This window comes from Salvelinus fontinalis, chromosome 19 (genome assembly GCF_029448725.1).
Source record: "Salvelinus fontinalis isolate EN_2023a chromosome 19, ASM2944872v1, whole genome shotgun sequence".
Lineage (NCBI taxonomy): Eukaryota > Metazoa > Chordata > Actinopteri > Salmoniformes > Salmonidae > Salvelinus > Salvelinus fontinalis.
In genome coordinates this window covers 12,853,496-12,925,584 of record NC_074683.1, presented here as the reverse complement: position 1 = coordinate 12,925,584, position 72,089 = coordinate 12,853,496, and the positions used below count along the sequence as shown (strand labels likewise).

The 72,089-nt window shown below is 42.4% G+C and overlaps 3 protein-coding genes across 5 annotated transcripts in view; 1 reads left to right on the top strand and 2 right to left on the bottom strand.

Annotated features, from left to right (window-relative positions):
* The window catches only part of asb1 (ankyrin repeat and SOCS box containing 1), a 10,775-nt gene extending 4,182 nt beyond the window's left edge, over positions 1–6,593 (bottom strand). For both annotated transcript variants that reach the window (XR_008753549.1, XM_055870836.1), the window contains exons 1-4: positions 6,253–6,593; positions 5,699–5,840; positions 5,023–5,325; positions 4,222–4,616 (exon numbers count right to left, since the gene is read on the bottom strand). Coding sequence is in view for 1 of the 2 variants with exons in the window: in XM_055870836.1 (XP_055726811.1) it covers positions 4,222–4,616; positions 5,023–5,325; positions 5,699–5,840; positions 6,253–6,364 (952 nt within the window). In the remaining variant the exon portion in view is untranslated. The remainder of the gene's footprint in view (positions 1–4,221; positions 4,617–5,022; positions 5,326–5,698; positions 5,841–6,252) is intronic.
* Positions 6,594–17,659: 11,066 nt separating this feature from the next.
* Positions 17,660–60,595, bottom strand: LOC129816396 (TRAF3-interacting protein 1-like). 2 transcript variants are annotated; one of them, XM_055870834.1, is made up of 16 exons: positions 60,365–60,595; positions 57,652–57,720; positions 53,139–53,300; positions 52,203–52,331; positions 51,513–51,938; positions 51,338–51,412; positions 42,045–42,068; positions 41,808–41,886; positions 41,638–41,658; positions 41,338–41,422; positions 38,886–38,978; positions 38,481–38,616; positions 36,849–36,885; positions 36,629–36,702; positions 23,588–23,811; positions 17,660–23,415 (listed from the first exon to the last, which is right to left on the bottom strand). In XM_055870834.1, the coding sequence occupies exons 1-16, from the start codon at positions 60,485–60,487 to the stop codon at positions 23,250–23,252; spliced, it is 1,923 nt and encodes a 640-aa protein (XP_055726809.1). In that variant the 5' UTR covers positions 60,488–60,595; the 3' UTR covers positions 17,660–23,249. The 2 variants fall into 2 exon arrangements, with proteins under 2 accessions (XP_055726809.1, XP_055726810.1); XM_055870835.1 differs by having other exon boundaries at positions 41,638–41,655.
* Positions 60,596–63,677: 3,082 nt separating this feature from the next.
* Positions 63,678–70,106, top strand: agr1 (anterior gradient 1). The gene is made up of 8 exons (XM_055871990.1): positions 63,678–63,715; positions 64,735–64,845; positions 65,086–65,149; positions 68,035–68,087; positions 68,351–68,427; positions 68,644–68,707; positions 69,160–69,243; positions 69,911–70,106. The coding sequence occupies exons 2-8, from the start codon at positions 64,749–64,751 to the stop codon at positions 69,958–69,960; spliced, it is 489 nt and encodes a 162-aa protein (XP_055727965.1). The 5' UTR covers positions 63,678–63,715; positions 64,735–64,748; the 3' UTR covers positions 69,961–70,106.
* Positions 70,107–72,089: the final 1,983 nt, after the last annotated feature.

Here is a 72,089-nt window from a genome sequence, read left to right as displayed (position 1 = left end):
CAGTAGGCTAATGTATGTCAATGGTTTTAGGTACAGCAGTAACATCAGGCAGGATTTAGGCTACCAACTGCCTAGCCAGTTGTAGCTCAATCTTGGGTGCAATGATCATGTTCCCGCACTGACGGACTGTGTGGAGGCTCATTGATTTAACGTTACGTTAGCCTACATGCTACACAAGCAAAGTTATATATAGCTGTCGGCTATATTAGTCACAATTTACCATTCTTTGTGCAGCTTCAAATGTCAAACAAAGTTGTAAGTTGTTGCACCCCCGTCTGTTATTTTCTTCACGCATATTTGGCAAGTTGCAATCGATTTTTTGTTGACTACAGCGTAGTCTTTATATCCCAAAATAATATTTTGGGGTATGATCTTTCCAAGGGCTGTTTGAATTCACCCGCCGACGGTCCTCTGCGCTGCCACGCGCAACTTTTTCTGCACTGGCACAATTTGATTGGCTGCTGTCCGATTCAAACTGTAATCCATTAAATGAAGAGTTGATGCGCTGCACCCGTTTTTTAATAGCATCATTTTTAATAATTGGGCTTATCAAGTCAGTTTGAGTCAAAAGACAAGTCCAAGTTAAGTCACGAGTCATTGGTGTTAAAGTCAAAGTTGAGTTGCAAGCCTTTTTTGATTTTGTCGAGTGTGGATAACGCATGAAAATGTAAATTTGAGAGGCAGTGCACACTCCCGTGCTACTGTATTACATTTGACCAATAGAGATTAAACAAGATTACTTTATGTAGTTATCACAAGCTTGTAACATAATAATCAATGTTCGTGGATAGCTAGTTAGCTACCAATTATTTGTTAGTTAGTCTGCGGTCTACGCACATGACAATGGATATTCTAGACAGTTAAACGTGCCACAATGAACACAGTAGGTATTTATTAACGTATCAAGATAAAATATTATAGTCAGGCAACATACTGTATGAGACTGTGAGTGGGAAACTTTTCACTCAGACGTCAGAGCATATTTTCTCTCGCTTTGGAACTCTGCCCAAGCAAGGTAGTTGATGGGTTTGACGTGTTGCCAGCCGTCACTGATTTACACTGGATCTCCAACCCTTTTTAGACACTTTCTATTATTGACTTCACCAGGCTTACCTTATTAGGGAAGCCTGGTTCTCCACGAGGCTAGTTATGTGAAAATCAATCAATAAGTAACGTAAATTAAGAGTTTAATTCCAAACCCTATATATCCATTTTCAGAAATGTTTGTAAATTAGCTGTTCTTTTTTTGAAGAACTTCTGAAAGAGATGTGTTTTTTCACCATCTAATCGTGGCATGGGGTTGTTCAATGACAGACATGTAACAGTGCCTTCGGAAAGTATTCAAACCCCTTGACTTTTTTCACATTTTGTTAGGTTACAACCTTATTCTAAAATGGCTGAAATAGTTGTTTCCCCCTCAATCTACACACATTACCCCATAATGACAAAGCAAAAACAGGTTTGTATAAATTTGTGCAAAAAACTGAAATATAACATACATAAGTATTCAGACCCTTTACTCAGTACTTTGTTGAAGAACCTTTGGAAGTGATTACAGCATAGAGTTTTCTTGGGTATGATGCTACAAGCGTGGCACACCTGTATTTGGGGAGTTTCTCCCATTCTTCTCTGCAGATCCTCTCAAGCTCTGTCATGTTGGATGGGGAGCATCGCTGCACAGCTATTTTCAGGTCTCTCCAGAGATGTTCAATCAGGTTCAAGTCCGGGCTCTGGCTGGGCCACTCAAGGACATTCAGAGACATGTCCCGAAGCCACTCCAGCATTGTCTTGGCTGTGTGCTTAGGGTCGTTGTCCTGTTGGAAGGTTAACCTTCTCCCCAGTCTGGGGTCCTGAGTGCTCTGGAGCAGGTTTCCATCAAGGATCTCTCTGTACTTTGCTCCGTTCATCTTTACCTCAATCCTGACTAGTCTCGTAGTCCATTCCGCTGAAAAACATCCCGCCGGCATGATGCTGCCACCACCACGCTTTACTGTAGGGATGGTGCCAGGTTTCCTTCAGACGTGGCGCTTGGCATTCAGGCCAAAGAGTTCAATCTTGGTTTCATCAGACCAGAGAATCTTGTTTCTCATGGTCTGATAGTCAATGCGCCTTTTGGCAAACTCCAAGGGGGCTGTCATGTGCTTTTTCCTGAGGAGTGGCTTCCGTCTGGGCAATCTATCATAAAGGCCTGATTGTGGAGATGGGAGATGCAGCACTCCATCAGAGGAACTCTAGAGCTTCGTCAGAGTGACCATCGGGTTCTTGGTCACCTCCCTGATCAAGCCCCTTCTCCCCAGATTGCTCAGTTAGGCCGGGCGACCAGCTCTAAGAATAGTCTTGGTGGTTCCAAACTTCTTCCATTTAAGAATGATGGAGGCCACTGTGTTCTTGGGGACCTTCAACGCTGGTACCCTTCCGCAGATCTGTACCTCGACACAATCCTGTCTCGGAGCTCTACGGACAATTCCTTCGACCTCATGGCTTGGTTTTTGCTCTGACATGCACTGTCAACAGTGGGACCTTATATAGACAGGTGTGTGCCTTTCCAAATCATGTCCAATCAATTGAATTTACCACAGGTGGACTTTAATCAAGTTGTCGAAACATCTCAAGGATGATCACTGGAAACATGATGCACCTGAGCTCAATTTCGAGTCTCATTGCAAAAGGTCTGAATACTTATGTAAATAAGCTATCTATTTTTCATTTTTAATACATTTGCAAAAATTCAAAAAACCTGTTTTCGCTATGTCATTATGGGGTATTGTGTGTAGATTGCTGGGGATAATTTAAAAAAAAATCAATTTTAGAATAAGGCTGTAATGTAACAAAATGTGGAAAAAGTCAAGGGGTCTGAATACTTTCCGAATGCAATGTATTTGATTGAAATCAACCACTTGATGGGTTTCATTTCAGAGAGACAAATAATCATGTTTTGTTGCAAAATGCCATATATCCGCCTCACTCTCGGAGGAATGAGTAGTACTGATGGGTTTTACACAGTAAAATGTGATAACTTCATTGTTTTTTATAAAGAACTGTACAAATTATACAATAATTATCAATATATACATTTGTGACATCAATATAAAACAATAAATCAATAGAGTGATATGAGATTTGTATGTAAAATATTTACATTTGACATTTTAGTCATTTAGCAGATGCTCGTATGCAAAGCGACTTACAGTTAAGTGCATTTACAGTATCTTAAGATGAGACAACCATATATATCCACAGTCAAATATACAGAATAGAAATATTTCATTCCAGCTAAATGACGGATATATAGTGTTTTGCAACAAAACCCATTTTAATAAACATCTAAAAATCTAGGAATAAAACATCTGAGAACACACACAAAGTTACACAGAATAAATCATTAGATGAAAAAACACAAATGTGAAAATTTGGTGGATATAGCGTTTTGGAACTAAACTCTTCAAATACATTTTGTTTAATGTCTATGACCGCAAAGCTATCGGCAAGTGTTCATTTCACATTTGTGATGTGTGCAATGTATGTTGCTGTTACAGTATTTTTTTTATTTCACCAGGTAAGCTAGTTGAGAACAAGTTCTCATTTACAACTGCGACCTGGCCAAGATAAAGCAAAGCAGTGTGACACAAACAACAACACAGAGTTACACATGGAATAAACAAGCGTACAATCAATAACACAATAGAAAAAAAGAAAGTCTATATACAGTGTGTACAAATGGCGTGAGGAGGTAAGGCAATAAATAGGCCATAGTAGCAAAGTAATTACAGTTTAGCAAATTAACACTGGAGTGATAGATGAGCAGAGGATGATGTAGAAGTAAGGTCTAAAAAAATAGCAGGTCCGTGTCACATTGGGTCAGGCGGGTTACCGGAAGGTATATTTAATAAAACATGGAAAAGAGATTGTAAATAAATTGAAATATGTACAAAAAAATACAAAAGTACACGAGAGGACGACAAACCACGTATGCACTGCTACGCCATCTTGGAAGTATATGTATGACTTCTGCCATGTTGTGACGGTAAGCTTTCAATAAACTCATAGGCAATAGTCAAATAGATACAAACAAATAAAGATGCTCTTCATACACGCAACCCACTACTACTGTGACTTTTCATATCATAGCGCCGCATGGCTCTAGATAAGAGTGTCTGCCAAGTGACTAAAATGTAAATATAATGGTGCTGTGTGAAGGTTGGGGGATGGAACTCTACTCACTCCTGGCCTCCAAGTAGAGCTGAAGGGCTTCGGGGTCAACCCTCTCTCGGCCCCCGGCGGTCGCTCCCTCTCGGCGGGGCTGCTCCCAGGGTACCAGGCTGGGCTCGGCACCGTGGTCTAGCAGCAGTCTGACGAACGCCGCGTCACAGCCGTGTCTCAGCACTGCATCCAGCAGGCACGAGGCCAAACCCTTTGCTAGCGCTTCGCGGCTCACAGGTCCGTTGTAGTTGTAGTCCGGCTGGGCGCCGGCCGCCAGGAGCAGGCTGAAGCAGTGGAGGTGGCGGTAGGCGGCGCTGATGTAGAGCGGGCACACCACCAGTGTGGTGAGGGTGCGAGCCGCACCAAACGGGGGCCTGGCGCCCAGCTGCTGGTCCACATCCACGTCGGCATGGAACCTGGAGAGATGGGTCGTGTTGATTAGGTACCATAGGGGGAATAAAATATTGACGAACAGGGAGGGCCTGACTGTCCAATAAGAAAAGCTAATTTCCGCGGTTTCCATTGCGTGCACTAATGAACACGACCATGGTGATGGGACATGTTATGAACAGACAACAACACTGATCAATCAGACAATAACACAAAAGTAATGGAGAATAATTGTGTAATAAGACAATAGGTTTTTTTTCAGAATGTATTGGTTTCCTTCCTTCGCCAAGAAAAATGAGCCCTGATTCCATTATAGGTCCTAGGCAATTCAATCAACAAATACTAGCAGATGACCCCTCCTATAGCCATTATAGCGTCCTTCATTCCATCCAATTCAATAAACTAAATTGGCATGGAAAGTTAAGCACTCACCTGATGAGCTCTTGGAGTATGTCCACCCTGCCTACCCGTGCAGCGTGATAGACGGGAGTGCTGCGGTGGTGGCGGCTGCCGTTGGGGTCAGCTCCAGCTTCCAGGAGGATGGTCACACAGTCCAGGTGTCCGTTGACCACCGCCACGTAGAGGGCCGTCTGACCCTTCACATCCACTAGGTCCACCTTGGCCCCCTGGTCTATCAGGTAGGCCACACAGGCCCCTTGACCGGCTGTGGCAGCGATGCGCAGAGGGGTGCAGGGCAGCCAACCACAGCACCATACAGACTTCTCGTTGATCCGCCTGACAGCCAATAGGAGATGTTCGCTCAGAACTCATACCAGTTGTAGTAGACTATTTTAACTGTCAAGACGCTGTTAAATAAAGGGGCGGTATTGCCGATGGTGCCATATCCTAAAAAGTGTTTCTAATATACACACATTTACAAACTAAAGAGAGATACAGAAGGGTGGAAGGGATTTTCTTGCAATAGGCCTACATCTTGAATATGACTGTGTTGGATATGAAAGGGGTAAGATAGTGGCTTTCTGACTTTGCTAAATACAGTATGTGCATAGGATATTCACATTGTGTTAAGTAAGAAGGGTACAGAACAGGTTGGAGATGGGGGTAGATAGTGTGCAGTAAGGCCCAGTGGCCTCCCTCCTTCACTCACTCTCTGAAGCTGTCCTCCTGCAGCAGGTTCCTCAGAGTATCCAGGTCTCCTACGTAAGCAGCGTTGTGGAGCAGCGCGTCCTCACTCTGTTCTTCAGGCTTTTTATTGAACTGTTCCTGCAGCCATTCCTTCAGGTTACGGCCTGGACGAGAAAGAGCAACGCTAAAGCTCCAAATACACAGATCAGATGATGCTGTGCTAACTGATTTGCCTACCATTTCCACTACCACTGGGTTGTATAGCGACTATAAATAAATTACACACCATCCATGCATGCACATATTGACCTGATGTGTCATTGATGTACACATTTCCTAGATTAAATAGTTAATTACGAATAAATTAAGTGATTAAAGGGGCTCAAATCGATATAGTTCACCAACATGCTATAGTTTGCGTAATTACGCAGGCGTATGCAACGCAAATTGTAACCACAAATAGCCCAGCCAGTTTACTGAGAATACATAGTTTCTCACAATAATGCTAATGCAGCTGTATTCTCTTGCACAGCTAGGTGGTAGAACAGTGTAAACATTCAACGTGTTGTGTTTTACCTGCAGCTGTCGGGCTGGGTAGGTCAGAAACGGTGACAAGGGGACAGATGATATTCGGCGCAATGGGTGGGTCGACAACATCACCCAACTCGAAGCCTCCGCCGTCCGCCATTTCTCCCTAATAATAACAACTTCTCACGCTTCTTTGCAGGGAGTCTACGACGAAAAAGCACCAGAACTAGGAAAGTGATTACCTAGCTAGTATTACCAAAACAACTTTGTCATACCGTCCGTTGTGCCATTGTTGTTGTTATGGATTTTTTTTTTTATGACACCTCAATGATCACTCCTCTTTTTTCGCTTTCCCTATCCGAGAGACGAGTGCGACTTCCTGTTCTTGGAGTCAGTTAAAGGTGAAATGAGCAGCCCCTGTTGCAGTAAAATGCTGAGGGATGGGGTTGGTTGGAGTAACCAATCTCAAATTCATAGACAGTGCTAATGGATGCAAGGACTGACCAGCCATTATATAAAATTATAGTTTAAACCATGTTTTGAGGCTATAGTGTTTATTTACATTTACTTTGTTTACAAACATTGGAGTAAACCAAGCTAATAATTAGGGTTCTGATGGGTTAAGACAGTTGAACTAAGCTCATGAGAAATGTAAGTTATATTCTTCAAGTATCAAATGGGTACATATAATTAATTTATCAATCCAAAAATGGATGTAGCAACTGCTGATTGCCCCCTTTAAATTGGACCAAACACATTATAGCTATGGGGAATACTGTGGAACCCCACAGTGTCACGTTCCAGGAGAAGACCCAGATGCAGACAGTGTTGAAGTAACACAAGTTTATTACGAGAACAGGGGACAGGAAAACAGGTCAAGGCCAGGCAGAGGTCAGTAATCCAGATCAGTCCATAAGGTACAGAATGGCAGACAGGCTTAGGGGCGGGGCAGGTAGAATGGTCAAAACCTGGAAAACTAGAAAACAGGAACTAGAACAAGACGACAGCAAGGGGAAGACGCTGGTAGGCTTGACGAACAAAACTAACTGGCAACAGACAAACAGAGAACACAGGGGAGGAGGGAGAGGGGTGGGCCTGGAAACAGGAGACAAAGGGCTGTGAGACATGGGTTTGATACTAGACACATGAAAAGTGTGATGTATACGGAGGGTACGGGACAACAGAAGATGAACAGCAGAGGGGCTAAGTATCTTGGAGATTGGGAAAGGGACAATAAACCATAGGAAAGCTTGCAGGATTCCACCCGGAGGGGCAGATCTCGGGTGGACATCCATACCCTCTGCCCGGGACCATACCGGTGGCGGTCCGCTTGTAGTCGATACCTGGAGGTGGTCTTGAGAAGAGCCGATCAAATCGGTCTCTATTCCAGGTACGACAACAGTGGCGGACAAACATCTGGGCCGAGGGTACGTCGACCTCTTGCTCTTGCTCCGGGAAGAGTGGGGGCTGATAACCTAGGGAACACTCATTGGATGAGAGACCCATGGCAGAGTAAGGATGGGTGTTACGGGCATATTCCACTCACAGTAGTTGCTTGCTCCAGGTGGTGGGGTTGGCGGAGACCAGGCAGCGAAGAGTCGTCTCCAGGTCTTGGTTGGCTCGCTCCGACTGGCCGTTGGACTTGGGGTGGAACCCAGAGGACAGGCTGGCTGACGACACAATGAGTGTGCAGAACGCCTTCCAGAACCGGGACGAGAACTGAGGATCCCGGACGGAGACCATGTCCACTGGGAGTCTATGGATCTGGAAGACGTGCTGCACCGTCTCTTTGGCAGAGAGTAGCTTGGGGAGAGGAATGAAGTGGGCGGCTTTGGAAAACCGGTCCACTACTGTCAGGATAGCGGTGCTGCCATCAGACAGGGGGAGACCCGTGACAAAGTCCAGGGATATGTGGGACCAGGGACAGTGAGGAACAGGCAGAGGTTGCAGGAGACCAGCCGGAGCTTGCCGGGAGTCTTGTTGTACGCACAGATCGTGCATGCCGCGATGAACGCGGAGATGTCAGGAACCATGGTAGGCCACCAAAAGCGGTGTTGCACAAAGGTCAGGGTCCCAGGTGGCAGGCAAGCTTGGAGGAGTGGGCCCATTCCAGGACTGAGGAGCGGACATCGTCAGGAACAAACATCCGGTTATCTGGGCCCCACTGGGGTTCGGCTGGGAATGCTTCTCCTCACGAACCTGCTTCCCTATTCCCCAGCTGAGTGACATCGCCAGGCACGAGGTGGGATGGATGGTCTCGGGTTCCAGGGGTGTAGCCGTGGGGCTATAGCGGCGTGACAGCGCATCCGGCATGACATTCTTGGATCCCAGTCGGTATGAGAAGGAGAAGTTGAACCGGGTGAAAAGCAGGGCACACCTAGCTAACCTGGAATTGATGCTTTGCGTTGCGGAGATATTTCATGTTCTTGTAGTCTGTCCACACAATGAACGGCTGTTCCGCCCCTCCAGCCAGTGCCTTCATTCCCCCAATACAATTTTCACCGCGAGAAGCTCATGATTCCCCACATCGTAGTTCCCCACATCGTAGGATGAACCCAAGATGGGAACTGTGGTGAAATGGTGTTTGAGATCCCGGAACACACAATCAGCAGTTGGGGACCACGTGAACGGAACCTTGGGAGAGGTGAGTGCAGACAGGGGGAAAGCCAGGGAACTGTAACCCCGGATAAAGCGGCGCTAAAAGTTGGCGAATACCAAGAAACTTCAAAGTTGCACTTTGGATGTAAGGCTGGGGCCAATCCACCACCGTTCTCACCTTCCCGGGATCCATCTGTACACTCCCTGCAGCTATGATGTAACCCAGGAAGGGGATGGTGGAGCGATGGAATTCGCACTTCTCTGCTTTCACAAAAAGCTGGTTCTCCAGAAGGCGTTGGAGAACCTGTCGGACGTAGAGCACATGTTCTTGGGATGTCTTTGAGGTAGATGAAGACTAACCGGTTCAACATGTTGCAGAGCACATCATTCACCAGAGCCTGGAACACAGCAGGGGTTGTGTTCAAATGGCATGACCAGATACTCATTGTGACAGCTGGCTGTGTTGAAGGCAGTCTTCCACTTGTCCCCTTCCTGTATCCGCACCAGATGGTAGGCGTTCCGTAAGTCCAGCTTGGAGAACACGGTGGCCCTCTGGAGCAGCTCGAAGGCCGAGGAGATGAGTGGTAGGGGTAGCGGTTCTTCACCGTGATGTTGGTGAGGCCCCGGTAGTCGATGCACAGGCGCAGAGTTTTGTCCTTCTCCACAAAGAAGAACCCTGCGCCAGCGGGGGAGGCAGAAAGACAGATGGACCCTGCAGCTAGGGAGTCCTCAATGTAGGTCTCCGGACCTGATAGAGTACAGTTGTCCCCGGGGCAGAGTGGTGCCTGGGAGAAGGTCGATCCCGCAGTCATAGGGTCGGTGCGGCGGAAGCGAAGTGGCCGAGCCTTACTGAACATCTCCTGGAGGTCCTGGTACTCCGCGGGAATGGCGGACAGGTCCGGGGCAACTTCTGAGCCCCCAGGAAGACGTCCCGGGGCAGGCTGCGCTGACTTCAGGCAAAAACCGTGGCAGAACAGGATCCAGCCCATGGTGGCACCAGCAGACCAGTCAATAAGGGGATTGTGTCGCTGGAGCCAAGAGAATCCCAATACCACGGGAACCTGAGGAGACTTAATAAGCAGGAATTGGATCGTCTCGCTGTGGTTCCCAGACACGCGGAGGTTGATGGGGGTGGTATTGTGGGTGACCCGGCCTATAGAGCGCCCGTCCAGCGCTAACGTCCATGGGAATGGAGAGGGGCTGAGTGGGGATGCCCAGCTCGGACGCCAGGGTAGCGTCCATAAAGCTCTCATCGGCCCCAGAGTCGATGACTACCCAGAGAGATTTTGACTGGTTCCCCCACAGCAAGATGGCATGAAAAGGGGTGTGAGTAAGGGGAAAGGGAAGTTCTCCATATGGCCCACTAGAGTACTCGCTCCTACCGGTGAGCCTGGTCTTTTAGTGGACAGGTGGACATAAAATGACCAGTAGTCCCGCAATACAGGCAACTCTTTGTGTGAAGCCTGTATAGCCGTTCGGCTGGGGACAGCCTACAGTGGCAAGAAAAAGTATGTGAACCCTTTGGAATTACCTGGATTTCTGCATAAATTGGTGTAAAAAAATGTAATCTGATCTTCATCTAAGTCACAATAATAGACAAACACAGTCTGCTTAAACTAATAACACAAACAATTATATGTTTTAGTGTCTTTTTGAAAACACAGTGTGAACGTTCACAGTGCAGGGTGGAAAAAGTATGTGAACCCTTGGATTTAATAACTGGTTGACCCTCCTTTGGCAGCAATAACCTCAACCAAATGTTTTCTGTAGTTGCGGATCAGACGTGCACAACGTTAGGAGGAATTTTGGACCATTCCTCTTTACAAAACTGTTTCAGTTCAGCAGTATTCTTGGGATGTCTGATGTGAACCGCTCTCTTAAGTTCATGCCACAGCGTCTCAAATCGGGTTGAGGTCAGGACTCTGACTGGGCCACTCCAGAAGGCGCATTTTCTTCTGTTGAAGCCATTCTGTTGTTGATTTACTTCTGTGTTTTAGGTTGTTGTCCTGTTGCATCACTCAACTTCTGAGCTTCAATTGGCGAACAGATAGCCTAATATTATCCTGTAAAATGTCTTGATAAACTTGGGAATTAATTTTTCTGTCAATGATAACAAACTGTCCAGGCAGCCCCAAACCATGATGCTTGCTCCACCACACTTTACAGTTGGGATGAGATTTTGATGGTGTGCTGTGCCCTTTTTTCTCCACACAGTATTGTGTGTTCCTTCCAAACAACTCAACTTTAGCTTAATCTGTCTACAGAATATTTTGCCAGTAGCGCTGATGAACATCCAGGTGCTCTTTTGCAAACTTCAGATTTGCAGCAATGTTTTTTTTGACAGCAGTGACTTCCTCCGTGGTGTCCTCCCATAAACACCATTCTTGTTTAGTGTTTTACGTATTGTAGACTCGTCAACAGAGTTGTTAGCAAGTTCCAGAGATTTCTGTAAGTCTTTAGCTGGCACTCTAGGATTCTTCTTAACCTCATTGAGCATTTTGCGTTGTGCTCTTGCAGTCATCTTTGCAGGACAGCCACTCCTAGGGAGAGTAGCAACAGTGCTGAACTTTCTCCATTTTTATTCGTTTTACTGTGGACTGATGAACATCAAGGCTTTTAGAGATACTTTTGTAACCATTTCCAGCTTTATGCAAGTAAACAATTCTTAATCTTAGGTTTTCTGAGATCACTTTTGTTCGAGGCATTATTCACATCAGACAATGCTTCTTGTGAATACCAAACTCAAATTGTGAGTGTTTTTTTTAATAGGGCAGGGCAGCTCTAACCATCTCCAATCTCATCTCATTGATAGAACTCCAGGTTACCTGTCTCCAATTAGCTTTTGGAGAAGTCATTAGCCTAGGAGTTCACTAACCTTTTTCAACCTACACTGTGAATGTTTAAATTATGTATTCAAGACATTAAAGTAGCTCCTCGTGTCTTCCAATGGTGCCTCCTTGGAGAGAGACAGCATTGTGGAGCTGGTCTGCGTCTGCTGGGTCAGTCATGGCCAGTTCGTACTATCACGTTTCCGGAGAAGACCCAGATGCAGACAATGTCGAAGTCACAAAAGTTTATTACTAGAACCAGGGGCAGGCAAAACTACAGGTCAGGGGCAGGCAGAGGTCAGTAATCCAGATCAGAGTCCATAAGGTACATAACGGCAGGCTCAGAGTCGGGGCAGGTAGAATGGTCAAAACCAAGAAAACTAGAAAACAGGAACTAGAACAAGACAGGAGCAAGGCAAAACCGCTGGTAGGCTTGATGAACCAAACGAACTGGCAACAGACTTATGGAGAACACAGGTATAAATACACTGGGGTTAATGGGGAATATGGGTGACACCTGGAGGCGGGTGGAGACAAGCACAAAGACAGGTGAAAAAGATCAGGGTGTGACATACAGTGGAGTTGTCATAATACTAATAAAACCTAGCGGTCAAACAGGGAAATGGTTCCAATAGCTTTTCCACCATTCATTTTTCCCATAGGGGATTTTAGAAACTTTTAAAATAAGGGCTGGGTTTCATGTAGGCTTACCCTGGCGTGACATTTGGATAACCATGCAAATCTCTCTCGGACAAGTTGACTTATCAATATATTCGGTTCCATTTTCTCTCGAAAATGCAAATTAGCAACAAAGTAGACAATGCAAAACTTCAATACCTGCAAGCTCCTGCAAGTGCTCTCTAGCTGACACCTTTGCTAACAGGTATTGTCAATTGCACAAGACAGTTCACAGAATTGTCCATTTAAAGAAAATGTAGCCAATTGATTCATTACTACATTTAGTTAATCCAGAGATTATTACCTTTGCCTTGATTCGGCAGTCTCGTTCAGATCATCATCATGGCATTTGTAGTTCTTTATGATAGCCACATTAGCAGCTAATTAGCATTTCATTTTGGGGGGTAAATACAGGTGAATATATTAATAAAAGTCACCTTGTCCTAGAGAGATTTACAGTTATCAAAACATCACGCCAGGGAAAGCCTACATGAAACACAGCCCTTTTTAAGTGTTTCTAAAATCCCCTATTGGGAAAAATGAATGGTGGAAAAACTTTTGGAACCATTTCCGTTTGACCGCGAGGTTGGGTATTATGGGTATTATGACTTATACTGTGGTACTCTATTCTGATACAGGTTGCATCCCAATAATAAACTCCTTTCTCCCGAATGGTGCCCTTGTTCACGTCTCTTCACTGATTTAAAGGAAATTACTGATATAAGAAATATAGTTGAAACTCCCTCTAGCCCATGCCTACACCAATCCAATGCCTTTCGGAAATTTGTGGGAGTGAAGTTTGGAGATATTATGGTACCACTGTCACCAATGTAGTCATCACCCTAATATGAATTTAACAAGTTATGTTACTTGTCTGCTTGCTGAGATAAGGCTCAAATTCACGGGACAGAAGGTTGCGTTCCCAAATCATTGCTTTTTTTGTGTTAAAAACAGACACATTTAATTGAATAGGTCGTAGCTTCCACAGTATACCAATTTCTGATTCAAATATAGCCTTGAGTATAATACTGATCAATATCATTATCATGAATACTGTACAGTTCCAGTCAAAAGTTTGGACACACCTACTCATTCTAGGGTTTTTCTTTATTTTTACTATTCTCTACATTGTAGAATAATAGTGAAGACATCAAATATGGAAAAAACACATGGAATCATGTAGTAACCAAAAAAGTGTTCAATCAAAATACATTTTATATTTCAGATTCTTCAAAAGTATCCACCCTTTGCCTTGATGACAGCTTTGCACACTCTTGGTATTCTCTCAACCAGCTTCATGAGGTAGTCACCTGGAATGCATTTCAATTGACAGGTGTGCCCTGTTAAGTTATTTTGTGGAATTTCTTTCCTTCTTAATGCATTTGAGACAATCAATTGTGTTGTGACAAGGTATGGCTTGTCACAACACAATTGTCTCAGGATTGTAAGTTGGTGGTTGAGGATATCCCTCTAGTGGTGTGGGGGCTGTGCTTTGGCAGAGTGGGTGGGGTTATATCCTTCCTGTTTGGCCCTGTCCGGGGGTTTCTTCGGATGGGGCCACAGTGTCTCCTGACCGCTCCTGTCTCAGCCTCCAGTATTTATGCTGCAGTAGTTTATGTGTCGGGGGGCTAGGGTCAGTTGGTTATACCTGGAGTACTTCTCCTGTCTTATCCAGTGTCCTGTGTGAATTTAAGTATGCTCTCTCTAATTCTCTCGTTCTCTCTTTCTCTCTGAGAACCTGAGCCCTAGGACCATACGTCAGGACTACCGGGCATGCTGACACCTTGCTGTCCCCAGTCCGCCCGGCCTTGCTGCTATTCCAGTTTCAACTGTTCTGCCTGCGGTTACTAGACCCCTACCTGTCCCAGACCTGCTGTTTTCAACTCTTAATGATCGGCTATGAAAAGCCAACTGAGATTTATTCCTGATTATTATTTGACCATGCTTGTCATTTATGAACATTTTGAAAATCTTGGCTCTCTCTAATTTTCTCCTTCTCTCTTTCTCTCGGAGGACCTGAGCCCTAGGACCATACGTCGGGACCACCGGCCGTGGTGACTCCTTGCTGCCCCCAGTCCGCCTGGCCTTGCTGCTATTCCAGTTTCAACTCTTCTGCCTGCGGTTATGGAACCCCTACCTGTCCCAGACCTGCTGTTTTCAACTCTTAATGATCGGCTATGAAAAGCCAACAGATTTATTCCTGATTATTATTTGACCATGCTTGTCATTTATGAACATTTTGAAAATCTTGGCTCTCTCTAATTTTCTCCTTCTCTCTTTCTTTCTCTCGGAGGACCTGGGCCCTATGACCATGCGTCGGGACTGCCGCCCGTGGTGACTCCTTGCTGTCCCCAGTCCGCCTGGCCTTGCTGCTATTCCAGTTTCAGCTGTTCTGCCTGCGGTTATGGAACCGCCACCTGTCCCAGACCTGTTGTTTTTCAACTCTTAATGATCAGCTATGAAAAGCCAACTGAAAATTATTCATGATTATTATTTGACCATGCTTGTCACTTATGAACATTTTTGAACATCTTGGCATAGTTCTGTTATAATCTCCACCCGGCACAGCCAGAAGAGGACTGGCCACCCCTCATAGCCTGGTTCCTCTCTAGGTTTCTTCCTAGGTTTTGGCCTTTCTAGGGAGTTTTTCCTAGCCACCGTGCTTCTTCACCTGCATTACTAGCTGTTTGGGGTTTTAGGCTGGGTTTCTGTACAGCACTTCGAGATATCAGCTGATGTACGAAGGGCTATATAAAATCAAATTGATTGATTGATTGATTGATGGCTGGTATAAAGAAGATAGCCCTATTTGGTAATATTACGTCAAGAACAGCTCAAATAAGCAAAGAGAAACGACAGTCCATGATTACTTTAAGACATGAAGGTCAGTCAATCTGGAAAATTTCAAGAACTTTGAAAGTTTCAAGTACATTTGCAAAAACCATCATGCGCTATGATGAAACTGGCTCTCATGAGGACCGCCACAGTAAAGGAAGACCAAGAGTTACCTCTGCTGCAGAGGATAAGTTCATTAGAGTTAACTGTACCTCCAATTGCAGCCCAAATAAATGCTTCAGAGTTCAAGTAACAGACATGTCAACATCAACTGTTCAGAGGAGACTGTGTGAATCAGGCATTCATAGTCAAATTGCTGCAAAGAAACCACAACTAAAAGGACACCAATAAGAAGAAGAGACTTGCTCGTGCGAAGAAACACGAGCAATGGACATTAGACCGGTGGAAATCTGTCCTTTGGTCTGATGAGTCCAAATGAGAGATTTGTGTTCCAACCCCCGTGTCTTTGAGATGTAGAGTAGGTGAACGGATGATCTCCGTATGTGTGGTTCCCACCGTGAAGCATAGTGGAGATGGTGTGATGGTGCTTTGCTGGTGACAATGTCAGTGATTTATTTAGCCAGCATGGCTACCACAGCATTCTGCAGCGATACACCATTCTGCAGTGCTTATTGGGACTATCACTTGACACAACACACCTCCAGGCTGTGTAAGGACTATTACCAAAGAGAGTGATGGAGTGCTGCATCAGATGACCTGGCCTCCACAATCATCGACATCAACCCAACTGAGATGGTTTGAGATGAGTTGGACCACAGAGTGAAGGGAAAGCAGCCAACAAGTGCTCAGCATATGTGGGAACTTCTTCAAGACTGTTAGAAAAGCATTCCAGGTGAAGCTGGTTGAGAGAATGCACACTCTTGGCAAAGCTGTCATCAAGGCAAATGGTGGCTAATTCAAAGAATCTAAAATAGCACATATTTTGATTTGTTTAACACTTTTTTGGTTACCACATGATTCCTTATGTGTTTTAATGTCTTCACTATTATTCTACAATGTAGAAAAGTAGGTGTGTCCAAACTTTTGACTGGTACTGTAGTGACCACACACATGCACTGGACAAATGAAAAGGTGTCTTCATTTTCTTTTGATGTAAGTTGACTTATGGCTCAGTGGACCAGTGACATGGTTATTAATAACCTTTTTGAACAGTATTTGAAAGCGGTAGGACTCAGCACCTATGGCCTGAGAATAAAGCTTCTTTCATGGGTTACAAGGACGCAGACAAACTAGGGTCTAGGACTAACAGTCAGTCTGTGAGTTGAGAGTGTGAGTGAGTCGGGTGGCTTAACTCGAGGCAGAATTTCAACTCACTGTTTAATTCAGGTAGGTGACTTGACTGTGCCGCTGTTGAAGGTTTCACGTCGGGGGAGGTGGTGTGCAAGCATGGCTTATTGCTGCCTGACGACAGCTGAACCCTGGACGGCGGCCTCTAAAAATAAACAGGGGAGGCCAGGCGGCTCAATGTGTCACTCTGAACAGACTGGACCGTAGGGATCCTGAACCTCCCAGCTCTGTAAACACTGAGGCTGCTCAACAGTGGAAAAGGGAATCTGTCAAACATGTTGCCTCATTTTAAAAGTCTATGCTTTATATCATGGCTATGTTTGTGTCTAGCTACTCTTTCATGCCATTTAACATAATGGATTTGAGTAAAGTGGTAAATTGTTGGGTATAACTGAAGGGTGGTGGGTATATTAGGGGCCCACTCACTGAATTAAGTCGCTCATTAGCAAAGAAAACCGTTCTGAAGCTCAGTGTCCAAACACTTGAGTTGGATGAGCCTTGTCCTTTCTAAAGGTGAAGAGACAGCCATTATATAAACCCTACACGTGGCACAAGTCACTTCAGTCTTCCAGGAGAGTTTACCCTCTTTCTTGAGTCTTACAAGAGGGCAAACGCAGAGAGTAGTGGATGTATGTGCGTAATGGGAGTAGTGGATGCATGTGCACTACTACAGCCTGCACAAATCCAACTATTCCACTTCAGACCAAGTCCAGAGTCTTTACTTTAAGCAGGTGTCCACTTGCCTTTATAAAGGAGCTTCTAAAATCTTAACTTCTATCCCAAATGACCAAAACCGCACTTAAAGTTTGAGGTTCTTAATTATTTTGTGTGCATCACAGCTGTTTTGTGGCTTGCCAAAAAACAGTCCAGCGGCTGATGTTATAATACAGGGCTTTTTAAAGCAAATGTAAATGTTTTGAGTTATGTCACGTTGGGCCAGCCTTCAAAGGAGAGGGTCTCCTTGCAAGTGTGACTCGGTCGTGCCAGACACCAGGAGGACTTTGGGTGAACCAGTCAGAAACACAAACTCTGGTCGTTTGTCATCTGCTCAGTATGCAACGTGAGATATCCAGAGCAGTTATTAAGATGCCATTGTAATGTTTACCTCACGTTAGCAAAGAGTCTGCAGTATTCCCTAAACCAAACTCAATCCCAGACCCTCCTTGCTTATTGTTGTGTAATAAGTTACTACTTTTAAAAAACAAATCAAAAGGACAAAGTTATTTTATTTAAATGTAACCATTTATTTCACATCACTACAAAATTATACTAATTTGTGAACTATGATAGACATAATATACAGCTAAAAGAGCAACTGTGGGAATGGTACAAATAGTTTAACGTAAATAGTCATTTCTTAAAAATATATGGAAATAACTAATTTAAAGAAATAAGAGTTCAGAAATGGGCCCTTGCTTTACAGGACATTCAGTAAAAACTATTTCTTGTACAGTATATTATTTTAATAACACTTTAGATTGCACACTGCTCTTCATAGTATCACTGATCTTTAATAAGCTTCCGTATCGGCCTCACGGTCTACGTCAGAGCTTTGAATTTAAAAAAAATGAGCACCCTTATGTAAACCTAGCCCCACCTACATCCGTTCCACGCATCGAAAGGGGTTGGAGGCGAAGGAAAAACAAATAAGTGCTACCAAATATAACAATATGCATTTCATAAATATTCAAATAAAGTGTGTAAATAACATGTCTGTAAAACCACAACGAGGACATCTTCCTACCGAGCAAGTTTTCATAAATCATTGGGTACATTTTAAGAAAAACGTAATCTGAGTAATCTGAAATAGGGACATAATTCATATTAAAATTCACAACATAACATACATAAGCATTTCATCATTAAGATCTTAAGGAAATAATGTCTGTGAAAATCCAAAAACAATATATTTTACTCAGAGTATTATATCACCCCTGTCTGATATCTTAATTTTCTCTACGCCACAAAATCTAAAAAAGGTATAAATGTCATGTTTTAGGTCATTAAAATGTACAGCGACAGGATAATCCCTGTCGTTTCTCCTGATTGACTTTATGTTCACTGATTCTCTGTTTGAGAGAACGAGAGGATTTTCCCTCCTCTTGTCCAACTGTTACCATGCACCTGCAAAAAAAGATCGCTCAGATGTGAGAGTGCCTTTTGAATTTTGAGTAACACTTCAGATTAAATTGCTCAAGCACTATGTTAGAATACCCTGATGCTGTTACTTAAGTCATTACAGCGTTACTACACAGGTTTAAGAGCAACTTATTTTAAAGTGTTACTTTTGCATTCTAATGTTAGGCTTGGGCGGTATCGGAGTATTTGGAAATAGCCATGGGATGGTTTTTCAATACCAATTAAACTATTTATTTGACATTTTTCAAAGCATTTTTATATATACATTTTTAAATACACACACACATTATATATATATATACAGATGAAGTCAGAAGTTTACATACACTTAGGTTGGAGTCATTAAAATGCGTTTTCAACCACTCCACAAATGTATTGTTAACAAACTATAGTTTTGGCAAGTCGGTTAGGACATCTGCTTTGTGCATGATAAAAGTAATTTTTTTCAACATTTGTTTATAGACAGATTATTTCACTGTATCACCATTCCAGTGGGTCAGAAGTTTACATACACTAAGTTGACTGTGCCTTTAAACAGCTTGGAAAATTCCAGATATGATGTCATGGCTTTTAGAAGATTCTGATCGGCTAATTGACAGAATTTTTGTCAATTGGAGGTGTACCTGTGGATGTATTTCAAGACCTACCTTCAAACTCAGTGCCTCTTCGCCTGAAAATCAAAAGAAATCGGACAAGATATCAGAAAATAAATTGGAGACCTCCACAAGTCTGGTTCAACCTTGGAAGCAATTTCCAAACACCTGAAGGTACCACGTTCATCTGTACAAACAATAGTACGCAAGGATAAACACCATGGGACCACACAGCTGTCATACCGCTCAGGAAGGAGACGCGTTGTCTCCTAGAGATCAACATACTTTGGTTTGCAAATCAATCCCAGAACAACAGCAAAGGACCTTGTGAAGATGCTGGAGGAAACAGGTACAAAAGTATCTATATCCACAGTAAACCGAGTCCTATAGACATAACCTAAAAGGCCGCTCAGCAAGGAAAAGCCACTGCTCCAAAACCACCATAAAAAAAGCCAGACTACAGTTTGCAACTGCACATGGGGACAAAAATCGTACTTTTTGGAGAAATGTCCTCTGGTCTGATGAATCAAATAGAACTGTTTGGCCATAATGGCCATCGTTTTGTTTGGAGGAAAAAGGGGGAGGCTTGCAAGCCGAAGAACACCATCCCAACCGTGAAGCATGGGGGTGGCATCATGTTGTGGGGGTGCTTTGCTGCAGGAGGGACTGGTGCACTTCACAAAATAGATGGCATCATGAGGGAGGAAAATGATGTGGAAATATTGAAGCAACATCTCAAGACATCAGTCAGGAAGTTAAAGCTTGGTCGCAAATGGGTCTCCCAAATGTACAATGACCCCAAGCATTCTTCCAAAGTTGTGGAAAAATGGCTTAAGGACAACAAAGTCAAGGTATTGGAGTGGCCATCACAAAGCCCTGACCTCAAACCTATAGAACATTTGTGGGCAGAAGTGAAAAAGCATGTGAGAGCAAGGAGGCCTACAAACCTGACTCAGTTACACCAGCTCTGCCAGGAGGAATGGGCCAGAATTCCCCCAACTTATTGTGGGACGCTTGTGGAAGGCTACCCAAAACGTTTGACCCAAGTTAAACAATTTAAAGGCAATGCTACCAAATACTAATTGAGTGTATGTAAACTTCTGACCCACTGGGAATGTGATGAAAGAAATAAAAGCATTCTCTTTACTATTATTCTGACATTTCACATTCATAAAGTGGTGATCCTAACTGACCTAAGACAGGGAATGTTTAGGATTAAATGTCAGGAATTGTGAAAAACTGAGTTTAAATGCATTTGGCTGAGGTGTATGTAAACTTCCGACTTCAACCGTATATATGTATAACTTCATCAGCTGGATTGTTTGTCTTTGCAATTAGTTCATTTGTATTTGCATTCCTTAGCATATTTAGCTAGCAGCCTCCATGAAAATGAGCTATTACTTGCACAAATTTTGTTAGCATTCTGGTAGATGCCCAATGTGCTTTTTCTGTGTATTTTGGCACCCCCTTGTGTATTAAACCGGTAATAGCATAAATCCCGGGATGAGAGAAGGACGGCATGAGGATATGAAAATCTGGATACCGCCCGACCCTACTAGCTAATAATCCTGCTATAATAAAATATGGATTAAAATCTGTACACAGTATTACTTGTTTCCACTTGCGTAAGAAGTTAAATATCTAACTACGTAAATGTTAGAAGTGTACAGTTTGGATCTCCATCCAATTTAAGTAACCATTTTTGCTTTGGAAGTGAAACAAGTGTTGCGAAAAAGTGTTATTTTCAGCATGGACAAATAAACATGTCACTATAAATTGTGAGGTTGTTAGGGAATTGAACTGTGGTCCACTTTTTTCTACATTTATTAACCATGTGGTTTATATTGTAGGGCAATTTCACCACCTTAGTATTGCTTCATCTTATAAATCATTTAGATTTAAAAAAAATATATTTATAAAAATATGTAAATTAAACTCCATAAAACATGTCATTTGGGATAGATTGGTTATAAGTTTTTCTGAAAACCAATTCAGATGAAAGAACGATCAAGTTTTGAACTCCCAAATCACAAACAGCACAATAAGTTTTCACATGCAATTTGGGAACATTATCTACAGAATTTTAAAATCGGCATCCTAAAAACATAACTAATTATGTCAGCCTAAATGTTTTGCTGTGCAACCTGGAATTTGTATTTAGGAGCACCAGTACACCTAGAAAAATGAAGGATTCTAGCTTTAATATCTCAAATATTTTTCATTGTGCTGCTAAATTTCTTTGTGTGTGCCTACATTTTTCAACTTAGGTGCACACGTGCTCCCTGTAAAAATAAAATAAGGTCAGCATAGAGCCCTGCTGTCTTGCCGACGGCTAGTGGTTGCCAGGAGGAACATGTCTTCTCCTACTCGCGTCTGCCTAGCCGTTAAACACACCTCGGATCTATTGCTTTTTAGAGGCTTTGAAGAACAGCAGAATTGTTAATTGACAGACATATTTAAATATTACACGTGTGTATCAAATGTATATGGTTGGATGTGGATTTTTTTTATATACAGTACCAGTCAAAAGTTTGGACACCTACTCATTCAAGGGTTTTTCTTTATTTTTTACTATTTTCTCTAGCACAGGTGTCCAAACTTTCTCTAGCCTCTACATAACCAGTCAGTTAGTGTGTGTGTGTGTGTTCCACAAAGGCACCATGAAAAGAGAGGGGGTGATAAAAGCGGGGCGTTTTTTCTCATCATGACATGACAACCAACGTTTCCTCAATTTCTTGGGGGCACTGAGCAAATTTTTGGTTTTGTGAGCGGAAACTTGAGCATTGTGAGAATTCTGTGCAACTTTCGGCGCACATTTACAGTGAACACTGAGGCTGTACCCTTACAGTTTTAGACAGTAGCCAATGGCTATTGTGGCTATTTGAGCATAATGTAGGCCTACCAACAAAACCAATGGAGCAAATCCCATAACATTTTCACATGGAAATAGCTTTTGATTTCAATGTTATAGCCTACAGTAGACTATATATGGTGTTCTATGCAGGCCTAAATTGCATGATACTTAAAAAAAACATTATAAAGGGCTTGATATTAATTAATCATTTTTTACTTGGTCTGTAACACCATGGGCCAAATAGGTGATTGTAAATTGCATTGTATTGCGTTGTATGATGCAAGAAACACTTTATAAAATACAACTAATTATTATTACCATACAGCATATTGGCTTATTTGCATATTCAAGCCCGTCTCAAAATACAATACCGCCCCTTTAAGTTTTAGCTTTTTACCTGACTGGCTTTTCAAAGACAGCTTGAAATGTATCCTACATATTTTGTGCTCTTGTAGGAAGCAGTAACAACCCATGGCTGACTAACAACCCTGGGCTAATAACTTGATTACTAACAAAGAATAATATATAAAATGTGCACGCGCTCTGCGCTGATCTGCGCATTTATTTTTATTACCTTTATTTAACTAGGCAAGTCAGTTAAGAACAAATTCTTATTTTCAATGACGGCCTATCAGGGTGTTCAGGGGCAGGGGCAGAACGACAGATTTGTACCTTGTCAGCTCGGGGATTCGAACTTGCAACCTTTGGGTTACAAGTCCAACGCTCTAGCCACTAGGCTACGCTGCCCACATTGACTCATAGGTGATTGAAAGACTGCTCGTGGGCTACCCCGCCAATAGAATTCTACTCCGTTGCGCTCTGGCTCTGCCTACAGCAAAATCACAGACTCAATCTTGCAAAGTTAGATTTGTTTTGGTTTGTTGCATTGAAAAGGGGCTGATATGATGTTGATTCGATCACAGAAAAAGCTTTGATCTATATAGTGCAAACTAATGGGGTGAACTCAGTGAAGTTCAATCTCTTGCAGTCTCTGCGCAGCATGGCATTTTCTTCTGCACTGCAGTCCTGGAGGAAGTGCGCGCCCACGCACACGCGCACGTTTAGAGGGAACATTGATGACAAGGAATGAAAGTGCAGCTGAGGCCTCCTCTATCATTTCGGATGTTACCAGACTAAGTAAGAACCCAGGCTCACCCAAACACTTATTTTTTTTAAGGGAGCGAACCCCTTTATTTGGACCTTGGCTCCCCCTCATGTTCGCGAGGAGAAGTTGATGCTGGTCACCATCTTCTGGATCTTATCCTCGTTCTTCAGGACGTTGGACTTGACAGCGCAGATCCTGTCCTGCTGCTCCTTGATCAGCTGCTCCAGCTCGGCTAGCTCGGCCTTCAGAGGCTCCACGGCGTTGTCCGTCACTCTGAAAATGACACACACCACAAAATGTAATGTCAGTCCTGTGTGTGTGTGTGTGTGTGTGTGTGTGTGTGAATGGGTTGTGGGTTTTCTACATCTGTTGCTGCAGCAGGGCCTGTGTGTTCTCCCTCCAGGCTTTAGTGTGTAAAGTGTATGTGTGCGTGTTGCCCTCTAACCTCTGTTCCTGCAGCAGGGCCTGCGCATGCTCCTTGTTCTCCCTCCTCCAGGTGTGCAGCTCGTTCTGCATGGCGTCCATGTCCTCCTGGATGTAGTCCATGATCTTGCCCAGGGGCAGGGCGCTGCGGCACACCGTCTGGATGGACGAGCGCAGCCGTTCGATCTCCCTGGACACCAGCTCCCTCTCCTTCTTCCTGGCCGCCTCCGACACCAGGCTTTGCGTCTGGAGAGAGGGATGAAGGGAAGGATGAATAGATAGATAGGAGAGATGGAGGGATGGATTGAGTGATGGAGGAGAGAAGCCAAGAGATTTTTTACTACAACAGAGTACGGTTACATGCACACAATGTGATTATTGTGGATCATTTAATATAATAGTTTGATTCAGAAGTTTACATGCTTTGCAAGAATAACGATTTCCCCAATAATCCGGTTTACATGGACACATCTGAAATAAGGCTACCTCATGGCACCCTGATAAATGCAGAAAATCGTCCCATGTTTCATAAACTGAAATATCACATTTGTTTACATCCCTGTTAGTGAGCATTTCTCCTTTACCAAGATAAATCAATCCACCTGACAGGTGTGGCACGTCAAGAAGCTGATTAAACAGCATGATCATTACTCAGGTGCACCTTGTGCTGAGGACAATAAAAGGCCACTAAAAATGTGCAGTTTTGTCACACAATACAATGCCACAGATGTATCAAGTTTTAAGGGAGCGTGCAATTGGCATGCTGACTGCGGGAATGTCCACCAGCGCTGTTGCCAGAGAATTGAATAAGTCCCCTCCAACGTCGTTTTAGAGAATTTGGCAGTACATCCAACCGGCTTTGCAACTGCAGACCACGTGTATGGCGTGGGCGAGCGGTTTACTGATGTGAACGATGAATGCATATCTGTACTCCCAGTCATGTGAAATCCATAGATTAGGTCCTAATGAATGTATTTTAAATTGACTGATTTCCTCAGATGAACTGTAACTCAGTCAAATCTTTGAAATTGTTGCAAATTTCTAAGACGCAATCATTCAGTTGTTCCGAACTCACTTCACTCACGCTAAAGAGAGAGGCTTGCACTACCGGTGCTGGCACACGCGCAGATCAAATACACCGCTGGAACGCCGATTAAGGTATTTACATTTCCCCAAAATGTGAACGATTGCTCAGAAAATCAGGTGTTTTAATTTGACCTTACGCAAATTAAGATAAGCAGAGAAAGGTGTTTACATGACAATTGCATAAATCTGCCAACTACCACAAATCAGTTTAATATCAAATTTTTCCTGTAGTCATAGAAAATTAGGATAATCTGGATTTTGGCTAGGGATAGGTCAGTTTCAATTATATGTGAATGGAGTAGTCTTCGATAAGCAGGAATTCATGAATAATTCTGGAAAATTCACATCCGTGAGAGAGAGGAAGGATGGCTGGAGGGATGGAGAGAACCAAAGATTGATGATGATCTTGGACTTTGAAGTACGCAGGGTGGCCGTGGAATGAGAGAAAACCCTGCTACTGCTTGATATTTCCCAGTGTTTCTGAGGCCAAGTTAAGCAAGCCTTTATTGTCCCAGGAAGGGCAATTCATAGTGATAACATTATGGGCTGCGAAGCAACTCTTTATACGTTTTGGATGTCCATAATGAATTCTCTACCTCTTTGCCACTGCCGCACACCTGCAAACGTGCACGCACAAACACTCCTCTCTACCAGATAGGCTACTTCAACCGAATCACATAAACCTTAAGGTATTCTACACTGGCCAGCAAAAAGTATCAAATGCACGGAGCCAGACGCAGGGCTGCATTTAGTGGTTTAGGATTTCAAGGCAAAAAAATGCTAGGCAGGAATTATACAAACCTAGGCTGTATATATAAGGATCGAACGCGTGGCTGAATTGTGCTGGCTAATGTGGGGGGACTAGCTGAAGGCCTCCTCTGTATAGTATGTGGTTGGGGGGTCCTGCTCTGCTATGCCCCAGCCACCCCACAGCCCTCAGCTTCAAGTTGGGAGGGGAGGAGAGTGTAGGGGCTCCCCTTGGCACAGTGAAGGCCAGGGATGTTTACTCAGCTGGGTCTGCAGGTCGGTGTGTGTGTGGGACTGCAGACGCGCAACACACACTAGACGGCACCCACCCGCACTCCTGTGGACTTAAACTCTTGTTTATTTTAGTAACAGGCTGTGGCAGTGAAGTTATTTTACTACAGTATTCAGTAACAACTACTGCACTTATCGCCCTTTCAAGTTTAACTCTTGGGCCAATTTGTGTCATTCTTGCCTCCAGATGGAAACACCTGCTTTTACGGGGCCGTAGAAATCCTACTCCCGCTACAGGACAGTGTAAACTCCTCAACAACTTCCCCTTCAAAACAGACCAACTGTCATGTAGACTGGGTGTTAGGCCGGGTAGGTTAGCAAAACGTATGTTGAGCGCTATTACGCGCTAACTCAATAATTACAACTTAAAAACACACTAAACTACATAGAACTTAACTGTACAAAAAAACACTTCAAACTTCAACTCTGCTGCCTATGCTCTAGGAAACCAGCAAAAATGTCTGACAGGCCGCCTAGTCTCCGCCCTCCCTCTGTGGTTTGCAAAGTGTGCAAGGATTGAAATGTCTAATGGTCGTCCGCAATGTGGGTGGCTTTTCCCTTGGCCCCGTGAACACGGCGGCTACACAAACACGCCACGGCTCATTCGGCCCGCCGGCTGTGGTGGAGCACCGCGGAAGCCAAGCCGGGCTACGCTCTGTTTACTGTCCTCTTGCACGGCCTGAAAACAGAACAAAAAGAAAACTAGTCCCTGGTCTGCGTGGTGCACTCTGTCCAGGCGAGCATAAATCATCCCTTTATAGGGGCCTCTAGTTGGGCTCAGCGCGCTCCTTTTTCTATATTTCACCCCGACCCAAGAACAATATTTATTTAGGGGGGGGCTGGTTTTCCCATTAGCTCATCCAGCCCTGTTGGCCGTGGAGATCCGAGCCGGCAATCCTTCCTGGAAACAGGTGGCTCCCAGCAGAGACCTTGGAGCACTGTGGATCATTTCCCTTTCTATCGGTCTCTCCTGTTTTTTTCCTAGGAGCCCCTAGTCAATCCATTCAGGTAAGGGGTTGTCAGGGATATGTCGTGCATTGCAATCTTGCTTTTCCTTGCACAAGAAAGTGTAAGGAAAAGTAACTACTCCATCCCCTCTGGCTTCATGTTGTAAACAATGTGTTGCTGAGTATATCAATCCAAACCTGAAACTTTGTAAGTACCAGAATGTTTTACTGTTACGTCTTGTGGAAACTGGATTTGATGGGCCTCTAGTCTCATGCCGGGGTTTCAGATCAAAACTTCTCACAGACCTGCTGGCCTGGCGGCAGTGCAGGCTGCTAAGCTACAATGTGGAATTCATCCGAACCCTCTCGTGCCTAATTTGCTTAATGAGAAAATGCATGCAAAGCACATGATTTATGAAGTGGTAATAAAGAGCTGGTGAGAGGGGGTGGGAGAATAACAGTCTTCAAAGTAAGGCTTTTGACAAGAAGAATGGGTTGCATGCGTGAATCCTGTTAGAGACCTACCAACCTCTTGGGCGTCATTAATTAAAGAAACATTAATTTAGCCACCGCTGGACCGTTTCAGGGTGGCGTATCAGCTTTCATAATGATGTAATAAGCCACTTAATCAACCTCAATTATCAGGCGACAAATGTATAAGCCGCACACAGCAACGGTGTAACAACGAGTGGCATGACATACTTCGGGTATATGACAAATTAACATTTCCAGTGACAGTGGTCAGGTAAACGTATGTTTCCTCAGATTGTCTGAGTACTACCATTTTCTCAGTAGTCACAAAAGGATTTCCTTGTCTTATTTCCTTCATCCCCACTTTTATATATAAAAGAACAGACAAAATTTGACACCTACTCATTCCAGGGTTTTTCTTTATTTTTACTATTTTCTACATTGTAGAATAATAGCGAATACATCAGAACTGTGATATAACACATGGAATCATGTAGTAACCAAAAAAGTGTTAAGCAAATCTAAATCTATTTTAGATTTGAGATTCTTCAAAGTAGCCACCCTTTGCCTTGATGACAGCTTTCCACACTTTTGGTATTCTCTCAACCAGCTTTATGAGGTAGTCACCTGGAATGCATTTCCATTAATAGGTGTGCCTTGTTTAAAAGTTACTTTGTGGAATTTCTTTTCTTGATGTGTTTGAGCCAATCAGTTGTGTTGAGAGAAGGTAGGGGCAGAAGATACAGAAGATAGCCCTATTTGGTAAAATAACAAGTTCATATTATGGCAAGAACAGCTCAAATAAGCAAAGAGAAACAGTCCATCATTTACTTTAAGACATGAAGGTCAGTCAATCTGGAAAATTTCAAGATCTTTAAAAGTTTCTTCAAGTGCAGTCACAAAAACCATCAAGCGCTATGATGAAACTGGCTCTTGTGAGTACCGCCACAGGAAAGGAAGAGCCAGAGTTACCTCTGCTGCAGAGGATAAGTTCATTAGAGTTACCAGCCTCAGAAATTACAGGCCAAATAAATGCTTCAGAGTTCAAGTACCAGACACATCTCAACATCGACTGTTCAGAGAAGACTGCATGAATCAAGCCTTCATGGTCAAATTGCTGCAAAGAAACCACTACTAAAATGACACCAATAATAAGAAGAGACTTGCTTTGGCCAAGAAACATGACCAATGGACATCCACCGAGAAGACTGCATGAATCAAGCCTTCATGGTCAAATTGCTGCAAAGAAACCACTACTAAAATGACACCAATAATAAGAAGAGACTTGCTTTGGCCAAGAAACATGACCAATGGACATCAAACCGGTGGAAACCTATCATTTGGTCTGATGAGTCCAAATTTGAGATTTTTGGTTCCACCCACCGTGTCTTTGTGAGACGCAGAGTGAACCGATGATCTCCGCATGTGTAGTTCACACTGTGAAGCATGGCGGAGGTGGTGTGATGGTGCTTTGCTGGTGACACTGTCTGCGATTCATTTAGAATTCAAGGCTAACTTAACCAGCATGGCTACCACAGCATTCTGCAGCAATACGCCATCTCATCTGGTTTGACTATCATTTGTTTTCAACAGGACAATGACCCAAACACATCTCCAGGCTGTGTAAGGGCTATTTGACCAAGAAGGAGAGTGATAGAGTGCTGCATCAGATGACCTAGCCTCCACAATCACCCGACCTCAACCCAATTGAGATGATTTGGGATGAGTTGGGAACTCCTTCAAGACGTTGGAAAAGCTTTCCAGGTGAATCTGGTTGAGAGAATGCCAAGAGTGTGCAAAGCTGTCATCAAGGCAAAGGGTGGCTACTTTGAAGAATTAAAAATATATTTTGATTTATTTAAAATAAAATTGCTTACTATATGATTCCATATATGTTATTTCATAGTTTTGATGTTTTCACTATTATACTACAATGTAGAACATTGTAAAAATAAAGAAAAACCCTTGAATGAGTAGGTGTGTCCAAACTTTTGACTGGTACTGTATATCTCAAAAATGATATTATACAATAGGCTACATGTCGATACCAACTTTCCTTGAGAAAATTGCGCTCAGGTACCTAAAAAAAAGCACAACACCAGTGTTTGAGACCCAACCACCTCCAAGGGTCCTGAAATGTGTCCCCGGAGAGGGTGTCACGTTCCTGACCTTATTTCCTTTGTTCAGTCTTTGTTTAGTTGGTCAGGACGTGAGCTGGGTGGGCATTCTATGTTATGTGTTTCTATGTTTGGTTTAGGGTTGTCTAACTAGCCTGATATGGTTCTCAATCAAAGGCAGGTGTTTTACGTTGTCTCTGATTGGGAACCATATTTAGGTAGGCTGTTCTCACTGTTTGTTTGTGGGTGATTGTTCCTGTTCGTGCGTTCATTGTTTTTCATTTGTTCACATGTTCAGGACTGTTAGCGTTGTTGGTTTCGTTTTGTTCATTGTTTTGTTCGTCTAGAAAAGTATTCGAATAAATATGGATACATACCACGCTGCGCTTTGGTCCTCCGATCCTTCTAACTTATCCTAGGTATTATACCATGAAGCTAGGTATTATACCATGACGATAAGTCTAGTGTTGTTCAGGGGTTTCCTCTTTTTCGGGTAAAAAAGACATTGTCCAAATGTCCAGCAAGATCATAAAAATAGCTAGGAGTCAGTGAGGTGATGAGTGAGGTTAAGGGCAAGGGGGGTTACAGGATGCTAGGGTCAGTGTGTAGCCCCCTAAGGGGCCACAACTGAGCTCCCTGCCCTGGACCCAGGAGTACAAAGGGGAACCTCACCTCCCCCTAGAAAAGACTGCGGACAGAGAAAAAAAAGGCTTGATTAAATTATGGAGGCTACGTCACAAAGGTTGAAGCTGATAAGTTAAGGTTATGTGGTTGGAATCGTTTGACGTGATCAACGCGACTTGAGAAAAATAACACCTGCAATGACATGGTCGGCATTGGAGTCCAATCTCCGAGGGTATTTCTCAGAAACCTTTTCCCATTCCACAGGAATCTCAAAATGCTGCACTTACAAGGGCAATATGGCTAATGGAATTCAGCCGGGTCGTTTCCTTACGTTTCCACAAAAAAAAAAGGTGAATGTTTACAAAGACACAGGCCTGGTGGGGAGAGGACTATTTATTTTCCTGCCGATTCTGTAGAGTATTCTGGCATTTCTCCTCCGTGACTCTCACTCAACAGCCATCCATTTGTGTGCCACGTTTATTTATACATTGCAAACCTTCATCAAGGCTAATTTGATGGGGTAAGAAAAGGGAGAGGGTACAAAAACAATCTTATGAAAACGCAGCTGCTACGAGGGCCCGAGTCTGTCTAAATAAAAAAAGACGGCCTCCGAGAAGTATCCTACAATAATATACAAGTGTTCTGCAAGGTCATGGGGAAGGTCGTCCCCATAAATATACAGCAAATTCTTCTATGGTGCACTTTGTGTGGCGGGATATGGCAAAATACAAGCGCCTTATCTGCTCCAAAAGCCCTTTTATTTACAGCAGTTCAGCCATGTTCTGAAAAAGCATTGGCAATAACAATGGCAAAACTGATTCACGAAGAAGGGGGAAAAAAACATATATAGAGAAGTTATGAAGTTATTAAGTTCCTATTTCCCTAAAAGTTAGAGTAACCAAAGAGTAATAACGCCATACCTGATCAGGGTGTTTGATAAACGTCAGCGTTTAAGAAGGAATCACAGCCCACTGTAATTTCAGACCTGTCACACCGGGGGACGGGGGAAGCTCAATATTTACATTTTTTAACCCTCCATGTTCTCCCGTGATTACAAGAGAGCAACGTCTCTATTACACTGACCCTCAACCCTATCATGTCAGGAAGGAAACCATTATAGTCCTTTATACAGCTGACAAGGCCAGCAATGTTGATGGGGGGGGGGGGTTAGGTGGCGCAAAGTTTGGCCCGTATGAGTAGACATACCTTTCATTCGGACTGCAGTGCGCCACAGCAACACACAACCCTCCATTAGATGCCCTATAACAAGGGATCTGGAATCCCAAAAACCGACAAGGCTGCAATTAGAATAACCCTGTGGGCTGTGCTCAGGTTGCAATTAGAATAACCCTGTGGGCTGTGCTCAGGTTGCAATTAGAATAACCCTGTGGGCTGTGCTCAGGTTGCAATTAGAATAACCCTGTGGGCTGTGCTCAGGTTGTAATTAGAATAACCCTGTGGGCTGTGCTCAGGTTGCACCGGACAACCCCGGGGGGAGGGGTGGGAAGAGTTGCTGGGGCGCACGGCAGTCCGAATAGAATGTATGTCTACTCGTACGAGCCACGCTATGCGCTACCTAACCCCCCACCTCAAAAAAGGTCAATTCAGTCGGATTATTTTGAAATAAAAACTACAAGGGGGCCGCAGTGCAATCTGAAGTATTGGGGTGGGTGTAGGGTGGGGGAGCCGTCCATCCGAAGACCAGCTGGGAATGGGGGGCTCCATCTGCTCTGTCTGCTGTTGAGTCTCTATGAGCTAAACTTGTGACGGAGCCAGAACGCCAGACAGCCTGGCGCACGCTATGGAGATGAGAGCGCTCATTCTTCCCGTTTCCCGCTCATCAGCAGCTGGCCTGGGACAGATGACCTCGCTGGAGAAGAGGGATGGATGAGGGCTGGGGTTGGGAAAAGGGGGGGTAGACAGGGCCTTTCTGCATGAGTGACGGGCGAAAACACAGCATCCATCAGAGTCGGGTGGTCAGCTGGGCAGAGAGCGGAGGAAGCAGCTCGCTTGGGCAGAAAGGACCACCCAAAACAGGCCAAGTCGTACAACCCACATCGCTGGAGCATGGACAAGAAGCCTTCACACCGATTCACTATCCAAATATTGACTGTGAGAGCTCTCTTTGGCCAATAAACACGCTCGGGGGAACAGATGAGGGGCAACAATAAGGGCGTTACGTCAGACTGGAAGTCATGTTCGAAGTAATGAAAAGCCTATCAATTATGAAATGTGGAGACAACAGTTCATGGTTGAAGCACAGGGAGAGGTAGGGCAGGAGGCCAAGGTAGTGGGATGCAGCGTGCCCCCAAAAGGAGGATTCATTTCTAAGGAAGACTCTTAAATTACCCCACAATGGGCATGCAATGTAGTTAAAGGAGTGGTTTACTATTTCTGAAGGAAATCTAAAAATTACGTAAATGGCATGTTATAGAAGGGTGCAGACACTTTGTGATTTCACTTGTTTTTGAGAAACTTACCCCAGCCGCAAAAGACTTCCTCACTGTACACTGTGGGGGCGACCAAAAGACATGAAGAAAAGCTCCAAAAACACCCAAATATGTCCGTTTAGAAACGGACACCCTCTCAGTATAGCGATGTAGGTCTTTAGATGTTGTACACATGAAATTGTGTCATTACGAACTTTATCCGCAAAGTGATATTCAATTTTATGCAACTCGAGCAACTTTCCCCTGTTGTGCTGCTTCTCTGGGGGTAGAGCGCTCGTTCTTCCCGTTTCCCGATCATCAGTAGCTGGCCTGGGACAGATGACCTCGATGGAGAAGAGGGATGGATGAGGGCCTGTGCAGCACAGCTGGTAGAAGAAACCGCTAGAGTCGAACATAACATTGCGGATAAAGTTTCGAATGACACAATTTCATGTGTACAACATCTAAAGACCTACATCGCTGTACTGAGAGGGTGTCTGTTTCTAAAAGGGCATATGGTGGGATCGGACATGATTAACACCCTTGAAAAAGCAAAAATTACTGTATTAAATCATTCAAATACTGAGCTACACTGAATGTACAAAACAATAGGAACACTTGCTCGTTCCATGACATACACTGACCAGGTGAATACATGTGAAAGCTATGATCCCTTATTTATGTCACTGGTTACATCCACTTCAAAATCAATGGTCACCAACCTTTTCTGACTCAAGATCATTTTCTGAGTCAAATTGCAAGTCGAGATCTACCGCGCATATTTTTTTTAAACATTACTTAAAAAAACATAAGCCTATGCAACATTAACCAATTAAAAACAGTTCTGTAGCAATGAGGTATGTGCAGTAGACAGGCCCAATACAAGGCCCAATACATTATACGACTGGCTATTCCCTGCCAATGTTGTTCTCAGACCATTTTGAAATAATATATATATACACGTATTTTTAAATGTGTTACTGTATTTGATCACACTGGTAATAGATAACTTGTTGATTACTTATGAGGCACAGTTGAGTGAGCATATTTAGCTTTTTACATGTTTTACTGGAGTGATGGTCTGCATCTGATGGTCAGTCTGAGGGGAGGGAGGGAGCAGTGGCGAGGCTGCCTCTCACTCGACTCACCGTCCCGCCGCTCTCCCTCCGAGAGAAGAGGACACAGTCTTCCAGCTGATGGCAAAACTCGCACTGCATCATTTCTGCCTCATGCACCAATTCATGCTGTTACTCCTATGACCAGAGAAAGTGATATATTCCTTGATATTAAAAAAGACCCAAGTCCCTAATAATAACAGCGTAAGCTTATCGGAACACTTTGCTATAGTCATTCACTGCAGCTGCAGTGTTGGTTGTAGCTTGAGTGGAAGTAAGGAGAACGCGCATTCTATGGTTTATAAAAGTGTTGACAGTGCTGAATAGCAACGTAAACATGAACTTACTCATAAAAACAGAATCTCTTTGCTGTAAATGTTGAGTCTCTCTCTAGTCGTGGTTTTAAAAGTTTTGAAATCTCACAGTGTCAACTTTGCTGTGCGTTCAAGGCTTTTATTTTTATTTAATTTTAACAGTCTATGGCTCGAGGAAACCGTGCAGACACGGTGATCTGAGCTATCTGATTGGCTAGCGCTAGGTCAGTAGGTGTACTTGACTTGCTCCCCGGGCCTGCCGGGTAGGCAGAGTTCTACCTTCAGACTCATGAAAAAAAAAAAAAAAAAATGGGAACACTTTTCCTTCTCAGCGCTAGGGCTTGTTGTTTTTACAGAAATGTTTGGTGATCAACTAGGATTCCCTTGGAGATCGACCAGTTGGTGAACACTGGTGTAGATGAAGGAAAGGAGACATGGCTTAAAAATCCATCTTTAACCCAAGACAATTGAGACATGGATTGTGTATGTGTACCATTCAGATGGTGAATGGGCAAGACAAAATATGGAAGTGCCTTTGAACCGGGTATGGTAGTAGGTGCCAGATGTGGTTTGAGTGTGTCAAGAACTGTAACACTGCTAGGTTTTTCACGCTCAACAGTTTCCCGTGTGTATTAAGAATGGTTCACCACCCTAAGGACATCCAGCCAAATTGACAAAACTGTGGGAAGCATTGAAGTGAACATGGGCCAGCATCCCTGGAATGCTTTCGACAGCTTGTAGTCTATGCCCCGACGAATTGAGGTTGATGTAAGGGCAAACGTGTGTGCAACTCAATATTAGGAAGGTGTGCCTAATGTTTAGTACACTCAATGTATATTGTATGCTCCATTTAAAAAATATATATATTTTATACTAATACAATTGCCCAGAGAACGACATTTAACAAGTAATATATTTATTTCTCAAATTATTGGACACCCCTGTTTACAATGCCTTTCACCTTCCGAGTATAACGACAGACTTTTTCTAAAATGTTTTATGGGATTGGAGAACACATTGGAAGGGATCTTAGACCAATCCGCCTTTCAGAATCCTTCCAGATACTTGAAATCCTTCATCTGCCCTCGTCAATTCAAACCACAGGATTTCAATGGTTTTCAGGTCCGGAGAGAGAGATTGGCATTGCAGAATGTTGATTTTGTGGCCAATTAAGCATTTAATTGAATTTTTAGGTGTGCTTGGGGTTGTCTTGCTGGAAGATCCACTAGCGGCCAAGTTTCAGCCTCCTGGCAGAGGCAACAAGGTTTTTGGCAAATATATCCTGGTACTGGGTAAAGTTCATGATGCCGTTTACCTTAACAAGGGCCCTAGGACCAGTGGAAGCAAAATAGCTCCATAACATAAAGATCCACCACCATATTTTACAGTAGGTATGGGGTTCTTTTCTGCTCATGCATTCTCATTTCAACACCAAACCTACCATAGGTGTGCGTGACCAAAGAGCTCAATTTTCTCTGAGCAATTGTATTAATATAAAATAAGATAATTTCTAAAATAAATTTAGCATTCAATATAGCGCAGTATATTTTAAATACTTTTTGTTCATCTTTATCAAGGGTGTCAATTTCAGACCCTACTTTATTTGGGTGTTTTTGGAGCTTTTGTTGGTTGGTATGAAAGTGAGCTGTGTTTGCGTGTGATCAGGGGTGTATTCATTCTGAGCCGATTATGTTGAAAAACGTTTCTTAAAAACGGAAGTAAACAAAACCAAAAAGGGATAAACATATCTGAATTTGTCCAATAGAAATTCTCATTTGCAACTGTTGGACTAATGATTACACCCTAGATCAGCTAGATGCAGGCAAGAGTGTGCAAGGCGGTATTGAATGGCACGGTCATCATTGATTATTCAAATTTTTCTCGCGACCTGTGTACCTATGTTGTAAACTTTCATTCATAGGCTAGGTTGTAGCGACCTTATGATGGGTATAGGGAAAATTTGAGTATCATGTAGTCATCCGCCCTCATCTTAAACGGCACCGACCGCCACTAATATGGGCACAATCACCTTGCTCTCTTTTCACTAATGGGCATACATCTTGTGATGTATTTAAATGATGGCTTACCCCTCGTTTCTCTTACTTGCGTCATACAGCAAAGTATCATCGCCGACCCTCCACCTCCCCCAGCTGAAGGCTGTCATCAGAACCTCTTTCTCCCAGCTGGTGAGTTGATGCCAGCTGCCCAGCATAGGGCTACCTGCCATCCCGGCATCTGGCTATGGGGGCCGTCTATTGGAGACAAGGCCATCTCTCAAACTATTTACTAAACTTTCAAATTTGCATTTTAGTCTCAGTTGTTCATTCAGTTAAGCCTGTACTCACTTCAAGTAAACATTTTTACTGCACTGGGCCTTTAAAATCGATGCAGCTCATTCAAATCCATTTTCCATTACAAATTATACAATTCGGTCAGTATGGGAGCAAGAAATATATCTATACACTTTCTCTCAAACTGGTTGTTGTGACATGGCACTAGATAAGCCTAATTTAGATAGCTTTCGCAACACTTTCTCAGCCAATAACACTTACAAAACACAAAATGTGAAACGAGCGCATTAAATTAGTACACAAAGGGTTGAGACATCTCGCTGATGCAATCAACCCACTTTATGTTGTTGTTTCTCTAGCTCCACTGAAGTGATCAAGATTTTCAATAGGTTTTTTGCAATTACACTTCACTCCATTTGCGATATGCTTTCTTTAGCTAATAGACTGTACGCTTTCGGTTTTGCAACCCCACATCCCTAAGGTACTGAATTTCCAGAAATAACAGTTTGTACGCTGATTGAGAGATATGGAAACATCTAGAACTGAGTCACAGGGAGAGGAATGAGAGTTGTCAGTCGTTATGGCGTCATTGCATTGCCCTCTAGTGGAGATCAAGATCACTACATCTTACCTGGTCTTTGGCCTTTGGAGATGATGATGTTTCAAAGTCTTTCTTGGTTTCAAGGATTTTTTTCACCAGCCCACCTGTGGATAAACAAGGTGCAGGAGTTTTAAAAGTGTTGGTAATTTACAGTGCCATTGATATAAACCAAATTGTAGAAATACGTACTAGAATTCTTAGCACCTACAAGATCAAATAAAGTGATTGTTTGGCTTGTAAGATTGCTTACCATGCTTCTCATCGCCTTGAAGTCCCACTGAAGGGTCCTGTGGAAGAACAAAAAAGTGGCGTAGCAATTAAAAATATTTAGAATGAACAATGCTGATGCCCTCTTCTCTTGGTTGCAACTTATAATAGTTTTAGGGCCTGAAATATGTTTCTATATGTTCAACTTCCAACATTAAACCACGAGAGCTTGGGCCTGGATGTGCAAAAGTAATAGAGGTATGGCATTCTCATATCTATTTTTCATAACGTAAAAGAAGAGAGATATGCATAGTTGAAGACGGAAGTTTACATACACTTAAGTTGGAGTCATTAAAACTCGTATTTCAACCACTCCACAAATTTCTTGTCGGTTAGGACATCTACTTTGTGCATGTCATTTTTCCAACAATTGTTTACAGACAGACTATTTCACTTATAATTCCAGTGGGTCAGAAGTTTACATATACTAAGTTGTCTGTGCCTTTAAACAGCTTGGAAAATTCCAGAAAATGATGTCATGGCTTTAGAAGCTTCTGATAGGCTAATTGACATCATTTGAGTAAATTGGAGGTGTACCTGTGGATGTATTTCAAGGACTACCTTCAAACTCAGTGCCTCTTTGCTATACATCATGGGGAAATCAAAGGAAATCAGCCAAGACCTCAGAAAATAAAAATGTAGACCTCCACGAGTCTGGTTCATCCTTGGGAGCAATTTCCAGACACCTGAAGGTACCACCTTCATCTGTACAAACAATAGTACGCAAGTATAAACACCATGGGACCACGCAGCCGTCATACCGCTCAGGAAGGAAACATGTTCTGTCTCCTAGAGATGAACGTACTTTTGTGCGAAAAGTGCAAATCAATCCCAGAACAACAAAGGACCTTGTGAAGATGCTGGAGGAAACAAGTACAAAAGTATCTATATCCACAGTAAAACGAGTCCTATATCAACATAACCTGAAAGGCCGCTCAGCAAGGAAGAAGCCACTGCTCCAAAACAGCCATAAAAAAGCCAGACTACGGTTTGCAACTGCACATGGGGACAAAGATCGTACTTTTTGGAGTAATGTCCTCTGGTCTGATGAAACAAAAATAGAACTGTTTGGTCATAATGACCATCGTTATGTTTGGAGGAAAAAGGGGGGAGACTTTCAAGCCGAAGACCACCATCTCAACCGTGAAGCACAGGGGTGGTAGCATCATGTTGTGGGGGTGCTTTGCTGCAGGAGGGATTGGTGCACTTCACAAAATAGATGGCATCATGAGTCTGGAAAATTATGTGGATATATTGAAGCAACATCTCAAGACAGTCAGGAAGTTAAAGCTTGGTCGCAAATGGGTCTTCCAAATGGCTGAAACGTTTGACCCAAGTTAAGCAATGTAAAGGCAATGCTACCAAATACTAATTGAGTGTATGTAAACTTCTGACCCACTGGGAATGTGATGAAAGAAATAAAAGCTGAAATAAATCACTCTCTCTCCTACTTTTCTGACATTTCACATTCTTAAAATAAAGTGGTGATCCTAACTGACCTAAGACAGGGAATTTTTACTAGGATTAAATGTCAGGAATTATGAAAAACTGAGTTGATATGTATTTGGCTAAGGTGTATGTAAACTTCCGACTTCAACTGTATGTGCTCCCTCACCATCTCCATGTCGGGCATGTCGGGGGGAGGAGGGGCAGCCTCCTCCACCACAAACTGCTCATCTTCATCCTCCTCATCCTCAGAGAGCTTCTTCCCCTCCATGATGACAGCCGCCGGGGGCTTGGCACTGGTCAGCCTGCAACACACACACAGGGCTTAAAGGGGGCAATGGAGCAAAGCACATATAATTTTCTCGGGCCCGGGTTCAGTCGCTAAACATTGTGAAACTTTGCAGATAGAAATGTCATGAAATAGAGCTGACGTGACTCCTAAATCTACATGTTTTCGCTAAATCATACATTTTGAAAAGTTCCAAAATGTTGTGAGCTGAATGCAGTGCTGCTATGCTGACAACTGTATCATTCATAGTGACACAGGAAGTAAAAAAGTACGAGGGGAGGTCACCTTTCGGCTGGGGTCACGTCAGCATAGCTCTCCTGCCTCTTGAACCGAGGAGGGGCGGGCCGTGCGCTGTTGGGCCGAGGTATCCTTCGGTTGCTGGTTGGGAAGATGAGAAGTCAAGCCACACTAATGAATGATCAGCCACAGTCAGAATAATGGGGAATATTTAAGATGAATAAAGTTAACATTTAGTTAAGAGTAAATAACAATGCTTAGCATATTTATATGTTTTCCCTTTCTGTAACACACATTTCAAGTTTTTATTTTATTTTTTATATTTATATTTTACCAGGTAAGTTGACTGAGAACACGTTCTCATTTGCAGCAACGACCTGGGGAATAGTTACAGGGGAGAGGAGGGGGATGAATGAGCCAATTGTAAAAGTTCTATTTGTGACACAAATTTGTGTCACGGGTTGATGGTCACTTGACTCTCGACTGTTATTTATTAAACTCATTCTGTCGATAGTGATTGGCGTCAGACTGAAGGTACACTGATATTATATTGACAACCTTATGACCATTGTTTGATTCTGTAGCAGCTGGCAAAGTCACAGTCTTTTGTTGTGACTTTGTACAAGCCTCTCTGGGTGGTATTTACAGAACATTTGGTACTGTGTGATTAGAGGGCCCGTTAGACATTTTCTATGCTGGAGGGTGTTTTCCATGTTGCAACTTCTATTAAACCAACTTGATTTATGATTAACCATATATCCTCAACTGCTCTCCTTTTTGTTCACCTGGAAATTCCTTTAACAGTCAGTAAACCCAACTCTCTCTCACCAATATCCGCTACTATATATAGCAGGGTTTCTCAAAGCGGATCATGGGGACACACTGTGTAAGATGTACTGTACTTTAATTGAGCATCAATTCAACACCAGGAATTAGCCATCAGATTGGTTGGTTCAGGAGAACCATTTAACCAAGAGACTCTGGGAATCACATATCTTCAAAGAATCACAGATATTCTTAAGCTAGATAGACAGGATCGGAACAGTGTGAAAAGTTACTGCATTTAGTTAGAACAACTATTCACATACTAGCCAGTTCATTCAGTCTAATTGGAGAAGCTGGTTGTAGTGAGAACATGAAAATAGAGTGGTCCCCAGAACGAGAGTTGAGAAACCCTACTCTATTGGGACCTCAATTGCAACACTAACCATTCAGTCAGCCACTCACTCTACCATGGGATAGCATGTGTTTGATGTTACGCTGAGAAGAATATAATTGAGAGTGGGGACTAGCAGAGCAATTTGTTGTGGTGTAAAAGAGAGAGAAAGTGGCTAATCAAATGTAATGAGGGGGTTGAGAATACACAGGGTTGCGTCCCAAATGAGACCCTATTCACTAGATTTAGTGCACTACTTTTGCACTACCTGGGCACTCTGTAGGGAATAGGGTGCCATTTGGGACAAATACAGTGTTAAGTGCGCCCGTTGAGTGCGCGGTTGATCAAAAAGGAGAAAGTGGAGGGTTCGCATCAGTGAATGGAGTTTTTTGTTTTTGTAGCATGTTTCAAAACTCTTTCTATCCCACCGAGAAGAAATTGGCCAAAACTTTAGTTTTAAGCAGTGAGTTTATGGGAGACCATTTCAATTGTTGCTGACTGTGCAAATTGAGCAGTGCCCTCAACAGGGCATACAATTAACACTTGACAAATGTGGGTAGATTTTAGCTATTGGCGGGTACGAATGTCTATTTCACCAGACACTTAGGTGGGTGGTCAATTTGCAGGACTCTACATTGCGAGCATCACATGTCAAAAGCCAAGTAAGGGCACATGTGCAAGTTGTGATTTATAGCAGAGAAATGTTGCAGTAGCTGTTTTCATAGTATTTCTGCCGTTTTGTTTCATAACTGCAACACCGATGGCTGGGGAGTTAAGTGCAGATAGATATATTTTTGGAGGGGCTGCACACAGGCTTAACAGTTGGTCTAATTTACTCGAAAGTCTACAAAAGTAAGACTGTCCTCATATTTTCTGACTATTTAAAATGTTTTGTTCATAAGCTCGGTTGTTTTTCCATGTTTGTTTGAGTCCGCTGCTTCAAATGATAAAGAGACGCATCTACTACTAGTCAGTTCCAAAATCTCACACACAGACAACTTGAGAGGCCCCCTTACCACGGTAACCTACCGCCCTTAAAGGAGCAACTGAACATTTTCTCATCTGATATTTTGGTTAAAATGAAATTACTTCCTTACTAATACATTTCTTGTTTTAGAAACATTACAAAGCATGGTTGGTCATCTGTTTTTAAATATTTTTTTTTATGTAATTATGGACCCAAAAAGAGTTTTGCTGGTAAAAAAAAAAAATCTGAGTGGCTAGTAGAATTAAAAAAAAATCAACCTGAAACAGTGGCTGGTTGACCAAAAATAAAAAAATGTTAGGCCATGGCCCTCAAACCTTGCTAACTGGCTTAAATCAACTGTCAAACACCACACAGACCTGTGGGCCATGTGGGCTGGCACTGCGTCTGTGGCATCGCCGTTCTCCAGGGGGACCGGCCTCTCTGCCAACGGAGTGTCTCCATCTACAACAACACAACATGATGCTGACATGAGAACACACCACCTCACATCTTTCATTGTAACTTACAATCGATGGACTTGATAGCAAGAACTGCTGATGTATAGGGCTTACAGAACAGAGACACATAAAAATGTCCACCGTGGATGACTAAATGAAAAAGACACACCAGCGCCATCTACTGAGAGAAGGTATAGGTGCAGTGAGAGAAATACTCACCTCCTTCTCCATCAGACTCTTCTGGAAAAGAGGCGACAAAAAAAGTATTCGATTTTTTTTCTTTGTTTCTCTACTCATATTATTGTGTAAACAGAAGTATGACTTTAGTGAAAGGCTAGAAGGCTGGGATATTTGAGAGGAGCAGAGGGGTCGGAGAGAGGGGTTTTTACCTTGTGGGACTCCTGCTTTGGGCATGCGCCTCTGCCCCTTAGCAGATGAAGGCCGGGGTATTCTGGCTGGACTGTCAGACTGAGGAGAGGAGGAGGAGAGTAGAAGAAAGGATGACTGAATAAGTGTCCCCCATTCATGTTTATAAGTGCACACACACACACACACTTGTAAACATGCAGGGTTATTCTTAGAAAAAGAAGGACAGAGGCAGCCCCGTTTTGAAAATAAGAGGTTACCTGCTTGTCTGTGACTTCTGCGACCTATAAAAAAAAGAAGACATTTGATTAGCAATTGAATCCAGGCGTGTCCGAAACTGCCACCAAACAGCGCTACAATGGAAGTAAAGTAGTAGGAAACCAAGCTCCTATGGTAAATGACATAGCACTATTTCCAAAGCAGGCAACCGTAGTAAAGCAGGTAAGCTACGCTAGGCAACCGTAGTAAACTCCCACGGAAAACACTCATACCGTACTACCCAGTTTACCCCTCCCAGTTCTATGCTTTATAGCTCTAGGGAGCGAGACTAGGGAGCATTAAGCTAGACGGCCACGGACGAGATACCTCTTCAGCTGTATCAATAGGCTCCAGTGGAAGCTTCCAGTGGCAAGGAGCACAGAAATCAACCATTATCACACTGAAAGGCCAAATGTGTCTATTTCTATGGATGGCAATTTCGTCCTGGTCTATGGCCATGCGGTACGAACACGAGTGGTCTAAGGTAGCTAAGTCAAATCTGACACACAACTAAAGCACATTCAACATCAGTTCATGAATGTAGTGATAGTCTGTAGCCGTCTGAGAAAAATGTGGAGACTTCTTTTTCCATCTCTGGTGGTTTAACCTCTTTTACTGAATGAAGAGTGCTGTAGATTACAGCAGTTTTTGAAAAATATGGACCAAAAACCTATATATGCAATTTAGCAGACGCTTTTATCCAAAGCGACTTGCAGTCATGCGTGCATACATTTTACGTATGGGTCGTCCCAGGAATCGAACCCACTACCCTGGCGTTACAAGCGGCATGTTCTACTAACTGAGCTACAATGGACCACAATCCTAATCTGATGTATTCTATCCTAGCAACAAGCAAAGCTGAAGAGCCCTTGAAATGAAATGAAGCAAGCGAGTGAATTAGCATCCACTAACACAAATGAAGACAGAGCAATTACAGCAAAGACTGATACAAATGAATGTATCAAATTGTATTTGTCACGCTTTGTAAACACTTCATAAACAACAGTGAAATGCCTACTGTTGAGTGAAATGCCTACAACGCAGAGAAAAACAATAGAAAAATAATAACAAGGAATAAACATATATAACTTTGCTATATACACAGGGTACTAATGCAGAGTCGATGTGCAGGGGTACAAGGTAATTGAGGTAGATATGTACATATAGGTAGGGTTAGTAACTAGACAACAGCATAGATAATAAACAGTAGCAGCAGCATAAGTTATGAGTCAAAAGAGGTAGTGAAAAAAGGGTCAACGCAGATAGTCTGGGTAGTTATTTGGTTAAATATGTAGCAGTCTTATGGCTTGGGGGTTCTGTTCGATCCAGACTTGGTGCATCGGTATTGCTTGCCGTGCAGTGTTTAGGGACTTCCTGACACCGCCTGGTATAGTGGTCTTGGATGGCAGGGAGTTTGGCCCCAATGTAGTACTGGGCTGTACACACTACCCTCTGTAGTGCAGTTGCCGTGATGAAGCCAGTCCAGTTGCTCTCAATGGTGCAGCTGACGATACGTTAAGGATCTGAGGGCCCATGCCAAATCTTTTCAGACTCCTGAGGGGGAAGAGGCGTTGTCGTGCCTTTCTTCACGACTGTGTTGGTGCGTGTGGCCCATGTTTATTCCTTAGTAATGTTGACACTGAGGACATTGATGCTCTCTACCCGCTCTACTACAGCCCCGTCGATATGGATGGGGGCATGCTCAGGATGCATGTTAGGGATGAGACAAATAAACAATTTTTCCTAACATTTAAAAGTGTCATTCTTTAAAATCGGTTTTCCGTTAAAACGATAAGAAATATTCGTAATATTCCATGTGAATGCACAATGCAGAATATGGTCCTATTGCGTATGAATAATACTATCTTAGGCAGTCATAATTACAGTAGGCAATCGGTATACTGACATACTAAGAGCAATGAAACAAATGACCCTGGTCTTAAATGCAACCAATAGCATAGTCCAATGAAAAGAGTGGAGACACAGATTGCACAATGAGGAAATTACAGAAATTGTATTTTAAAATATTGTGAAAGGCCTTTTAGCTGTGGCCTGCTGTTCATTGACAGCCACAACTAATCAGCTGTTTGATATTTGTCGCGCGTGCTGCCTGACTGTAGGCCTACGCGCTCGTGATGTGATACAACACAACCCACAGCAATTTTTTAAATAAGCAATTGATCCTCTCTGGGTCAATGATGCTCTCTGGTGTAGTAATTTCAATGAATTAATTCATTTCTGTACAGATATGAGTCACTTAATCATATAACATGGTACATTTATTTCAATTTATTTGAAGAACCTCCGGCACCCTTCACCTGCGGCTATGTTGTTTTCTTCCATGGGCTGTGCTCTCCCAAAGGTCCAATAAATCCACACTTATTATTAATTATAAATTCAATGAATTGTGGTCTTTAACCCCATACGAGGTTTTTGCGTATGTGAATCATTTCACTAAGTCAATGAACAAGTGTTTCTATCTAATGATTAATTTCTCCTGTTTAGCCAATAGTGGTTTTAGCTATACTGTTATGAATTCAAAAAAGGCACTCGCACATCTGAGCTATCTTTTTTGCAGGTGCATGGTAACAGTGAAATAAAATGAGAAAAAAGGAGAAACCCGCACACCGCTCTTGATAGTATCACTGCTCCTTATTAAGCTTTACGTATCGGCAGAGCTTTTGTGAGTTTTTAAATTAGCCACATTTTTTTTAAATCCCAAAAGTTCTGACGAAGGCAGTGAAGCCAAAAAGGTATCTTCAAAAGCGAATTTAAGTAGGACCATCCGGTTGCTCTGCTCAAACCATCGTATTACGCTACTCTCATCACCCTATTGGGGAACCTTCAATACGGCTGGCTATTTGATCCAGGGCGAATGGAGGGAAAATCAGAACTGTTCAGGACTACACGACAAGTCACCGGATAACAGACAACTACGAAGAAGGACAAATGGAGACGAGTTGTTTGAACCATTTCGGACAATCAGGGCCTTACAAGCGTGTCGCAAAAAGGCCCAACCCCCTTTCCAAGGCTGGCCCATTTACCGAGAGATCCCAGGCGAACTCAGGCATTTCACGTCAATACATTCATGATTTCTTGCTTAAAGTGGGCGGCGGTTCGTGTGCAAAATATATGGTTATTGTAGGTGAGAGTAGTTTCTGAATGTGGCAATGATAAGTGTCTCTGTCGCTCTCTCCATCTCTTCTTTAACAAGTATCCATGTTGTCATTCCGCTAGGGACCTGTTTTCAGCGTATTATGTCTCCATTTCAGCGTATTACGTCAATAACCGATGCAGTGTGTGTGTTGGTCCTGTGTTCCCATTTAATTAGTTGGTAAATAAATAACTAAACCAATTTGTGTAGTACTGAATCACAAGTAAGGCTAGGTTTTCGCAGATGCATCAAGGTTATGACTGTTCAGAATGGTGATATGATACGAGGTTATGGTTAATAAGTTGAATGTTTATAGATGTGGTAGGTAAAGACCTTCTAGAGTTTAATTTTGGAGATGGTAACTCTTTAAAGAAACGCTCTCATGGTGCCCCAGATCCTAATGAGTTAATTGTTACATGATTAATAAAAAATAAATAAAACAAATGTATTTATTTTTATTATGTATATATATATATATATATATATATATATATATATATATATATATATATATAATTTAAATAATAAATAAAACATTTGTTTTAAACATTTTTTATTTTTTATTAATTTTGTAACAATTAATTGTTACCCCCCCCAAAATTGGGTAACAATTAAATATAGTTAAAAAAAAAAAATCTAATTAACTGTCTTCAGATTAACGTGACACATGCTGAAACAGGAAACGGACTTCCCCAAACTGTTGCCACAAAGTTGGAATCACAGAATCGTCTAGAAGGTCAATGTATGCTGTAGCGTTAAGATTTCCCTTCACTGGAACTAAGGGGCCTAACCCGAACCATGAAAAAACAGCCCCAGACCATTATTCCTACTCCACCAAACTTTACAGTTGGCAGTATTCATTGGTGCATTAGCCAAACCCAGATTCGTGCTGAGAACATGTTTCCACTGCTCCAGAGTCCAATGGCGGCAAGCTTTATACTACTCCAGCTGTCGCTTGGCATTGCGCATGGTGATCTTAAACTTGTGTGCGGCTGCTCGTTCTTGTGCTGATGTTGCTTCCAGAGGCAGTTTGGAACTCGGTAATAAATGTTGGAACCGAGACTAGTCAAAGTCCAGACCTAAACATGATTGAGATGTTATGGCAGGGACAAAAATTAGCAGGTCATGCTTGAAAACCCATAAATGTTGCTGAGTTAAAGCAGTTGTGTATGGAAGAGTGGGCCAAAAGTCCTCCGCAGTGACGTTAGAGACTGACCAACAACTACAGGAAGTGTTTGGTTGCAGTTAAAAAGGTGGCACAACAAGTTATTTATTGACTGTAATAATAAAATACTTTCTCATACAGGGGCATTGGGTTTTTGCACAACTTTGCTTATTAGATACTTATTTCATGTAAGATATTTTTGTGTTATTTGTTCACTCAGGTTCCTTTTATCTAATATTAGGTTTTGGTTGAAGATCTGATAACTTTCAGTGTAACAAAAAATAAATGCAAAAACTAATTCAATCAGAACAGGGGCAAATACTTTGTCATGACCCTGTATCTCCTACTACGCTATAGCATTTTAGCATAAGTATTTGATGATAATGATGGGGACCTGTTCGCCGTAGTTTGTTTATAACGGCACTGTGATTTACATTAAAAACACTTCTTTGGTTTGGGATTTTTTAAATAACATTAACAATACCAATTTCGTTTAAACATTTTTATGTTCACACCCCTAATGCATGCATGTACAGTGCCTTCGGAAAGTATTCAGACCCCTTGACTTTTTCCACATTATGTTACAGCCTTATTCTAAAATGAATTAAATAAAACAAATTCCTCAGCAATCTATACACAATACCCCATAATGACAAAGCGACATTTTAGCAAATGTATTAAAAAGAACAAATAGAAATACCTTATTTACATAAGTATTCAAACACTTTGCTATGGGACTCGAAATTGAGCTCCGGTGCATCCTGTTTCAATCGATTATCATTGAGATGTTTCTACAACTTCATTGGAGTCCACCTGTGGTAAATTCAAATGATTGGACATGATTTGGGAAGGCACACACCTATCTATATATAAAGTTCCACAGTTGACAGTGCATGTCAGAGCATAAACTATGAGGTTGAAGGAATTCCAAGACAGGATTGTGTCGAGGCAGAGATCTGGGGAAGGGTAACAAAACATGTCCGCAGCATTGAAGGTCCCCAAGAACACAGTGGCCTCCATCATTCTGAAATGGAAGTAGTTTGGAAACACCAAGACTCTTCCTTGAGCCCGGCCAAACTGAGCAATCGGGGGAGAAGGATTTGGTCAGGGAGGTGACCAAGAACCCGATGGTCACTCCGACAGAGCTCCAGAGTTACTCTGTGGAGATGGGAGAACCTTCCAGAAGGACAACAATCTCTGCAGCACTCCACCAATCAGGCCTTTATGGTAGTGGCCAGACAGAACCACTCCTAAGGAAAAGGCACATGACAGCCTGCTTGGAGTTTGCCAAAATGCACCTAAAGACTCTCAGGTCTGATGAAACCAAGATTGAATTATTTGGCCTGAATGCCAAGCATCACATCTGGAGGAAACCTGGCACCATCCCTACGGTGAAGCATGACGGTGGCAGCATCATGTTGTGGGGATATTTTTCAGCGGCAGGGACTGGGAGACTAGTCAAGATCGAGGCAAAGATGAACGGAGCAAAATACAGTGAGCTTCTTGATGAAAACCTGCTCCAGAGCACTCAGGACCTCAGACTGGGGCAAAGGTTCACCTTTCAAAAGGACAACGACCCTAAGCACACAGCCAAGACAACGCAGGAGTGCTTTCGGGACAAGTCTCAATGTCCTTTAGTGGCCCAGCCAGAGCCCGGACATGAACCCGATCTAACAACTCTGGAGACCGGAAAATAGCTGTACAGCAACACTCCCCATACAACCTGACAGAGCTTGAGAGGATCTGCAGAGAAGAATGGGACAAAGTCCTCAAATACAGGTGTCTCAAGCTTGTAGCATCATACCCAAGAAGTTGATGCTGTAATCGCTGGCAAAGGTGCTACAACAAAGTACTGAGTAAAGGGATACTTATGTAAATGTGATATTTCAGTTTATTTTTTATAAATTAGGAAACATTTCTAAAAACCCGTTTTTCTTTGTTATTATGGGGTATTGTGTGTAGCTTGATTGGGGGGGGGGGGGGGGCGACAATTTAATCAATTTTAGAATAAGGCTGTACCGTAACAAAATGTTGAAAAAGTCAAGGGGTCTGAATACTTTCCGAAGGCACTGTACCTCCTGCTAATCATCTTCAGCATTGGTGTTGAACGTCAGAGTACACATGCTAGATCAGAACCCGTATTCTTTGTATTTTCAGTAAACAAAACTCAGAGCAGGCTTAACTTGCCCGACTGCCATAAAATGTCACAAATTGTTTGTCTTTCACTGAAACAATGGAGAGGAACCAAAAATATCAGTTTTAGGCTACTAGAATTCTTTGCAGTTCAGTTGTTTTCACTTTTTTATTTGATCACCTCCCCAAATGGTGCAATCTCAGAGCAGGCTCAACTTGCACAACTGCTCACTTCACTTGCCCTAGACAATAAGGCAAGCCTTAGCCCTTTACACTCTTACCTGTATATGGGTTGAAAACGGCAGATTTTGGCACTGATAAACACCTAAATTGGAACGCAGTGGCAGTACAGTAACATGCTATACATGATGTCAGAGTTCTGTCTCTTCGCTTCACAGTGCTCTATGGGTTTTGATTGACAGTCGTTGTGAACTTGAGCACCTCACGCGACAACAAGTGACACCCATCGCTCCTGCTAAATTGGGCAACCTTTACAAATGCTTTGTTGTCTGAGTGAGGGAAATGCCGTAAATTAGGAGGACTATGGATTTTGAAGGATGAGACATTGAGGATTATAATAAATACTGCTTTGACTTCACATTTCCATATCATCAAACTCATGTCATATACAGTGTCAACGTTTGTGATCACGATGTTTGATATACAGTTACAAGATGACATGGCGTCATACCCTGGGTTGTTCTGAACAGAAAGAGCCCACGTTTGTCTATTGTGAAGAAAATGTTCAGTGCCACACGCACTTGAATGCACTCATGACTAGGGCTGTTGACCATATTACTGCCATGAGTCATGACTGCAGTAAAAAATGTGTTAGTAGTACCCAACTCGCTAACGATCATCAGGTCCTAATGGCCTGGTATTCAGGACTCCATTGTCCCTCTATCCACTCTGACGTCAACCCAAACGCATTCGAAAATCACAAACATTTATCATCAAAACAGTATGTGCTTTATAAACTCACTGTGATTGATCAAGTTGACGAAAGAAGTTCAACAATAGGTTGAAACTGAGTTTAAAACATGGTCCTTGTGGATGTTGTTTCAAAGTCTAACTCAACGAAATGGACAGCTGCTTTCTAAGGTGATCATTCAAAACACCCATATGCATATTATAGCATATGCAAATGCATAGGCCAATATTTGAGCCCGGAAAAAATCCTGAATTAAAATAATGATTGTGCCGTTATACAATACATAGCCAAACATATATTACACATGGCAGATTTATTTATTTATTTTTTAAATACTGATTTAAGATATCTTTGGTACATAGTTGGTCTAGCCTAAATTAAACTCATTCAGATTTATCCTACAATTATAGTGAATTTGTTTTAGATTTTGAATAGCCTTGTAATTGGACTTTTTGTCCCCCCACAATTACAACTGGCACATTACCTTTAGCCACAGAATATCTCACCACATCTCCTCTACTCTCGCCTTCATTCCTTTCTTCAGCACGCAGAGAGAGGGGCTGTCAAGAGCGTTTATTTTTTAAATTTAAACTAGGCAAGTCATTGAAGAACAAATTGTTATTTACAATGACGGCCTACCGCGGCCAAACCCTAACGACGCTGGGCCAATTGTGCGCCACCCTATGGGACTCCAAATCACGTCCGGTTGTGATACAGCCTGGAATCGAACCAGGATATGTAGTGACGACGCTAGCACTGAGATGCAGTGCCTTAGACCGCTGCACCACTCGGGAGCTTAATGAAATATGTTTAGTTGTGAATACATGTTATGATCGTTGTTCCCGAACAGATTTCACTTGGCTTCCCAAATTAAGCACTGGGTAGCTGCAGGAACAGGGTTGGAGAGCCCATGGCACACAGAGTTTGGGTGTAATATCACCTGTGGCGCAGCGAAATTACCGGAGTAGCCTACCCAACATGAGCGAAAAACGTACCGGCGGGAACGTGGTCTCTATTCATTCCCGTGCATATGGACTACATGTCCTTTTTTGTCTTAACCGTTTGATAACGGGCCACATTAAATCAAAACTAATTTTACATATTAGTAAAAACAAGATTAAATTGAGAAGTCTGCTGGATGAAAATATGATCACTTGATGAGAGAACAGCGTGTGCAGCCTGAGGGCAAGGAACAGAGCTCAAGCTTTTTTTTTTTTTTTTGACTTTTAAATCATCAATAGCCTATACTATAGGATGCATCATGCAGCTCATATATATATTTTTTTATTTCTAAGGCATTCTAATGTGTCTATCATTCACTGAAGTTGCCAAATAACTAAATCTAGCATATAGAACCGGTTTCAAATTATCACTTTATATGCGTGCACTCTCGCTCCAGAATGGAAAATTATCCATTTCACTCAGTTCAATTATTTTGTTCTTACTACAAAATCGTATAATATAAAATAATGGCACAGGACTTAAGAATATCTTGTCTGCTAAATGAACAAGCCTACAGCCTATGGCATGGTGCATAACCAGATTACAGTAGACCAAATCATTCTGTTCCTCTGAAATACATTTTCATATCATACTGTTTCTTGAGACCTGCCTAAAATAAAGAATGAATTTATTGGGATGGTGTATATTCAATTGATTTACTAGAATTTTTAAATGTAGATGTTCCAAAGGTGCTCATCAGAGGCTTGTATGCAGCTTGTATGAGTGATGCTAACCATATTCATATTAACTAACATTCAATTACCATTAGACCGGCAGTCTTTTGCATGACAATAACCGGCTGACAAAATGTAATGAACGACGCAACCCTACTCATGACTCCTTTCTACGCGCACCAAAATGATGACTGACAATAGTAGATACTGCTCATAGGAGAGAGGGTAGAGCTTACCACTGGTTCAGGTTTGGTCGTTTTACTGGGCTCCTCTGGATGTGGTCGGTGTTTTGACCCCTCTGACACTCTGGCCTAAAAACACACACACGGATCTCATAGAAACACGTACTGCTACTGTTACATTAAGGATTTAAAAATGGGACAAAGCCATGGAATGACTGACATGCTCTACCTTTTTGTCGCCTTTCTCTGGCACTTTGGTCTTCTCCTCCCCCTGTTTGTGTCTGGTCTCTCTCGCCTTCTCCCTTTCTCCCTTGTCTCGCCGTTTATCCCTGTCTCCATCTTCCTCCCTATAACGGTCTCTCGCTCTGTGTGTCTCCTTGTCTTTGCTCTTCTCGCCGTCTCGGTCCTTCTCCCTCTCCTTGTCTCGTTCCCTGTCTTTCTCTCTTCTCTTGTCTTTGTCCCTCTCTCGGTCCCGGCTCTTGTCCTTGTCGCGGTCTTTGGTCCGGTCTCGTTCGCGGGCCTTCTCTGACCTCTCTCCCTCGCGGTGGGGCTCCTTCTCCTTGTTGCCCCGCCTGTCCTCCTGCTCTTTGGGCTGGTCCAGGTCCTTCTGCTCCCGGCCTCCACCGACGCTGTGCTCTCGTATCTCCTTCCTCTCCTGGGGAGACACACGCATTTGCATTATGTCACTATCCCCGCCAGCCTCAACACATTATGGTAAAAATAACAGTCACAGCAGTATGGCCCCTGTATGACTAGTCTAGAGGCAGTTAGAGGTTAAAGTTGAAAATAGAAACCGGTTTTTGAATGACAAAAACTAGTGGTGACAGATATCCATGTCTGGCATTCTCATCCATAGAATTATAATGGTCTGAGGGGATAAGTCTTGTCCACTCGATGAGTCCTAGGTGTCTGGTTTCACCTCTCGGTCTCTGTGGAACTCTCGTCCCTCCCGGTTCTCCTTGTCCTGGGAACGGGAGGTGCTGGCCTTCCCTTTGGGGTCCAGCTTGTCCCCCGCCAGCACCCGCTTCACTGCCTCCTCACTGGACAGCTGGGAACGACATGACACAGGGGACAGTCATGATCGTTAACTCACATTCTACCATACTGTGTACATTTTCATGAAGTTTATTGGGATTTTCATTTTCTTTCTAGGTGATGTATTGTAAGGGGAGTGCAGATTACTAGCACACATCAATCTTTGTCCAGAATAACCTGCACACCTGTCTGGCAATAATGAATTGAATAAATGTTTTAAAGACATATGTAGCATACATATCTAGTTGCCTCAGCCATTCAAGTACAACAATACATAAATTATTGAGGATTAAAAACACAGTCTACAGACTTATTTCCATTGTGGTCCTTGTTACAATCAATGCTGTGTATGCTAGCTACTCGATTAATCTACATGTGTATGAACAGTCTGCTACAATGAAACCTCAGGGAGACATGGCAGAGTTCCTCTGAGCTCGAAGCCCTTTATTTACACTGGCTGTCTCCAGGGTCCAATTAAAATGTACTAGACTGATCCTCTTCAGACCCAGGAGCTCCTGTAGTGTGCGTAAACATGCATGACCTTTGTCTGGATTACTCTGTTTTAATGTTGATGTGTGACATTTCTTTTCCAGTGTGCATGTACTCCCGAAAAGACCATTCAAAGTATTTGCAGCAAGAATTAGCCCATCTTGTGTTCTTTACAATGTCTGGGAGAAGTGCCCTCTCCTGTCTATGTAAAATGTATTTGGGGCAATGTTACAGTATGCTGCTTAGGCCGTTTTGTGGACCGTGTGTGTGTTCGTCTGTTCGTGTGTGTGTGTTCGTGTACATGAACATGGATCATTCCAAGCAGACAGACCTTGTTGAGGCAGCACTTGGCTATAGCCTGCAGCAGCTCATTGGTCTTCTCGGGCTCGTGGCCGGCTACGATGCGTGCCGGCTTGGCCGACAGGGGCTCGCCGCTCACCAGCATTACCACATCCATGGCCTTCTGCAGGAACGCCATCTTAGCATCCTTATCCTGCAGGATAAAGAGAGGAAGAAAGGGATTGAAAGAAGGACTGAGAACAACTACTTTAAGACCATCATCCAACAGGAATGTTTTTTTCCCCCTCTGAGGTTAGCATAACAAAACCGCTGAGTAGGCCTGGCACAATTACCGTATAAACGACTATTATGGATGAAGACAGTCATGAAAATAAAAACGGCAGAACCGTTTAAGAAAACTTTTTTTAATAGAACGGGCTTGGAACCGCTAACCCTAGCAATTTGACTGGTAAACTAATGGGTTCACTCGCAATGGCTGCCTGATATTGTGACGCAATCATTTCCGTGGTAATGTAGAATGTTCAATCAAATGATGGTAGCCCTTTACACTCCTACCCGTATACGGGTTGGAAATGCAGTGGCTGTACAGTTACATGCTATACATGACGTCAGAGCTCAGCGTCTCCGCTTCACAGCTCTGTATGGGTTTTGACTGACAGACGTTCTGAATTTGAAGAAGCTTCCCGAATCCCTCGCGCTACCCGAATCCCTCGCGCTACCCGAATCCCTCACGCTACCTGGGCAACTTTAGCACATTTTCTGTTTTCTGTGTGAGGGGAAATGCTGTAAATTACAAGGACTCAATATATTTTGAACGAGGAGACGTTGAGGGTTGTAATAAATACCGCTTTGATGTCATACAAGCAAGCCAAACACCTGCGAGTCCAAATGGGCACTTCACAGCTCGATATCATAAAACTGTTGTAATACTTTATACAGTGTCAAAGTTTATGATCACTATGCTTGATGCAGAGTTAGTTACAAGATAACCTGGCGTCATACCCTGGGTTGTCCTGAACAGAATGAGCCCGTTTGTTGTACTGTGAAAGAAAATTTGCAGCGGACCACACATCTAAATGCACTCATGACTCCATTCTATACACAAACCAAAACTACAAATCGGCTTCTCTGAATTGCCTTGTGAAAGCCTAGCACTAAGACCATACTTTATAATTTAGCTAGTTATGTTGGGAATAGAACAAGCTTTCAAATTATGCCCGTTTTTTGGGGATTGCATCAACAACAAGAGTAATTGGGTAAAGGTGGGTATACAGGGCTCTGTTCCAAACAACAACAAAAAACTAAAAGTGTGCTTGATCTAGTTCCTCAAAAAGGTATAGGTAGGAGAGCATTTTTTTTTTTAATCACCTTATAGTTGAAGACTCTTCTTTGAGTCATAAAAGTGCATTGAAATGACTTAGGAACTGTGCATACTTTGGAGAGGAATGTGGAAACACCACTTACACCCATCACTCAAACCCGTGTCAATCTTTTGTCTTATGTTGCACCTACCCCACATTTTCCAAGAACATTCTTATTATGCTAGTGAAATACAGATTTCGTTTTCAACAAATGCGGCAAAAAGTACTAAATGTAAATTGCACATAAAATCAACAGAGTAATGTTTGGATTTAGTCTTGTGAACTGTCCTCAGCTTTAGTGTAATAATTTCCCCATAATCTCCAAAATGATCCCTTTTAATTGCTACCATGGTTAAGCATATGCTTTCCATATTTCTTCTGTAAGAAATATTTCATTTTAGCCCTATCCATGTAGGGCAATTCCCACGAGTGTAAGGGGTTAACTGATGTAGCTCATGCAATGGAATGTATTTTTTTGTAATGTCAGTTTCGTTGCGGGAAAATAAATAAATAAAAACAGAACATGGGTATGCTTCCTGCTTTGGGTACACTTGCCAGTCCTCCCATTATGCCATCCTTGACTTGAATATGGGGACGCCCGTTCTATTCATTCTATTCCCATGGCAGCAAAGGTTTTGCCATTCAAATTGTTATTATGATTATAGTTAGGAAAGAAAAGTTGGCACTGCTCTCGGATCGGCTTTCTCAATTCAAATCTTTCCTTAACATTATAATTATTTCATAACACTGATGACGGATCAGATCCTAGAGAGAAAGCATTCTAATGCTTACCCAATAAAAATGCAATAAAATCACAGATTTGGCACATCATTGCGCACGTCAGGCTACACATCATGAAATATATTGAGACAAATTCCAGACAATAGCCTATAAATGAGCAAATAGAACTCAATTGATTGAACATGCAATGTATTTCAATACGGTTTAAATTTTAATGTACCGGTAGCCATCCTGGTTTTCAGTTGAAGCATTTTTCTTGTATATGTCACTTGTTTGCATCACCTGCAAAGACATTGGCAACTTTGTATTTCTAGGCAACTTTGTGCTGAAGTTATCGGCGGTCAGAGAGAGATGGATAAACCGCATGTTCATTTGTTTAGCGGAGATCTTGTGTGTATAAAGTGCTTCTGACGACACACGTTGGTGTTCTACGGGAGATCTGAGGCAGGCGTTAGATTACGAGCGTCCTGGTCCTGGCCAATTACCGGGATTAAAAATTCCATGACCGCAACAGCCCTACTGCTGAGACTTGGTTCTTGACATAATTTCTCTCAAGTGCGCCCTCCATTGATATCATTGTACACAAGACGACTGGAGAGTTCATGCAGACGTGTGTGTGTGAGAAACCGAACGATACGAAGTACCCCTTTTCACCACGTGCTCGAGGGAAATCTTAACCTTTTCTAGTTACACACCGACGCACAATGGAACTAAGGGTGTTACACTGTACAGACAGCCCATTCCAAAACGGTGTCCTCGTCTGTGATCTGTTCCCAGAAAGGCACAGTTGAGACGCCAACCTAAGCTCCATGCCAACAGTGTAACATTACGCTGGCCACTAAAGTAACCTGGGCTTAGTGATAACTGATATTAAGCAGGGTGCTCTGTTATCACCGTCCAGCCCCCGAGCTCTCCAGAACCTGGATGTCAGAACACAGCTGACATTTAAAGGCCCGAGAGAAAGAGCAGTGGACGAGCCAGAGCCAAGAGTGTCTCTTTCATAGAATTAGGAATAAGAATACTAGAACGGACATGAACATTCTTAAGACGAATAAAAGGTCAGCCATTTTGGTCAGGGAGTTGGTCAACCATGGTTTGCCAGTGCAGTGATAGTGTAAAATTATGAATTTGAAGAATTTATCTGCCCTGTACGTTTGTTAGCTAGCTAACCAGAAAGTTTTATTTCCGTAAATGTTTCTAAATAACTGCCAATACGCCAACATTTCATTCAAACAATGCAGTTAATCCACAGCCATACACTGGCTGAAATCAGTTGACGATAGGACTTAGACAAGCTGTAAATGCAACTATTTCTTTTTAAATATAATAGCACTCACAGCTTTCCAAAATAATTTAGCTGCTGTTCGCTTAGCTGACACGTACTACAACAATATTACATTTCTCCATTGTGCTCACCAGAGATGTGGTACATTGCAAACAAGTCTAGTTGTTAGGTCGCTAACTTGTGTTTAGTTTTTTTGTCAGCGCAACCGTTTAAAAAAAAAAAGACTGGTTTATGGAATGAGTTTGGCTGTGGATCTGTTTCATGTGAGGCTTGGATGATGAATTTATCTTTTACAATAAAAGGTGAAATTGAGAAATACAGTTGAGAAGACCTTTATTTCCCATCAGTACAAAACATTGTTTAGATGTTTTTCAGACAACAATGTTGTTTAGATGCGTTTGTTGCATCATACGTCATGTTTACTGTTCAAATCACGTATTTGGTATGCTGCAGGACCACTCAACCACACACATACGTGATCGTACATGTTAAAGGGTTTTAATTGTCTTTGCCAGCTCAACCCATTACAGGTGGTCTCTCTGAAACTGATGTCAGGTGAGTTTGGGGGACGAGGCCACCCTATTGGTTTACAGTCTCCTGCTCTCTTGTGTGAGAAAATGGGTTGTCTCGCAAACACTCCCCCCGATACTTATCCGAGGTCAGCCAGTGGTCTGATAACACAGCAGTTCGGTGTTACGCCACCACTCTGATAAGGCCCGAGTCACAGCCCACTGGCCACTCTAGGATATATAGCTACACGAGCGTAACCCATGACAGCCCTGTGTCATCATGTCGTGCCATGGCTGGATGTTTTTCACACCCAGGCAGGTTGCTGGAAGTGACACACACACACAGAGAAGGGTGGGCAGAAGCACACTTAAACCCAGTAAGATGATATCTATTCACCCAGTGTTAAAAAGCCCCCAGCTGATTCATTAACAGCTCACAGAGCAATCACTGTATGGGATCGGCCTAAGCGCTAGGCTATGTATCATTTATTTCATAATAACTGCGCAATAGACAATAATAACTCACTAGATCTGTCACATTGGAGTATAACAATTAGGCCAAAGTAACATATTCATAGGCTATTGCAACAATCTGTTCTAGAGTTTCACAAATGGCCTCCAAGTGATCAAATGGAGGAAATGTCTTACCTTCACATTGTCTGACTTCATCTCTGTGTCTACATAGAGTCCCTTCATGAAGCCAGTGGTCCGGATCACCTGTAGGAGAGAGGAAAGAATGCATTGCAGGGATTGACTTAAGGGTTGGTCTATTGTCAGGGGCAAGTGAACTGAGCAGTCAGGCAAGTTGCGCCTGCTCTCAAGTTGCCCCAGGTTATTTTTTTTAAACTCATATCCAAAAACCCTCTTTCTGGTTGGTTCATCTCCATTGTTTAAGTGAAAGATGGCCAATTTATGGCAGTCGGACAAGTGGAGCCTGCTTAGTGGTTGCTCCATTATGATTTTAAAGACAATTCCAGTAGCCTAACACAGAGGCTATTTTTTTCTTTTTCTTTACTGCTACACTCAGAAGTGTCAGTTTTGGTCAACACAGCAGAGCGCTAGCCACTAGGCCTATGTCCTAGTTCAACAAGCAGGAGGCAACTTTAATACAATTAGCTTAACTTAGATTCAGTGGGGGAAAACACTTGGAAAAATCAGTACAATGGAGTCACGCTTGCTAACACACTTAATCAAATATGTATGAGCATATACTGAAAGGTGAAACAAACTGAACTGAAGGAGGAGTTAGAAAGAGACAACAGACTACCTATTGAATGGGGTTAAAGAGTGTACTCAACTCACCTGCTTGTGGGTACAGCACGTGGCCAAAAGCAACTAACTCTGAATTACCTAAGACCTCACACTGGCTCAGAGAGTGGGTTGTGTCCAGGTGATGTAGTTTTGTAAAGGCTGCTCTGCCTGGATAGTCTTTGCTGAGCCTGGTATAGCCTGTGGCACAGACCCAGCCACTAGCAAACCCACTACCAGGGAAGCCTTTTCGGTCATTCCAGGGTTCTCCCCAAAGAATGTAAAACAAATATATATTGAATTTCTTTATTTTATTTATTTACAAACACTGAATTACTCTTGCCCTCAAACCCGAGACTACGGCTTAGGACACGAACAAGTACAACAAGTCCTGCTACAACTTCTGCAGAGCCATCAAAAAAGCAGAAGGACAATGTGACAGACTCAGAGCTAGAAAATTATATATATATATATATATATATATATATATATATATATATATATATATATATATATATATATATATATATATATATATATATATATATACACACACACACACACACAGTTGAAGTCAGAAGTTTGTAGCAGGACTTGTACTTGCCAAATACATTTAAACTCAGATTTTCCCAATTCCTGACATTTAATCCTAGTTAAAATTCCCTGTCTTAGGTCAGTTAAAATCCCCACTTTATTTTAAGAATGTGAAATGTCAGAATAATAGTGGAGTGATTATTTCCACATTCTTAGTGGGTCAGAAGTTTACATACACTCAATTAGTGTTTGGTAGAATTGTCTTTAACTTGTTTAACTTGGGTCAAACATTTCAGGTAGCCTTCCACAAGCTTCCCACAAAAAGTTGGGTGAATTTTGGCCCATTCATCCTGACAGAGCTGGTGTAACTGAGTCAGGTTTGTAGGCCTCCTTGCTCGCACACGCCTTTTCTTGCTCGCACACGCCTTTTCTGTTCTGCCCACACATTTCCTATAGAATTGAGGTCAGGGCTTTGTGATGGCCACTCCAATACCTTGACTTTGTTGTCCTTAAGCCATTTTGACACAACTTTGGAAGTATGCTCGGGGTCATTGTCCATTTGGAAGATCCATTGCAACCAAGCTTTAACATCCTGACTGATGTCTTGACATGTTGCTTCAATATCTCCACATCATTTTCCTCCCTCATGATGCCACCCATTTTGTGAAGTGCACCAGTCCCTCCTGCAGCAAAGCACCCCCGTCCTTCACGGTTGGGATGGTGTTCTTCGGCTTACAAGCCTCCCCTTTTTCCTCCAAACATAACGATGGCCATTATGGCCAAACAGTTCTATTTTTGATTCATCAGACCAGAGGACATCTCTCCAAAAACTACGATCTTTGTCCTTATGTGCAGTTGCAAGTCCGTAGTCTGGCTTTTTTTATGGCGGTTTTGGAGCAGTGGCTTCTTCCTTCATTTCAACATGCTCATATTATTGTATAACCCATGAACATGTCATGTTGTCATTCCTGTCTTTATGAGTTTGTTTGTTAATCTGAGTCCACCTGTGTCATTTTGATGCCATTTTGGAAAAAGGCTTTGCCATTGACTTATCTCCTGTGAACGTTTGACCCAGAATTCAGACACACAAATTGTAATGTCTCATCAATGGTAAGGCCTACTGACATGAAGCAAAGTGCACTATGCTTCTGACTGTATGGTGTATCATTTGGTATGTTAATCTCTAAAAGTTGTGTTTATTTGACCCCTCTAGCACCATACCTTAAGGAAAGGAAGTTCTATTCCAAACATTCCAAATCGACTGTCACCTAGAATGGAAGTTTAGGCCTCATTTCATAACACCCTCACAACACTTGTCCTGTGACAAAACGACATAGCAGTTAGATGGCTAAAGTGAGAAAGTGCAGTGGCAGATATCATTTGTATAATGAAGGAAATATTTTCAACTCCTTCATGAGTAAATAGCCAGCTAACATTAGCTAAACCCGCTAGCTAGTTTTTACAGGCGCTAATGTTAGCTAGATATAAAAATCCCCCAAAACCCATATAAACTATGTAGCTAGCTACCTCTAACTGGTAACGTAAATAGCTAACGTTAGCCAGTAAAATAACCGCTCACCTCACTGAATATGTCGTGCAGGTATCGAAACGGGGGTTTGGTGAGCAGTTTTTCAGTAAGCGGCGGTTTCTTTATCACTTTCCCCAAAGTGTCTTGGGTCTTTTTGGCCACTGACGCGTTCATAGCAGCTGTTGGAATGATAATTTCCCCAAAGCTATGGATAAAAATAGGAAAAAGACTGTTTTTCTACCAGCTCTCCTGTCGCTATGTCAATAGCTTCCAATCCCACAATGCATTATTCATCTGAAATGCGCCTGCGCCAAGTGTTCACGGTTGTCAAGCACCGTTGGCTGAGTATAGCAACAACTAACAAGGCAGGAAAATACCAAAAAAAGACCAAAACAATGCAAATGTCATGGAAACGCGTGGGGAAATATGCTGTGGGCGAAAGATCCTGAATCTCCCCATTGCCCCAGAGCAAAATTATACTACGTTTAGGCTATTTGTATATTTGTATTTCACAATGTTGAGGTACAAATCAGATATAATGCTTGTATGGATGTCAACCCCAATAACCTGTATGTTCATGTAATCTTCACCAATCAACTGCATTACAGTTAAAAACGACTTCAATTGACTAAGTACAGCACACAAAATCACACAGTAACTTTTTCACTAAACCTAATCAGTGTTTCATCTAGAAATACCTTTCGTATGAAGTAATTGCCTTTCAAAACGCAATGCTCACAATACTTTTCATATGATTCTCTTCTCATTTGTTTAAATACATTTGACCATCACTTAATTCAACTGTGCTTTATTGGTTAGTGACTTAACCATTTGGTAAACCTATAGATTTTAAACTGGCTTGTCTACTATGGATTTTATGTGTTTGTAAAGTATATACATCTAAATCACTTGTATGATACATGATAACCATACATAATGACTACTCAAATGGGTGTGTGAACACTTGCAATTTCAACATGGAGCAGGATAGACAGCGAGGGAGAGTAAGAAATCAAAGAGCTCGTGGACAAGGGGCCCGTCAGAGAGGTGGGCAATGGGCCCCGTCAAAGAGTTCAAAGAGGTGGGCATGGGCACCGTGAAGTCTGGGCCATCGTCATTGACCATGTGGTAAGCAGAGACCTTAGCATGGCAGAGGCTGCCAGATTAGTTCACCCCAATCTGAACATCATGACAACATTTCTCCAAGAAAACCAGTAAGTCTGCAGGATATGCACCATGCTTTACCATTAGATTTACAGTAAATTACATTTTGTAATGCATATAAATTCACTTTTTATTTTACACTATTCTTACTATTCTTCTTGTTCTACCCTCAGAATCGACAGAAGACCCCATGGTGGTGGCCTTGGCCATGTGCTGACCAACCAGCAGGAGTGTAAAGTGGTGGAAATGGTGAGGGCCAGGAATGACATACGGCTGTCCGAAATAAAGCAGGCCATCAAGGAGAACAATGACACCTTGCCAATGTGGCATCCAACAGCCTAACAACAATCACCTGCTTTTTGAAGAGGCCCCAGGTATCTATGAAACATATTTACCTGGTGCCTTTTGAGAGGAACAACGACCGGATGAAACAACTACGGGCTGAGTATGTTCAGGTACAGCACTATATACTGTATTACTGTTACTATTTGATGCACATGCTACTTCACAATATCATATTGGAACTATACTGCAAAAATAACTAACCAAAATATATTTTTAGAGGGTGACGGTGCTTGATGCTGCTGTGAACCATCACAAGTATATCTTTGTTGATGAAGCGGGCTTCAACCTGGCCAAAACTCGGCAACTGTGGGCGGAACCTCATTGGCCAACGGCGACCGTCCAAGTGCATGGACAATGTGGGGGAAACATCTCCATGTGCTCTGCTATCTCTGAAGATGGTGTGGTAGGACACAGGCCATTACATGGATCCTACAGCGCTGTACACCTCATTGGGTTTCTCAATGAAATTGAGCAGGCCTGTCAAGGTGAAGGGGTCACCTATGTCATTGTGTGGGACAATGTCAGGTTCCACCATGCAGAGGTGGTTCAGGCATGGTTTTGAGCCCATCCCCGATTCGTGACCCTATACCTGACCCCATACTCCCCTTTCCTCAACCATATTGAGGATTTTTTTACAGCATGGCGGTGGAAGGTGTACGATAACCATCCCATGAGCGTGACACCCTCCTTCGGGCCATGGATGAGGCCCGTGACATCATCAATGTAGACCAATGTCAAGCTTTGATTCGCCATGCCAAAAGTTTTTTACCGATTTTTTTGCCAAATGATCAAAACAGGCTTGATGCAAATGCTAAACGTTATGTTTTATTTTCGTTCATTTCATTTGTTTAATTTAATTTCTTACATTTCATTACAAACAGTACACCTATGTTTTTTTTTGCATGAATGGGTTTTGGGGGATGTCTTCACTGATCACATCTTTGATTACACATTGGATAGATATTATGGAATTTATAGATTTTCTGTCAATTTTGTTGGGTTACGTAAGTCTATTGCCTAATGTAAAAAAAGTGTAATCTACTGTAATTTACAGTACTGCAGCATTGTACTTTCAGAACTTTTAAGGGCAATTTGAAACGCGTATCTTGCATTGATTGCTATTGGATTAAATTAACTGGTAGTTAAATGACTAAATTGAAAAGATCCCATTATGTTGTTTCGGTGATTAAACTAATGTTCTCATTACATTTCACAATAAACATATATATTTGAATCAATGGTTGTGTGGTGAGAGATGTTAACAATCCAAATGTGACCAGTTTGGAGTTTTCCACTAAGAGATTTTCAGGATTCTGTTTGAGACACTCAAGGTGTGGGTTGATGGTCACTACACTTGAAGCTGAATGTTATGGATTATTCTCATATCTGTGGATAATGATTGACGCCAGACAGAAGGTTCATGGACCGAGGACACACTGATTATTCACTGTTGTATTTTAGTAATGACATTCTGTGGACACGTGTGATTCTGTAGCAGCTGACAAAGTCACAGACTTTTGTTTTGACTTCCTTACGACCCTATTGGTCTGGTGTTTACAGAACTTTTGGTGCTGTCTGATTAGGATAAAGGGCCTGTCTCCAAGAAGCCAGTTAGACATTGTATCTTCTTCTGTGCTGGGTTGTGTATCCCTGTTGCAAATTGTAATAAATTGGATCGATTTTTGATTGACTTTAGCAACAACTTATCTCCTTTTGTGAAATTCCTATTACAGTGTATTTGTGCGCTACATTTCATGTGCTTTGTTTCGTGTAATGCCAATCCCATACCTGTTTGGTAAGTTCTGTTGTCTATAAAAAGACCGGAGAATCAAAACCAAGTTACTGTCAGCTTGGACATAGGCTCCAGACACTCCTCGTACGCCTGTGCAATAGGTAAGATATTTATATTATTGAAAAACATTCCTCAGTTGAAACCTGTACTATTGTTATGTTCACTTGATGCAGCATTTGAATAATCTGGGTAGCGTATACACCTATCGGTGTCAACATTCAGTAATGTTAAAACCTTCATTTTCCCCTGGCCATTTGGCCAAAGAAGAAGCAGATTGACAACGAAATAAACGGTTTGAAGTTGTGAATAAATTAACATTATCTACGCTAACTCTAAAATACAGTATACCAGTACAGGATTTTGTTTTAGCAATTAAAAACACTCTAGTCTAATATACCCGTGTCATTATCAGGAAAAGGAATACTTTAAGGAAATGGGAAACTTAAACAAGTTTGGTCTGTTTCAGTAGGCATATACAGTAGTACTATTCATTAGGCACTTGTGTAGAAATAGCAAAATAAAAGCCACGTTTTTTTCGACAGGGTCCCTTTTTAATGGTACTTCACTTTTACTTGGTCAAGAGTGATAGACAATATACACAGGTGTTAGATTGTTATGTGCCCATTCACTGTGTCATTTAGGCTTTAAGTATTCTAGCACATACATCATTGTAATTAAACCGGTCAATCCTGTTCTGACACACAGCCTGCAAAGTCTTCATTCATTGCTCCATTGTCAGATCCAAAATCAGGATCCTTGGCATGCAGAAATGATTTTGAGGTCTAGGCATCATTTTGAGGTCTAGGCGAATTCCGAGACAGATAGTCTAACTCATAGTTGAGTATGGTCTTCACCACCCTATCATAAGGAAGGTTTACTTTCATTGTGACTGACTGGTAAAATAAATGTAAACTGGCCAGTGCACCTGAGATTTGGTGCAAGGTTCCGAGATTATTGAGAAGTTGGCTTTTGCATGGGGCATTGTAGTTGAGAATCTGACCACCACTTTTGGTAACGATTTTGATGAGATTTTCTTTTGCATAGGGTCCCATGTAAAAAAAATAAAAGTTTAACAGTTAGACTTGACTGCCTCCTCCTCCCTCTCTCTCTCCACTCTTAGAACTGGTGAACGCCATGTATCGGTGGTCTCTCTTTGCCTTGCTTTTTGTCACCTGCATGGAAGTGTCCATACAGAAGAAAACAAAGAAAGGCCCTCAAACTCTCTCAAGAGGTAAGACTTAACATATCTAACCTCCATTGGACTTTACTACTAAAAACAGCTCCTCATCCCCCTTACATTACCACCAAATTAAATCAATCTGGTCCAATCTGGTCATTTGTAGCTCAGTTGGGTTCCATCCCCTTACCAACCATAAAATGTATGCACGCATGACAGTAAGTCACATTTAGATAAAAGCATCTGCTAAATGGCGTATATATTTTATTATATATTTTTTTTATTTTGCCTCAGGATGGGGGGATGACATTACTTGGGTCCAGACCTATGAGGAAGCCCTGATGACAATGACAGAAAGGTAAGACAAGATATTAGACAAAATACACAACAAGACATATCACATTATAATTGTGTTTTTTGGTTAGTGGCGTACATTTGAAAATTAGAACAATCTTTCAAATGTCTGAGTGAAACATTTTATTATAGCTACACTATATATACAAAAGTATATGGACAACACTTCAAATGAGTGGATTCAGCTATTTCAGCCACACCCGTTGCTGACAGGTGTAAAGAATTAATCAATCAAATGTATTTATAAAGCCCTTTTCACATCAGCCGATGTCACAAAGTGCTATACAGAAACCCAGCCTAAAACCCCAAACAGCAAGCAATGCAGGTGTAGAAGCACGGTGGCTAGGAAAAACTCCCTAGAAAGGCAGGAACCTAGGAAGAAACCTAGAGAGGAACCATGCTCTGAGGGGTTGCCAGTCCTCTACTGGCTGTGCCAGTACATGGGATTATAACAGTACATGGCCAAGATGTTCAAACGTTCATAGATGACCAGCAGGGTCAAATAATAATAATCACAGTGGTTGTAGAGGTCAGCACCTCAGGAGTAAATGTCAGTTGGCTTTTCATAGCCGATCATTCAGAGGTAGAGACAGCAGGTGCGGTAGAGAGAGAGAGAGTCGAAAGCAGCAGTTCCGGGACAAGGTAGCACGTCCGGTGAACAGGTCAGGGTTCCATAGCCGCAGGCAGAACAATTGAAACTGGAGCAGCAGCATGACCAGGGGGACTGGGGACAGCAAGGAGTCATCAGGCCAGGTAGTCCTGAGGCATTAGCCTAGGTCTCAGGTCCTCCGAGAGAAGAGAAAGAAAGATAGAGAGATTTAGAGGGAGCATACTTAAATTCACACAGGACACAGGATAAGACAGGATAAATACTCCAGATATAGCAGACTGACCCTAGCCCCCGGACACATAAACTATTGCAGGATAATTACTGGCAAGTGAGACAGGAGGAGTCGGGAGACACTGTGGCCCCATCCAATGATACCCCCGGACAGGGACAACCAGGCAGGATATAACCCCACCCACTATGCCAAAGCACAGCCCCCACACCACTAGAAGGATATCTTCAACCACCAACTTAATATCCTGAGACAAGGCCGAGTATAGCCCACGAAGATCTCCCCACAGCATGAACCCGAGGGGGGCGCCAACCCGGACAGGAAGATCACGTCAGTGACTCAACCCACTCAAGTGACGCACCCCTCTTAGGGACGGCATGGAAGAGCACCATTAAGCCAGTGACTCAGTCCCCGTAATAGGGTTAGAGGCAGAGAACCCCAGTGGAGAGAGGGGAACCGGCCAAGCAGCGACAGCAAGGGTGCCTTTCCGTTCACCTTCACACTCCTGGGCCAGACTACACTCAACCACAGGACCTACAGTGCCTTGCAAAAGTATTCATCCCCCTTGGCGTTTTTCCAATTTTGTTGCATTACAACCTGTAATTTAAATGGATTTAATTTGTATTTCATGTAACGGACATACACACAATAGTCCAAATTGGTGAAGTGAAATGAAAGTTTCAAAAAATATAAAAAAATAAAAACGGAAAAGTGGTGCGTGCATATGTATTCACCCTCTTTGCTATGAAGCCCCTAAATAAGATAAACCTTCAGAAGTCACATAATTAGTTAAATAAAGTCCACCTGTGTGCAATCTGTGTCACATGATCTGTCACATGATCTCAGTATATATACACCTGTTCCGAAAGAACCCAAAGTCTGCAACACCACTAAACAAGGGGCACCACCAAGTAAGCGGCACCATGAAGACCAAGGAGTTCTCCAAACAGGTCAGGGACAAAACTGTGGAGAAGTACAGATCAGGGTTGGGTTATAAAAAAATATCAGAAACTTTGAACATCCCACAGAGCACCATTAAATACATTATTAAAAAATGGAAAGAATATGGCACCACAATAAACCTGCCAAGAGAGGACCGCCCACCAAAACTCACGGACCAGGCAAGGAGGGCATTAATCAGACAGGCAACAAAGAGACAACCCTGAAGGAGCTGAAAAGCTCCACAGCAGAGATTAGAGTATATGTCCATAGGACAACTTTAAGCCGTACACTCCACCTAGCTGTGCTTTACGGGAATAGTGGCCAGAAAATAGCCATGGGGAAGGCCCTTTCCTGTTTCAACATGACAATGGCCCGGTGCACAAAGTGAGGTCCATACAGAAATGGTTTGTCGAGATCTGTGTGGAAGAACTTGACTGGCCTGCATAGAGCCCTGACCTCAATCCCATTGAACACCTTTGAGATAAATTGGAACGCCGACTGCAAGCCAGGCCTAATCACCCAACATCAGTGCCCGACCTCACAAATGCTCTTGTGGCTGAATGGAAGCAAGTCCCCACAGCAAAGTTCCATCATCTAGTGTAAAGCCTTCCTAGAAGAGTGGAGGCTGTTATAGCAGCAAAGGGGGGACCAACCCCATATTAATGCTCATGATTTTGGAATGAGATGTTCAACAAGCAGGTGTCCACATACTTTTGGTCATATAGTGTATCTGCTTATGTCACAGTCCTATCCTCACAATGATTATGTCACTATGGCCCATTAATTCAATGTCCCCAAAGAAACAAATCAAATTGAAACTGAAATCTTCATATTTACTCAGTGTCTGAATCCCAAATGGCACCCTGTTCCCTACATAGTGCACTACTTTTGACCAGAGTCCTATCAAATGTAGTACACTGAATAGGGACTAGAATACCATTTGGTACTGGCACAATCTATGTGCACTCATATATCCTTAATGACACTCAGGCCTTGGGCTTGGTATATTCCCAGAGACATTATTTACTTCTCTGTAAGCACATCCACCCACTACCTATTCTGCAGTGGAATATGTGCATCTTTTGACTGTGTCCTCGTGTTCCAACAGTAAGAAGCCTCTGATGGTCATTCATCACTTGGAGGATTGTCCTCATAGTCAAGGTGATACTGCTGTACTTTTATACTCACACATTCTTCATCTAACCACAGTGCCCCCCAACCAAGGTCTTTGTTGCCTTGGAACTCAAGTCATTCTGGTCTTTTTGTATCAAGATTTTAATTATATTCTAGACATGATCATTTGTAAGGGCTTAAATGACAAAGGAATTGCAATACATATACAAATTCCACTTTATGAGGATAAAGTGTTGAAGTTGAAGGTGGGGTTCTCATTTAACTGCCATTCTGTCACGGCTCTTTGACAGCTCTGAAGAAGGCGTTTGCTGCTGATAAAGCCATACAGGAACTTGCCCAAGAGGATTTTGTCATGCTCAATTTGATTGTAATTATCTTTTTAATGCTTTTTCAACATGTACTCGTTGGAAGCAATGCAATGATGTGGTTATAACCATATTCCAATCACAGATAAAACATTGAATCATGCATTGAATTATTTCCTTACCTGTAGATACATGTTAGATATTAAATGTTAAGGTGAGATGATAGATGTTGATTATTATAAATGTATATTTTTATGTAATTTGGATATATTTTTCAGCATGAGAATACAGACACCAATCTGGCACCAGATGGCCACTACGTTCCAAGAATTATCTTTGTTGGTGGGTCTCTCTTCTTCTACCATGTCATCTGAGGACATCTCTCAATTGGGAAATGAAACCCCATTCATTCTGAATCCCCAGTGCTTGCCGTGAGATACTTGATGTAACTGTATTCAGTGCCTCATATAACTTTACTTTGAATTAGTAGCCATTAACCAAATAACAATCAGACAACATGCATTTTTGATTCAGGGATCAATGTATGAGTCGCCGTAGTGTTAGAAATTGAGTAGTATGAATAAAGCATTACAATCTAGTTATTCATGCACCCATAATGATGTGTTCTGGTTGAAAGGAACATGTGGCTGCAGGCATTCTCTAACACCCAACCCTGTCTGGAATGTAGAACTTCTTCTTTGAAGCTATGGCGTAGTGCTCCTCCAAAATTGATAACTGTCTCTGTAACCCCCCCCCCCCCCTCTCTTTCATACACACACACCTTTTTTCTACAGATCCATCCATGACTGTGCGTACTGAGCTTGTTGGGAAGTACAGGAGCCACATGTTCGCCTACGAGCCGAGCGACATCCCGTACTGTGAGTGTACCTCTTCTTCTCTTCATCCCTAATGAGGTCCTATGAGATTCAGTTATCCTCCTGTTACGGGCTTAACACACACACACCCACATCCCCCCCAACTTTTGTCCCCCTTTACACAAACTGAACTTACTTATTAATTAGGTTCTACTCTTTCTTCCTTCACCTTATCCCCTAACTATTTGAGACAGAGAGTTGGGAGATGCAACCACAAAATAATGAGAATGCTTCATAGTTCTTAGCTGGAGAAAAGGTGGGCGGGTGAGGGGGTTGGGTTAACACTATGTATATGAAAGTTTTACTGGAAGAGTGTGTCAAGGTTTTCTGACAAAATTGCTGAAGAAGTAGGAAAGAGTGTGATAAGGGCAAATCCAGGCGTCAGTTGCTCAAATTAAAATCTGAAAAGTGAAAGCATGATTATTATTATTAGTCAAGAAATTAAGCAAATTATTACTGTAATTGCTGGAAGTTTAAAATAATGAATTGTTTGGTCTATCTAGACTACTAACAGAATTTGTAAAGCAAGGTTGGGGTCGGGGCCATTTCAATTCAGTCAATTCTTGAATTGCATTCCCATTCTCTTCATGACTTGAAATGGAATTGACCCCTTCCCTGGTGAATAGATTTTTACTCAAGCTTCTTGTCTATTGTGCCCCTTTCTCCACAGTGGCCGAGAACATGAAGAAAGCCAAAAATCTACTGCACACTGAACTGTAACCTCACAGCCTTTTCAACACTGTACCCATAATCTACTGGGCTCTTCCCTGTTCCAGAGGGGTTCACTGAGTCTTGGACAGTCTTATGTTTACACAGAATGTATACAATAGATAAATCAATAAAGATGAATGACAGTGTGCACTGAATTTGTTGATCTTCATTGACCCCAACATCTGATGCTAAAACAGGAAAAAACATGTATTTAACTAAGTTAAACTAACTAAGTTATATGGGCATTCTCTGTGAGGGCTGTTGACATGACTTTGCTATACATTTTTGCAGACTGTAAGAGGATACAATAATATTTAAAAAAATATCAGACTTCTATCTGCTCAGTGCTTAATACATTTATAATGAAGGCATGTATACAAAAAAAACACTGTAGACTCTATTCTGTGTATCTAAGACCCCCTGCACATAGCCCTGCAAACATGGGGTTTGTTAGGTAACATCAAAGATACTCTAAGTCAGGGTTTCTCAAAGTGGGGTCCATCTGTGGCCAGATCTTAAAATATATGGGAGAAACTCCCCAAATATAGGTGTGCTAAGCTTGTAGCATAATACCCCAAAAGACTAGAGGCTGTAGTCCCTGCCAAAGGTGCTTCAACAATGTACTGAGTGAAGGGTCTGAATACCTATGTAAATTTACTATTTCAGTTGTTTTTTAAAAATATACATTTGCAAACATTTCTAAACATGTGTTTTTGCTTTGTCATTATGGGGTATGTTGTGTGTTGATTGGATGAGGAATAAAAAAAATAAATCAATTTTAGAATAAGGCTGTAACGCAACAAAATGTGAAAAAAGTCAAGGGGTCTGAAACAAACTCTTCTGAAACTTGTCAGTCTATATTTGTTCTGAGAAATGAAGGCTATTCCATGCGAGAAATTGCCAAGAAACTGAATATCTCATGCAACTCTGTGTACTACTCCCTTCACAGAACAGCGCAAACTGGCTCTAACCAGAATAGAAAGAGGAGTGGGAGGCCCCGGTGCACAACTGAGCAAGAGGAAGGGTACATTAGAGTGTCTAGTTTGAGAAACAGACACCTCACAAGTCCTCAACTGGCAGCTTCATTAAATAGTACCCGCAAAACGCCAGTCTCAACGTCAACAGTGAAGAGGCGACTCCGGGATGCTGGCCTTCTAGGAAGAGTTGCAAAGGAAAAGCCATGTCTCAGACTGGCCAATAAAAAAAAAAGATTAAGATGGGCAAAAGAACACATACACTGGACAGAAGAACTCTGCATAGACGGCCAGCATCCCGGAGTCGCCGCTTCACTGTTGACATTGAGACTGGTGTTTTGCGGGTACTATTTAATGAAGCTGCCAGTTGAGGACTTGAGGATTTCTGACCAATTTGATGGTATTTTAATGGACAAAAAATGTGCTTTTCCATAAAAAACAAGGACATTTGTAAGTGACCACAAACTTTTGGACGGTAGTGTATACAGTACCAATCAAAAGTTTGGACACACCTACTCATTCCCAGATTTTACTTTATTTTTTACTATTTTCTACATTGTTGAATAATAGAGAAGACATCAAAACTATGAAATAACACAAATGGCATCATGTAGTCACCAAAAAAGTGTTAAACAAATCCAAATATATTGTCACGTTCCTGACCGGTTTTCTGTTATTTTGTATGTGTTAGTCGGTCAGGGCGTGAGTTTGGGTGGGCAGTCTATGTTATGTGTTTCTATGTTGGTAAAGGGTGACCTGATATGGTTCTCAATTAGAGGCAGGTGGTTTTCATTTCCTCTGATTGAGAGCCATATTAAGGTAGGTGTTTTCACATTGATTGTTGTGGGTGGTTGTCTCCTGTGTCTGTCGCGCCACACGGGACTGTCTCAGTTTGTTTGTACGTTCGTTCTTTTGTGTAGTCATTTTCCTGTTCGTGAGTTCTTCGTTGTATGTAAGTTCGCATGTCCAGGTCTGTCTACGTCGTTTGTTATTTTGTTAGTTATTCAAGTATAGTTCGTTTTTGTCTTGTTCAATAAATTCATTATGTCCTATAACACCGCTGCATTTTGGTCGAATCCCTGCTCCTCCTCTTCGGATGAAGAGGAGGAGGAATTCCATTACATATATTTTCTATTTGAGATTCTTCAAAGTAGCAACCCTTTG

What these genes read in the sequence shown, in the direction of transcription:
- LOC129816396 (XM_055870834.1), bottom strand. Translation starts at nt 60,487, where the DNA reads ATGAACGCGTCAGTGGCCAAAAAGACCCAAGACACTTTGGGGAAAGTG. An exon ending in AGTTCCACAGAGACCGAGAG is followed by an intron (nt 51,939 to 52,202) that starts GTGAAACCAGAC and finishes GTGTCTCCCCAG; the next exon opens with GAGAGGAAGGAGATACGAGA. An exon ending in CAGAGAAAGGCGACAAAAAG is followed by an intron (nt 51,413 to 51,512) that starts GTAGAGCATGTC and finishes GTGTGTTTTTAG; the next exon opens with GCCAGAGTGTCAGAGGGGTC.
- agr1 (XM_055871990.1), top strand. Translation starts at nt 64,749, where the DNA reads ATGTATCGGTGGTCTCTCTTTGCCTTGCTTTTTGTCACCTGCATGGAA. An exon ending in GGATTGTCCTCATAGTCAAG is followed by an intron (nt 68,088 to 68,350) that starts GTGATACTGCTG and finishes GCTCTTTGACAG; the next exon opens with CTCTGAAGAAGGCGTTTGCT. An exon ending in GCCGAGCGACATCCCGTACT is followed by an intron (nt 69,244 to 69,910) that starts GTGAGTGTACCT and finishes CTTTCTCCACAG; the next exon opens with TGGCCGAGAACATGAAGAAA.